Raw genomic sequence first — 53,730 nt, 5'->3', positions numbered from 1 at the left:
CCTGCTCTCTCATTCACAGGAATGAACTCTCATTCCTGTTCAAAAACTTGCCTTGGTCTCTCACTCTACCTTATACCCCTTAGGTAAATTATTTCCTTTGAGGAGGCAAGAATCAAGTTGCTGCAGACACATATGGATCCACCACTGCTAACAATCCTAGAGCTATCTACTATGTTAGTTTTTGCTCTGATGTTTACTGTTTCCCTTCTTGAACTTTCTTTGGTCTTACTTTGCTGTTTTCTTCTATCAACAAAAGGATGATATTACCTCTTTAATATCAGTCTTTCCTCTTTTCTAATGTACTCATTTAAGAGTATAAATTTTACTTAAATTCAATTTTAGCTGTTTCCTATAAGATTTTATCTGTTGGAAAATTTTTATTATTCAATTAAAATCACTTTCTTATTTCCATTTTACTTCTTTTTCTTTTTTGACTCACAGATTATTTAGAAATGTTACATAATTTTTCAACATGCAAATTTTCTAGGTTTTTAAAAAATTGAGTCTAAGCTTGATTGCATTGTAGTCAGACAATATATACTATTATCAAGACTCGCTTGATAGCCAGGTATATAGTCAATTTTTGTAGATGCTCCTTGTGAGCTTGAAATAATGTGTATCTGCAATTACTTGGCACAAGGTTCTATATAATCCTATTAGGTTAAGTTTGCAAATTGTGTGTTTTAGGTACTCTCTATTCTCACTAATCTTTTTTAAAAAATTTTGCTAGTTCTACCAATAAACAATGAATGCAAGCTAAAATCAATCATGATGACAGTACGACTGTTTGTATTTTTCTTGTAGTAGTTCAGCAAATTTTTGCTTTGTATGTTTTAAGGTTGTATTAGAAGGAACATGTACACTTAAAATCACTCTATCTTCTGGGTGGTCCCTTCTATCCATGGTAATACTTTTACTTTTAAAGTCTATTTTGATTGAACAATATAGTTCTTCCCACCCTTGGCTCCTTTTAAAGTCTTTGTGTTTGATGCTCTGCAGTTTCACCAAGATATGGCTAGGTATGAATTTCTAAGTCTCAGCATGATTAAAATATTTTCTCTACCCAACTCTTTTCTTTTTTTCCTTTCCTTCTGGGGATCCAATTTGTCCTATGCTAGATCTTCTCACTTTTAGCCTCCATGTCTTTTTTAGAGTTTCCGTCTCTCAGTTTTTCTGTGTTATACTGAATATAATCTCCCATGAATTATTTTTCATTTCATTAATTATCTCTTCAGATCTGCTTCATTTCCTGTTAAATTCACCCATTAAAGGTTTTTGTTTCTGTCTCTCATTTTCTTTTCTTTTTTTTTTTTTTTTTTTTGCTCCCTAATGTCCTTGACACAACCCCACACTGTTTCCTAAAAACCGACCTCAAAAACTTAAGAATGAATTCAGGTCCCTTTCCCCCTTTCCAATAATTAGCCACATGTATCACATAACCCATAACTTTATCTGAGCCTGAGCATGTTTTGGCCTGTCTTTATTTGCAACCTACATGACCTCACTAGTCATCTATCTTAAGAGGGTGTATTTAGAGGCTTTGTGTGGGGCCAGGTGCAGTGGCTGATGCCTGTAATCCCAGCACTTTGGGAGGCTGAGGCAAGTAGATTGCTTGAGCCCAGGGGTTTGAGACTAGCCTGGGCAATGTGGGGAAACCCTATCTACTAGAAAAAAAAAAATTAGCTGGGTGTGGTGGTGCACGCCTGCAGTCCCAGCTACTCAGGTAGGGGGATTGCTTAAGCCCAGGAGGTCAAAGATGCAGTGAGCCATGATCATGCCATTGCACTCCAGCCTGGGTGACAGAGAGAAATCCTGCCTCAAAAAAAAAAAAAAAAAAAAAAAAAAGGCTTTGAGTGACTATCCCAAGGCATTTGAGTCCCGAAGATTAGAAGTCATCCTCATAGCCTTTCCAATGGAGTAACACTTTTTGTGTGCTTTGAAATTAAAAAGTGGAAAATGTTTCCCTCAGATTGTGAGACCCTTTATAAATGTATATGTGAACAATTTTTAAGCTGCTATACCTCAATAATAAAATGTTTCCTGGCTATGCATTAAGTTTTAAATTTCTATTACTAGATTTTCATTTCTGAAAGTTCAATTTTATATTTTTCAAATCTGTTGCAATTTTTTAATACAATTTACTGTACCCTGGGTTTAAAATTGTCTTTTATTTCTTTAAACTCTGTAAGTATAGTTATTGAGCCTCTATTTGATCATTTCTGTATTTGGGGTCTCTGCAAGTCTGTTTCTGCCATCACTTGTTTCTGCTGGCTTTTGTTTCTCCTGCTCTGTTTCTTTGGTTATTTATTTATTTATTTATTTACTATGATTTGTTGCTCATTGCTTAGATAATTATTTGTTAGGTTTCTTAAGATCTAGGATAAAATCCAGAGAGGATATGTGTTTGTTTCTGCCAGGTGAGTAAATATACTACAAATATGGTATGACTTTATACTAAATTTACAGCTTGAGTTTTTTTTTTTCTGTTCAATCAGTGGGAATTTGGCTCAAAATCTGAGTGATGATAAGCAGATGGATATCAACAACCATCTTGAATTTATTTCATCAATATTAAATTAATCAGCAATATTAAATGTATTTATTTTACTTTTCTCAGTCCCAAGACAATTTTCTTTTTAGGTTTCTGGGAGTCGAAATATTGAACGGATTTATATTTATTTCAACCTTAGATGAATATTTAGCCCTTTGGGGTCAGAGGGTTTTGGTTTTATAGGTGTTGGTCCCTTATTAGACTCCTCATTTTAGGATGAACTGTGATTTGGCTTCTGTTCCCCTTGCCCTCTGAGACATTAATACCGAAAGCACAAGATCAATCAGTTAAGATGCCCTCAGGACAAGACCGAATTCAATCCTGCTTACCTTTCTGGATTTCTGCTTTCCTTTAAATTATGATTTGCTGATTCCATAATATCTTGTGAGATATTCGATGCTTTCAAAAATATTTTCTCTATTATCTTTTGTTGTTTATATTAGGCTGTTTTGTTCTGAATTATTTAGCCTGTTGTATTGCTAGAAATCAAAGTTGTCCCTTTAAGATATAAATAAGTTTATTCATTTATTTAAAAGAATTCTACTAGACTTTGAATTTACTGATTAATTTGGAGAGAATTTATATCCTTATAAGTTCACCTTATCCAGGAGCCTAGAATATGTATCTACATATTCAAAATATTTTCTAGATCTTTTATTAGAGTTTGAACATTTTCTCCACAGAGGTCTTTTGTACTCTTGGTTAACTTTTTTTTTTTTTTTTTTTTTTTTTGAGACGGAGTCTCGCTCTGTCACCCCGGCTGGAGCGCAATGGCGCGATCTCGGCTCAATGCAAGCTCTGCCCCCTGGGTTCCCGCCATTCTCCTGCCTCAGCCTCCCGAATAGCTGGGAATACAGTCGCCTGCCACTACACCCAGCTAATTTTTTGTATATTTAGTAGAGACGGGGTTTCACCGTGTTAGCCAGGATGGTCTCGATCTCCTGACCTCGTGATCCACCCGCCTCGGCCTCCCAAAGTGTTGGGATTACAGGCGTGAGCCACCGTGCCCGGCCAGTTAACATATTTATTTCTTAGATGCTGTATAGATTTTCTTGCTATTGTGAGTGCTATCTTCTCTTTGATTCAAATTCATAATTGTCATTGCTATTAAATATTATTATTTAGCTTGTATCAGGCAACACTGTTGAGTATCCTAATGATATATCTCTTGGTTCTATTGTTTTATTTTCAAGTAGATGATTATGTAATCTACAAACAATAATAGTTCTATTTCTACCCTTACAATTCTTACAGTTCTAATTTATTTTTCTTTTGTTTTTTGAGTGAGGGTCTCTCTCTGTTGCCCAGACTGGAGTGCAGTGGTGTGATCACAGCTCACTGCAGCCTTGACCTTCTGGGATCAAGTGATCCTCCCACCTCAGCCTCCCAAGTAGCTGGGACTACAAGAATGTGCCACCATGCTGGTTAATTTTTTGTATTTTTAGTAGAGATGGGATTTTGCCATGTTGCCCAGACTGGTGTGGAACTCCTAGACTTAAGCAATCTGCCCTCTTTAGCCTCCCAAAGTGCTGGGATTACAAGTGTCAGCCACTGTGCCCAGCCTATTTCTTTTTCTTATATTATAGCATTGGTCAGGACTTCCAATCCTATGTTAAGCAACAGTCATGGTAAAATAGAGAATCTTTGTCTTATTTCCAAATGCAAAGGAAATACCCCAGCATTTTGTGAAGCATTAGTTCCTGCATTTGATCACTTTCCCCAAAAACTAGATAGAGTGGTTTCTGCTACCTGAAACTAAAACCTGTTTGACGCCAAAGGAATATAGAATGAGAATTTTTCTGTGATTATAGAATCAGCATCAAAGGGCTCAAAGATAAAAACAACAAAGCACCAAGTACCCCACATTCTGAAAATAGCTGAAAATACTTGAAGTCAAATATCACAACCAAAGCTTGCTTGTGGCTCCTGGAAGAGTTCATCTACCCCTAACCCTCACCCTTGTATTCCCAATTCACGTCTCTGATAATTAAGCAGAAAGACTAGCGAAGAAAAGAGAATGAATTATCAAAATGCAGCATTTATTGTGAGGAGCGATTCTTCTCCTTCCCAAGCCAAGTGAGTGAAGAGGCTCAAGATAATCACATAAAGATTGGGGGTGCTTATGCAAAGGGAAAATTGGTTGAGATAACTGTCTAGGCTGCAGGCCTGTTGGTAAACCTGTGCCTCCCTATGAAGGGGAGAAAAAACTTATTGAAGGGAGATGACAAGGCAAAGAGAGGATGATAATGGGACAATCAACAACCCTATCCTTTGGAAAGAATGGGTAAATCGCCTACTCCAGGGGGAATCCAAGCTTCAACCACCTTGCCAGGGCCTCTCCCAAAGAGAGGACACACTGAGTGAGGGGATCCCAGTAGCTGAAGGTTGAGAGTGACCTACTTGGAGCAAGAGCAGGGGTGAAGTGTAAAAGAGATTATGCTGGATCTTCCACTGGCATTTCCAGGAGAGAGCCAACTTAATAGTCCATTGGTCTTAGCCACAGAACAAGCAATAAAAGATACTAATCACATGTCCATTAGCAAAAGACTAAGTTCTTTCCACTCTATCCTGTTCCGATTCTGAAAAAGCTAAAACCATGAAGTGTAACATAACTTATTTTTTCCACAGCCTCATGTAATTTTATTTTTGAGTCCCCACACATTGTTTGGAAGCACAAATCAATACATAAGGCAATTCCAAAGCCCCCTCCCAATCCCGGGAGTTTTGTCTAAAATCCAGCAGGGAGAGCTAAAGCATCATGGGAGACAGCTGGTCTTTGATGTCACCGTCTAAACTTCGGTCTTCATTTGAATCAGATGACTACTTATTTTCTTTTTCCTGACAGCAAGACCTTTTTAAGTCTATCAGTTCTTTCTCTGCTAACCCCCATACCCCTCTGGGCACGTGGGAATTTGCTTCTGTGCCAAGTTCAAGTGTAGGTGTGATGCCATCCCCAGTAAATCACACTAGCATTTCTTCTCTGTTTTTTCATCAGGCTGAGCACAGAGAATCCCTGGGGCTTTGTGACTTTCCCAGGCCCTCCCAGGGAAAGGACACATTAGTCCCTCAGCAATCAGATCACCCAAATTTCCTGAGGAAAGTTTTATCCCCCAGCCTTTCTAACTTGGCCTGAGGAGAAGGCAGAGCAGGATCAATTCTCAGGAACTTACCAGCATCTAAATTATCTTTGTCTTTTCCTATCTCTCTTTATTCTCCCCTAGTCTGGTAAACATTATAATATAGTAAGTATGAGGGCTAGGGACTAAAACAAAGACTATTATATTCTTCAAAACTGACTCTACTTATTTTCTTAAATTATGTCTTTAATGTCTTTTTTATTCTGTGTTCTCTTGATAGCTAGGCTTTTGAAATTTAAAATCTAATAACTGACTATAGCATTCTGCTGAATGTTTATTCCTCTTTGAAGCAATGAAAACTACAAAGTCTTATAGTCAAAATCACAATAGGTTACACGGGAAAAAAGGACAATTTTACCCTGCAAAACTTTTCAGCAAACCTACATAAAACTGAGCAATGTTCTTTTGGATATAAAATGGTCTCCCCAAAAGAGAAAAAGCATCAACCAACCACTCCCGAATAAAAGTCACAAAAAGGGAAGGGAGGTGCTTGGGTGCTCTGACTTTCATTAATGGTTTGTTTGCTAAAGGTTGTACTGGTTTGGGACCAGAAAAAGACACTTCTATTCATTCTCATCAAATTAAGTTTAAGGTTGGTCTTCAAGATAGGACATTAGGCCAGAACCATTCTACTCATTTCAGATTCCTTAGGGCCAAATTTACTGGAGGTTGCTTAATAAGTGTTTATTGAATAAACCAGAAGGGCAAGATAAAGGCAGTCAAAGATAACTGCCTTAAGGCTTCATCTAAGATTCAGAGCCCAGTAGGTTAGCAAAACAGTTGCCCCTCCATAACCATGGAGGATTGATTCCAGGACTCTGATGGATACCAACATCCACGGATGCTCAAGTCCCTGATATAAAATGGCATAGTATTTGAATATAACCTATGTTCATTCCCCTATGTAGGTACTCTCTAGATCACTTATAATACCTAATATCATGTAAATATTATGTAAATATGTGTTATACTGTGTTGTTTAGGGATTAATGACCAAAAAAAGTCTGTACATGTTCAGTATGGATGCAACCATCAATTTTTTTCCAAATATTTTCAATCTCTGGTTGGTTGAATCCATGGATGTAGAACTCACAGTTACAGAGGGCCAACTGTATTTGAGATACAAGCATCAATACAAATAAGGGCCTATTAGAGATAAGCACCCCCTGCCCTAAGGTAGCCTCTGAGGCCCAACTGTCAGATTTCTCAGAACCCAATTTCCTATGTGTCGGTACCCTGGGAGAATGCAAGTTCTAAGGGCTTTGGGCAATCACATGATGCTAATTCTTTATCTGCAGACTGGAACACTTAATTAACTGTCTGTGCCCAGCACAACTGGGGGGAGAGAACAGGGGTTGTAAATACTTGAACATTAGCTTTTCTCTTGGTCTGGACTGTAGGAGACCCAGAACGTCAAAACTGTAGGAGGAAACTTGGACCCAGTTACCAAGGACCTCTAGGTGAGTTGGAGACCTCACTGGACATAGTCCACATGTTTTATTGTAGAAAGAACATTGGGGCTGCTAACAAAGATCCGTAAAGTTTGGCTTCTTGTTGGACTGTCATTAACCTGACTTGCAATTTGATGGCTAGCTATCAAGGAATCTCTGTCTGCTCCTTTACTTCTATCCATAAGAAAAGCCACACTCACTGGTTGGTGTTTGCTATTTAGTTACAGTGCCACTTATCATACAATTATCAGTTTACTTTTACAAAATATGTAGACTTTTTTTTTTTTTTTTTAACTATCTAGAGTCTAGAGCTCACAGTACAGAGTTTTGTGAAATACGGTGCCTATGAGAATTTTCCCATGGTACACAGAAGCCACAGATGTGCCCTGAAGCACAGAGCCATTGTTGGCATACACGGTGCTCACCCTGGGCTTCTCAGACAAAACATTCTGGATGCGAAGTACCTGTCGAGAAAAGATCATTTATTAGTATATTATGTGAGTAAACACCTGTTTCATGATGTCCTTCCCAAACATTCTAGGACAAATCTATTTTTCAGAAATCAGAAGCTAAAATCTGTATATCTTCAATAAATTGTTCTTCTTCTGATGAAAGTACTAATGTCATAAAGATATCTATGCACCAAAGTGAACTGGCTTTCTGACATTAGCCAAATTCCTCGGGGATGACTTACACAATTTTTTTAGTGCAGGCATCCCTTACAGAAGGAGTTAAGATGCTCTTATTTAGTTCTCAAGTGGATGGTGGTCCTCCCTCTGTGGGAAGAATCTTGCCTTTGAGATTACAGTATGGGGAGAGAAACAAGATAAAATAATGAAGAAACACCCAGTTATCCAGCCAACCCAACCTGGTAACTGATGGGATGGCAGTCATCACAGCTGGAGCCCCTTCACATCTGCAAAGTTGCTAGAAAGCATAAATAATGGATACTACTTTGGAATTTCATCTGACACATCACTGCCTAGTACTGTTATTGATCCCAGGATTAATACACTTCACTTTGCTAATCAGTATATATTTAAGCACTCAGGCTTCCAAATAGGCTGGATGAAGTTCACTCAAACAAAATAAAATTAAATTTTTATTTTGGAATTAAAGGAAAACAATTAGAAATTTATGAGTTACGAGTCTATATTGATATCTCTTATTAGAATAGAGTTTGTTCTTTTTTTTATCTTAAGGGAGATCCTTCATCTCAGGTTAGACAAAAATACTTAAGTTTTGATTTCATGTACAAAACATGAGATTCAACCAAAATTAAAGGGTGTCAGTAATTGTGACAAAAAGTCTTATCTAAAATTTTAAAAATAATTCAACTTGAAAATAGAGATACGAAAAAGATCCTAAACAATTTTCCAATACTCCTATGTATCATATTTCATTTCCTTAAGGCAGACATTGTGGTTGGGCTTTTAAAGGAAAGTTTTGTCTATCACTCTTAGGGGTACATATCTGAGGCAAGGATTGCTTCCTAGTTTAGGGTAACAATTCTGGTTCTAGGTTTAGGTTGGACTTTTGTTTCTTTTTACATTTCTTGTGTTCTTTTTAAGAAGCTGTGACTAATACATTAATAAAAAAAGAAATAATCATATTTTTAACTGAAAAACAGCAATATTGGAAGTAGAAATAACTGTATGTCCTAATTTACCCACTAGGCCAATTACTGGGTTTGAATTTGAACTTCAGTTTCCCAAATCCCCAAATGTGGATTCACACATTTTAATTTTTTTCAAATTGTACCTTCTCAATGAGGCCTACTCTGATCTCTGACTTTAGTAGTAGGACCTGCTCATCCTGCTGCATATAGTAATCCTGATCCCCTTTACTCTGCTGAGCTTTTTTTCCCATAGAATTTGCCATCTTCAAAGTTACTATGTAATTTACTTATTTCTTATGCTTATTGTTCATTGTTTGTCCCCCTTTCTTAAGATCAGGGATCTCTGTATATTTTTTCTGATATATCCTAAACATAAGAACAATGTCTGACACATTACAGGTACTCAATAAATTTTTGTGAATAAATCTCTGAGTATGTGTGCCTAGAATTTACAGCTATATATAAATTCACTAAAGATTTTTAAATTGTTAACCTTAATGCCATAGAAAATGCAGTTGTCTTATAATGTTGTTTTTAATGTAGAAAATTCAATGGATTATGCTATTGTTTTAGAAGAGATATTTTAAAATAACACAAATGATATCTTGAAAATAAGACAATTTTCAACACCATCATATATGTTAGAACTTACAGGCAAAAACTCATTTTATTTTGAGGCCACAGTTATTTAAATCCTTTAATCTGAGCTTCATGTTGAACAGTGTGAAAGAAGATGGTACCACATGCAACTCTCTCTTTGTCTAACTGCAAGACCTGCTCAGAGACTGTCTCCTGACTGGAAATATGATATGGCAATCTGGGTCAATATGAATAATCGAGCTTAGTTTTTCCATTATTCCCAACAGCAAGAGTTACTGAAAAGTTAATGGTGGCCTAAAAGAGTTAACGAACCTTATCTCCCTACCTGTCAAAAACTTTACTTTTCTCATACGTAAAATTTCTTTAGTTCTATAACACCAAATGTGACTGGCTTAAATTCTTCCAAGTCACCCCAACAAATTTGTTCTTGCAGCTTTGCCTGTGAGCTCAGAGAGGTATAGGAACTTACTTCTGATCCTGGAGGGTCCTCAGGGTTATAGTTCAGTAGCTTCATAGGATTAGGATGGCATCCTGCCAAAATGTCTCCTGTGGCAGGATCGACAGTCAGGTTATCCACTAAGGTGCCCAACTGTATCACCTTACAACAAAGAGGGAGTAGTGAAGACATTGTCTCAATGATTCCTCACTTTCTTCCCTATTCATCCCCACAACCCCTACAGCTTCTTCTGGCACCTAAAGTTGGTGTTTTTAGGGGGCTTTGCTTCTGTATTTTAGAAACACATGCATAATCTCACTGGCATTGCTCTCAAATAGCCATGTTTTCCTCATTCAAGGGGCACATTCCTGGGTCAAGTATGGGACTAAGGTAAGAAGTCAGATTGTGTGGGCCAGACAGGGTACTCTTACCTTCAGTTGAGTTAAATCCCAGTTATCATGTTTTTCCATTATGTGAATGTTCTTAGCTGCTACATCAGCTACATAGACATACCTTTGAAGTAAATGACATTTACACTTAAGCAAGTGGTAATGAGAGACAACACTCACTTTTATTTTGGAGAAGAGGTATAAAAATGCACACTCCTTGAAAGTACCACTGCAATCCTTTTCTAAACCACAGTAAAAGAAGATAATGGAGTAGTATTTTTAATATTCTTGAAGTGCTTTAAACAGGCTTTGAATATGAGTTATGACCATAATGAAACTGGTGTTTCTAGATGACATATATAGGCTCAATCTTATTACTTCGAAGTCACAACTTTTTCCTTAAATTGAATGAAGGTAAGTGGATCTCTTACAAGGCCAAAAGTGTATATACTTCTAAAAACTAGTGCTTGAAAAAAAAAGTATCAAATGACCATAAAGCTCAATCACAATATTTTAAAAGAGGAAGGACACTGAGAGGTGTTTTCTACAGGGATCATCTCTGCTCATTATCTCAAATATACATGTTAATATTCAAGGTACTTCTGTTTATAAAAAAACCTCCAATTTTTAAACACTTTTTAAAAGTGTTTTCTCATAAAATTTCATGCTGTTTAAAATAGGGTTTTCTCATTGAATGGTCTGCTGTTGTAAGTCAGTAGGTCTGAAACTTATATAATCCCTATGCCCAATCTAAGGTAGCCTTCCCTCTCTCCTAAGAGCTTTTGTGTAACTGAACTTAGCATAAGTGGTCAAATACTTTGTACTTTCATAAGGGGCAGGGGTATTGCTCATTTATCTTCCTTTGTAGTGTGTTAGGAAAGTGTGTTTCAAGAGTTATGTAAAAATTTGGAATGAGGTCCTTATATCCTTAAGTCCACATCCCTCCTTTAACTGGGAAGAACCTAAAGTCCAAGGAAACAAATGGATTGCTTAGGATGACAGATTTAGTGTGAACGCTGGCCACAACTGATCTCTCCACACATATATTCACTATGTAAGCCTAAGTAAGGAAGTAACTTCCTTGTAAGGAAAGGAGTCCACGAAAATGTCAAGGGCAAAGGATAGAAAAATACATAAAAGAGCTTACTTCTGGTCTGCTGAGACTGTGATCCCATTGGCACTACAAAATCCTTTGGCCACCACTTTAACCTCCCTTGGGCTGTAGAAAAGAACATAAGTCCAGCGAAGATCCAAGATCATCTCAAAAAATGACAGGAAGGAGTTGGTAAAATAGTGGTCTCTGGTGGCATAGAACTGTTCTGGTCCAAGAACCACAATGTCATTCACACTAAAGTGAAAGGGAGGTGGAAAAAGAGACCCATGAGGTATTTAAATATCCTTTATCCTTGTCAAAATCACTCATCTCTACATAGACTAATATGTTCATCAATTTGAAAAAGGATACATGAACTAGTATGGATTAAGGAATTCCACAGAAAATCATGATTCTGCATTGCCCTGATGGGTTTTCTTTAGCCATTTGTTATTTTCTTACTCTTCTCTTTCACAGAAATCAGTGAAAAGAAATAAATTCACAAATAAATCTCAAACCCCAAAATCTGTTGACTTGTAAATGTTGATCATGGTTATCTGTGACAGTTGTAGTGCAGTTCACTGATAGCTATGGTTATCCTCCTTCAGGAATTACACTTCCCCATCCCCTTGCAGTTAGGCACAGCCATGTGACTTGCTTTGGCCAATGAAATGAAATGAAATGAGGTGAGTGGCTTGTGGATGGAAGATTTTAAGAACCACTGCTTGCTTCACCATGTTTCCCTCATGTTTCCACAGTAATGAGCAACTTTTATGATGATAGAGACTGTGGTCCTCCTAGGGCCCTTAATGAGGATAATATGAAACTGAGTCCCTAAATCACCTACACTGGATACATAGCATGCATGAGAAAACATAACAAACCTTGGCAGTTTTGAGCCACCAAGATGTTAGGGTTTTGCTGTCCTGTTATCATAGCATAACCCAGTTCATCTGGACCTTTATATTTTCTCTGAGTAGATGGAATTATGGGTGATATTCTTTCTTACGTTCTTCAATATCATTGACATTTTAAAATAGAGCAAGTCTTATTCTTACAATCCGTAAGAACAATAAAGTCATTTTTATTTTTGAAAAGAAAAAAAAGTGACTTGAAAAAATAATGCTTAAACATTTTTAGATTAAATTTTAGGGAGGAAAATTTGGGTGAATCAGGAAATACTTTGAAGTTTTGACATATAATGACTTTCCCAAGGTCACTCGGCTACTCACCTTTTGTATCTCAGCTTAAGCATTCCTTACTCCAAAAAGTATTGCCTGACACCATAAATTAGGTTAAACTGCCTCACAATTTGTTTCTGTAGCTCTCTGTTATGCCCCCTTGTAAGTGCTTATCAATGCCTGTGCCAGTGTACCCTCAGGCTCCTCTTTAGATCCTCATAGCCTCACCTACCTTGTTCCAGCTGCTATTTCAACCAGTTCTGCACAGGTCTGATGTACTTCCCAGAGGGGCAGCCTAGCAGTGTCTCAGCTCATGCCTACTGTGGGCCTCTTGCCTCCCACTTCCAGACTTCATGTTGACATTGAGTCATAGGATACCACAAAAGTAGACTTGCACATGCACAACAACCAAGAATGTGGGAAAATGAAGGCCTCTTGAGGCAAACCTTTGACTAATAGGAGATGGGGCTGGTGGATAAACCCTTCTCCCTTTTTCTCCTTGACCAGATTGTCCTGAGATGCAGCTTACGCTGATTACTGGAGGATAAGCCCATGATTTCAAGCAGTCAGTTGCACTTAGCAGCGGTTGGCTTAATGACGCCTTTGCTGTACCTCCCTCACTGCATGTGTTTCCTAGGGCTGGCACAGCAAAGAACCACCAACTCAGTGGCTTAAACACCAGAAATGTATTGCCTCACAGTTTTGGAGGCTAGGAATCCAAAACCGTGTTGTTGGTAGGGCCATGTTCTCTCTGAAGGTTCTAGGGAAGGATCCTTCCTTGCCTCTTCCAGCAAGGCATTCCAGTAGTCCCAGGCATTCCTTGGCTTGTAGATATATCACTCCAATGTCAGTATCCATCTTCACATAGCATTCTCCCTGTATATCTGCCTGTCTTCTTGCAAGGACACCAGTTCTACTGCATTAAGGGTACTCTATTTCAGCATGATTTTATCTTTACTAATTACATCTGCAATGACTCAATTTCCAAAGTGTCGCCTTCTGAGGGAGTGGTGGTTGGGATTTTAACATATTTTTTGGCGGGGGGGTGGGGTGGGGAGGGCAGGGGGACACAAAATTCAACCCATAACCTTCTCCCTTCCTTGCCTCACACTGGTGTCTCAAGTCTGCTTCCTGGGATTGTACTCCCTAATGAAGTGGCCAAATATCAGGTGTGCCCTCAGGCTGCACTTTCTGGGAGACTCTTCCTGTGAGATCCTATGCTAAAGCAGTTGATCCTCACAATCCACTAGTTAGGTAAGTCAGGCAAATGAGAATCCCCATTTTGCTCAAGAAATTGAGGCACCAATTAAGTGACCTGTCCACAGTTTCCCAGCAACCCTGTGGAAGTCCTGTTCTCCGCTATGGCCTCAGAACCCCATACAGTGCATTAGGAGCAGAGTTCAATAACTTCAACTTCTCTTACTTCTACGCTCTGCACTCGTTTCCCCCATATTCTGTGGGGAGAAATTAATACATGATGTTGAGAAAGAGAGCAAAGGAAAGAAGATGAACTTTCTTTTCTTTTCCTATTCTTCTATCCCATGAAACAATTTACTGTTTTGGAGCCAGTTTTTTAATGTTAAGCCCATTTGATAAAAGATGAATTCTTTATTGTTTGCTACAGCCTTTAAACAGGCAGCCTCTCCACTGAAAAGCCTGTTATTTTAATGAATGCAGTAAGAAAGATGTTCATTGCAATTGAGAGCTCAGCTTTGAATTCAGATGGATCTGGGTTTATACCCTGTTTCTGCCACTTACAAATTGTGTAACTTGGGCAAGTTATCTAACCCAAACCTTCTCTAAGTCTTAGTTTACCCGTGCCTATTATTAAAGGCTTTGTGAGAATTAAGTTAAATTAAGTATTCTGGCATAGTGCCTGGAACATAGTCAATGCTTAACAAATGTAATTTTTATAAGTGCCCAAGGGCTTTTAAAAAATTCTACTTTAAAGCTGTAATTAAACAAAGAAGTGGCTCATCTGGAGGTTGGTTATAACACCCAGTGGGTGAGGCTCACAGAACATAACCTACCAGGACAACCAAAAAAGGGTGTAGGTGTTTAAACAGAGACCGATAGTAAGTATTGAGTTGCCGTGGTAAAGAGAATGGAATTAGAGCTGGGAATTTAATTGAGCACCTTTATAGGATTAAAATGCTTTCAAAATGCTCGAAAGTATAGGCATATTCAATACCTAACATGGCAATTTCTAGTGAGGCGCTGGGAAGAGTCACCATGGGAATCATTAGAAAGCTTTAGAAAAAAATCAAAACAATTTCAAAACAAAAGTTTAAGAAAGCCTGCTGAACCAAAGAAAACAAAGCACACAGCAGAGGTGCAAAGTAAATAGAACCGCGCAATACTTTCATTCCATACCTTTTGAGAAGTTCATGTTTTATAGTTTTCAGGTATACCAGAGAACGCTGTTGTTCCTCAAATTTAAATATCTCCACAGTGGACTTCATGTGGGGATGATTCACAACATAAAGATACACAGTATTGTCTACATGGAAAAAAGGGATAATTTCCAAGAAAGTTACCCCTATCACAACTAATATTAGACTTGTTTTAAAACTTGGTCACTTCCAAAAGTTTTCTTCTTACATCTTGCATTTGACCCTCACAGTCTACATGATAGGTAAGTCAGACAAATGCCAGAATCCAGATTTAGTTGAGGAAATTGAAGCTCAGGAGGTGAATGATCCATCAGCAATTTCATCACCACAAAGTGGCAGAGCCAAGATGTTTTGCCATAGTCACTTCACCCTTATATGCATATCCTGTCTAACAGGAACCTACAGAACTATAATGATGCATAAACAGGGATGTGGTTTCCCCAGATGGCCCTTCAGCAAGAGAAGTGAGTCCAAGTAAACAAAACTTTGCTGAGATGTTGTGTGTGTGCAATAATTATCTACATTGCAACAGAAGCTCAGTGAATCTCAGGGCAGTGTAAACACCTTAAAATAAGCAACATTTCCCAGCTAGACAATGAATTTCTGACACAAGCCAACATAACAATATTTAGTGAGCTCAATGGACATGGCATGTAAATATGAATGCGAGATAAAACAAACTAACTAATTCTAGGTAGTACCCACCTCAGAAATGTCACCTACCCATTTCAATGGGAATGTGAACTGCTGTGAACAAGATTGAGGGTAGCAATTTGGCCTCTGAGAGTGCTGTCTTCTGACTTATCAGGAGTTCTAGGTTTGATGAGCTCTGGAGTTTTAAAGGGTCTGGTCCCATCCTCCCACTGTAGGACTTGATCTGTATTCATCTTCCCTATTCCTTTCCCAAATGTAGTTTTTAAGCACGTGATGGAACAAGCCTAAACCCTGAGATGCAAAATTCATAACCAGGACCTCTGAAACACACTGGGCACTTTGATGCAAATTAAGGAAAGGTGCTTGCTCACAGAGGAAATCTTCCTTCTGGTCTGATCCAGCTCTGTTCCAAGGCTCAGGGCGTGGCAAACAGAACATGGGTTGGATTTCAGCCCCAACACGGACCTTCAGTCTTTTGCTAGACACAATAGTGAACAATCACATGTGCTAGCCTGATTTCATTTCTTCTAGTGCATCTACTGAATCCCTCTTTCCAAATAAGATATACTTAGTGAGAGTACTTTTCTTCTCCATCTCCTCATTCCATCTCTATTTCTATGTGTAATATTTTGGCCTTATGAATTAAATACATAATTAAGGGAGATGACAAATAAGATAAGCTGTGAATCATAATATCCTCAACTTATGGAAGCCTGATTATATGACTGTTATTGTGTAAACGTGTCCCATCTCAAAAACAAAAACAAAAACAAACAAAAAAAAGAAAGAAAAAAGCCCCAAACCCACCTCCACCTCTACCTCTGATATGATCCCATGCAATGAAATAGTTTCAGGTAAATCTAATCACTTATTATACCATCTCCAATGCAGAATCTTATGTCTTGTACAGTGTGAGGCAAAACAGTTGTGGTTTTAAAATTATTTAAATAGAGTCCTAATCTCATTTTAGTAAAAGACACAGGATTAGAAGTGAGACCTCCTCTGTCTGAGTTCTGGATCAGCCATTTACTAATTGCAGAAGTGAAGTCACACTTCACTGCATTCCTCTAAACTTCATTGTATCCATCTATAAAGTTGAATATTACTATGTGCTCTGCCTGTCCTATAGGGTTCGTTTATTTATTCATTTGATATGTGTTCATAGAGTACCTACTGTGCATCAGATACTGTTCTAGACTCTCAGAATCCAGCAATGGACAAATCAATATGCTTTTATGGTGATTATATTTGAGAGAGGAAAACAAGGAGGAAAAATTATTAAATAAATTAAAACAAAGAATACTAGAGTGGGGAGACACGTTCTTCATAGAGTGTCATTCATTTGAAGAGTAACAGTTAAGTTTAGGAACTTGCTATAGAGCAAGAGCAGGAGAGGGAAAGAAAATTCCTATCCTTTAACATTTAAAAAAAAGTTACTACTGTAGGCTGGGAGTGGTGGCTCACACCTGTAATCCTAACACTTTGGGAGGCCAAGGCAGGTGGATCACCTGAGGTCAGGAGTTCGAGACCAGCCTGGCCAACATGGTGAAACCCTGTCTCTACTAAAAATACAAAAAATTAGCCGGGCATGGTGGCGCATGCCTGTAATCCCAGCTACTTGGGAGGCTGAGGCAGGAGAATCGCTTGAACCCGGGAGGCAAGGGTTGCAGTGAGCTGAGATTGTGCCACTGCACTCCAGCTTGGGAGACGAGCAAAACTTCATCTCATAAAAAAAAAAAATTAGTTACCACTGTAATGAATGATTTTAAAAAAGAGGTACATTGAGAAGAAATATAGAAAGGTACACAAATTGGAACAAGATGGTGGGCAGGCTTCCCTGAGAAGATGATATTTAAGCTGAGGCTTCAATGATGACAAAGAGTGAGCCAGAAGTGGCAGAAGGACATTCCAGGCAGAGGGAACAGCAGATGTAAAGATCCTGAGGCATGAGACAGTTCACTGAATGAAAAGAAATCCAGTATGGCTGGTCCAGAGAGTCTGGAGGAGAATGGTTTCCAGTGAAACTGGAGAGCATACAGGTGCCAGAAGGTACAAGGGAAGCACCCAGGAACCCAGGCCATTCTGGAGATTTGGGGTTTATCCTCAGAGTGACAGAACAATATGGAAAATTTGATGAAAAGAGGGACATAATCAGATTTGCATAAAAAGCAATCCTTACTATGACAATGAATTGAGGTGGTATGAGAAGGAAGGTACAGTTGGGGGCCCATGCAGAATCAGGGAAGGCATGCTGGGGCCTTGAACTGCTGGTGGCAGTGAGGATGGGGAGAGGTGGACAGATATTTCAGACTGGAGAGATATTGGAGAGACACATTAAACAAAACATTATAATGAGTTGATCAAAAGGGCCAGGGAGACGAAGTGTCAAGGTTTGGCCCAGGATTTTATTTCGAGAAGTAAAGACACCATTATATATGAAAATAGTTTGTATACTATAAACCAATGAAAAATTGTTAGATTCAATTATCTTTTAAAGCAGAGCTTGCTAAGCAAATAAAAGTGTATATAAGATTTCATGGAATTCTAGCACTTCAATTTGGCCCTCCTTTCATGTGGTTACTGTTAGTGAAGTTTCCCTGTTCTTAATTTTCTTCATGCTGTATAGACCCAAAAATATTTTAAAATTAAATGTTTGAAATTATGAACTGTGAACAAGTCAAAAATAATATTGGAAACTATTGTTTTTAAAGCATATATGGTATATTAATAACATGTTTTTATAATATATTTTTGAGATATAACTCACACACCATTGAATTCAGACTTTTAAAATGTAAACTTCAGTGGGTTTTAGTATATTCATAGAATTGTGCAACCATAACCACTATTTAGTTCCAGAACATTTTCATCACCCAAAAAGAAATCACCTACTCATTAGCTGTCATTCCTCCTTCCCCACTCCCCTGGCTCCTGCCAACAATTTTTCTGTCTGTGAATTCACCTATTCTGGACACTTCATATAAATGGAATCACATAATGTGTGGCTTTTAGTGACTAAATTCCTTCAGTTGGCATAATATTTACAAGCTTCATCCATATTATAGCATGCATGAGTAGTTCATTTCTTTTTATTGCCAAATAGTGTTCTATTGTATAAATACCTATCACATTTTGCTTATGAATGCATCAGTTGATAGACATTTGGGTTATTTCCACCTTTTGTATTAGGAGTAATGCTGCTATGAACATTTGTGTATGGGTTTTTGCATGGATATGTTTTCAATTCTCTTGAGCACACACCAAGGTGCAGAGTTGCTGGATTGTGTGGTAACTCTATGTTTAACATGTTGAGGAAATGCAAAACTCCTTCCCAAAGTGGTTACATTATTTCACAATCCCACTGGCAAAGTATGAGAGTTCCAATTTTTCTACATCCTTGCCAACATTTGTTATTGTCTGTCTTTTTAATTATCAGCATCCTAGTGGGTGTGAAACGGTATCTCATTCTGGTTTTGATTTGTAGTTTCCTAATGTCTAAGGATGACAAACATCTTTCATGTGCTTACAGGCCTTTGTGTATCTTAGGAGAAATGTCTATCTAGGTAGATACTTTGTCCATTTTTAAATTACATTATTTGTGTTTTGTTAAGTTGTAAGAATTACTTATATTGTCTGAATACAAGTCTCTCGTCTAATATATGATTTACAAATACTATCTCTCATTCTTTGGGTTGTTTTTCACTTTCTTGATGGTGTCTTTTGAAGCACAAAAGCTTTTAACTTTGGTGAGTCTAATTTGTTTTTTTCCCCTTTATGTTATGTTTTTTAACGTCTCACAGTTGTCTTTAGTGACAACTAAACTAAAGGGCCTTTAGTTTACGTGTTAGATTTCTGAGAACAGTATTCAAACAGGTTGTGACAGTCAAACAAGAAGACAAGTGGATAGAAGGAAGAGGAGGAGGCCACATAGGGCCAAAAATACTAGTGTTCCTTCTTTAATGCAATGTTTACAATGTTTTATACCTATTTATCATTTTACAAAAACACATCTGTATGGTAAAATAGCATCTTCTCTCTTCCTGTTACATAAATATTGAGGGGCTGGAGATAAATGGTTTCTATTTCCCTCATTTCCCCCTTATCCCTAAACACACAGGCTTTACCTTTGTCGATGAAAATACTGATCCCATGTGGATTAAATAATTCTTTGTCAAATCCACCACTGATTTCTAGTGCTTGTGCCCTTGGGTTTTGTTCATTCAGATCCATCAAGAAGATTTTTCCTGGTTCATCTGGCGCAAAGTTTGGCATGCCTGGATATTTTAATCCCTTTTAAAAATAAAGAACAAGTGTGCACACATATACATATCAAAACAATATTTTCATATGGAATTTAAAATCTCAAAGCCAAATAAAAATGTTCAAAGTTCTAAATTTAATTTAGATTACTGGGCTTTTTCACTCTGTCAGCTGTTTCCATGATCTGATCTGGGGTGTTACTGATGTCATCTAAACATTGGCGATGAACACAGAAAGAACCATATTCAAGATAAGGAAGAGTTTTTAATTTAGAGAAAAGGAGTTAAGCCAAAAAATATAACAGAAGAGACTAGGCTGTTACTTTGTATGAATCCCTTCACATGCCCATACCTCACATTCCTCATCTATAAAATGAAGAAGTTCAAATACATGATTATAAGATTATTTCCGGTCCTGGTATTCTATAACTAACCTTCCTCAAAGCAGAGAGAAGGGGTGTATAGTTTAATTGTATTGTTCCCATTCCTACATTGATTATATCATGTAGTGGCAAACAGTATAGCTGGCTAAGAATTAACATAAGGATACCAGTCTTATATAGTTGACTATTTTTGACCTATTTTGTTCCTATAGGTATGTCTGAAAATTCTGACATGAATGCTTTACTCAAACATCACAAAAAGTTTATTCCAGTAACTTGGACAGTGGTCCTTTCTACTATTAGGATCAGGTAGCTATCAATCAACAATAGGCATCCCGAATCCATGAAGCCTTTGCTGCATCTGAGTCCACTGTGACAAACCTTGGGGTTGGTTTATTCTACACCAGTTACAAAACAGTCCACTTCCTCTCCATGTCCCCTATCTATCACTGGATATATATCAATATCAGTAACTTTATATCTTCTCTGCTACCTTTATCTTCTTTTACAGTCTATTGCAATTCTCTCTTTCCTATTTCACCTTGTCTTTCTGCCTCCTTCCCTCTCCCTGTCCTTTCTACACACACGTACACATACACTCATGATACTATTACTGGCTCTTCCACTGCTCCCTCTTGAGGTAGTCAATCTTTTCTGAACAACCCCAGCTATATCTTCAAACTTTTTTTAGAACAGTCCTTCTATGCCCAATTCGTATGTCCCAATGTTGTCTGGGGGAAACCTGGCTTTTCCCAGACAACACCGGCACTACTGAAGCTCATCAGAGGAGGCACTGTTCCCTCTTTATTCTCCTTAAGTCAGCACATCTGGAGAAGGGATTGGCATGTCCCTAGCCACAAACTTCTGCTTCCACACCATAATTCTGTCGTCATCAATAGCTACACCCTTTGCTTCCTTATCACATTCTGTTCCAACTCCCTTTGCCTTGGTCTAGCTCTTATATAGGACAAGTCTAAAATCAGATTGAAAAACTCCACTACAAAGTCACTATCCCAACTTCAGCCAGACATTTAGTACTGTTTATTGATTTTTTTGGCTCATTATGATAGGCAATCTATTGGATTTCCTCATGTCTCACTTCTAAATTTATTTCATTATCTTCTAGAGTAGGGGTTCCCAACCCCTGTGCCACAGACTGGTACTGGTCCATAGCCTGTAAGGAACTGGGCCTTACAAGGAACAACAGGAGGTGAGCTGCAGGTGAGTGAGCATTACCGCCTGAGCTCCACCTTCTGTAAGATCAGCAGTGGCATTAAATTCTCATAGGAGCGCAAACCCTATTGTGAACTGAGCCTGCAAGGGATCTAGGTTGGATGCTCCTTATGAGAATCTAATGCCTGATGATCTGAGGTAGAACAGTTTTATCTTGACCATTCCCCACTCCCCCTCCACGATCTGTGGAAAAAATTGTCTTCCATGAAACTGGTCCCTGGTGCCCAAAAGGCTGGGACCACTGTTCTAGAGCCCATACTTTCTTCCTCTTTATTATGAGTGGATGACTTTACTTACTACTTCTCTGAAAATGTCATGTCATTTAACATGAATTTCCTATAATTCTTTCGTTTCTGTCCCAGTAATTCTTTTTCAGTTTTATTCATTCTCTTTCTTTCTCCCTCTTTTCTCAAGTAAGAAATGTCCCTCCTCTGTTCTTAGATTAAATCCTTTACCTGCTTTCTTGGTTCCCTGTTCTCTAGGGTCTGTCTCTAGAGATTACACCCTCTCTCTCTTGCTTTACCACTCATTTTTCACTAACAGCTTCTTCTTTGGCCTAAAAAATTACAAGGTTTCCTTCCTTGAAATAAATATTTTCTTAACTTTACTGCCTCTTCATATATGCATTTATCTCTCTTCCCCTCACCATCAAATTTCTTAGAAACATCACCTGATCTTATTGCCTAATGTGAACTGCTCCAACTCTCAATTCCCTGAAGTTAGTATTCCACTCCCACCAGTTTGTAGAAATACCCTTATAAAGATCATATAAATGGTCTCCAAATTACTTTATTTTGATAACTTTTCTACTTCTGATCTGCTTCTCTGTGGCATTCGACACTACAGTATACCTTCTTCTTTCTTATCAAAACGTCAAAAGTTGAGTTCCCGGATAGAAATCCTGCTCCTCTTCCTGACTCTTGGATTTATGTCTCCTTCTGTTTTTATCGATCCCTCCTCCCTTCTCACTCTATACTCTTTCCTTGCAGATCTTATACGTAAAGATTCAGGTATTTCCTTTATATCAAGGACTTTCAAGTCTGTACATTTATTTGTAACTCTGTAACTCTAGCTTGCCTTCCCAACTTCCTCCCAAAGGGCAGCTCAAAATCAACTAGTCAAAACCAAAATCAACACTCTCCCCTTGAATCCATCCTCTCATTTATATCTATTCTTCTCAGTTAAGGACATCACTATGCTCCCCAACATCAGACCATAAAATTCAATTTTCAGTCCACTCTTTTCCCCATAACCAATTTGTCACCAAGCTCAATGGCTCAGATAATAGTAGTACTGAAGAAAAAATTTTATGTATATGTGTATATGTATACATATATATATGTGTGTATATATGTATGTATATATATACACACTCACATATATGTTAAAAATAAAAAATATATAATAATTATATACATATAAATATATTAGGGGCATCTTATCTCACATCTTCCCTTTCACATGAGGGAAATGAGGCCTAGAAGAGTGATTTGCCTAAATCACTCAGATCATTTATTGTTCAGACTCTCTCTGGCACACATACAGAAAGGTTTGGAAGTAAACAGTATTGCTCAGGAAGGCAGCTCAAAACAGAACACAATGGCAAGTACCTTGGTAGCTTGGGGGAAGGTGGAGCATAGCCAGCTAGTGAAAAGACTGGATGTTACAGAAATAAAATAATCTGATAGATAGATAAGGGCAGGGCACTGCAAACAAGCTTGGTCTAGATTAAGTGTGATGATCAAAGAAACACTTCTGATAAATGGCTTCACATTCACCTAGTTTTCTGTGTAAAGCAGTTAGGTAGGAATTTGTGGCAGCAAACCAACTGTGTGTTAATGACTGTAAGCAATTCTTTTCATACCATTCACTGGTGAAAGTGATGAAAATCATCATCTAGACATGCAGGAATCTTATTTTTCCCAACAAACTACAGGTATATGTGGACAATCAATGAACTCTTCCACTATCCTCATCCATCACCACATGCACTCAGTAAATATTCGAGGACTTGCAAATGCCTGGTAGTATGTTCGGTGTTGGGCATGTCAGTACATGCTCCAAAGTCTTGAGTTCAAGGATCTTGAAACCTAGAGCAAGCACATAAGTATGGTGTGGTCTATAACAGCCTAAACTCAGGGGATATGAGGGAATATTCAAGAGGGAACATTGAAGAGGCACCTCACCCCACAAGAGAGTGCCAGGGAAGACTCTCCTGAGGAAGTAAAGTGCCACCACAATGAACCCTCACAAAGAAGTGGGAGTTAGCTGGCAAAGTGTGAAGAAGGGAGTAATCTTGGAGTCAAAGAGAAGCATGTCAAGTCCCAAGGCAGGGAAGAAAATATCCTGTTTGTTATCCCTAAATAGACTAGAAATATCTATTGCACAGAATTATTCTCCAAATCAGCAACTTCCAAACATCTTCTAGGATGGCAAGAAAGGGTAAAAGGAGAAACCAAAAGAGCAAGGTCCTGAATTTATTACAGTGCAGAAGGATTAGAAACAAGCAAAACAACAGAATCCTTATCCTATAAGTTGTTTGTTCATTTAAAAAAGGAGATCCATTATTTAAAACTTCATGTTAACATTTCTCATAAAATTATTTGTGATGAAAATATATACTTCCTGTATAGCAATGATTCAGAACTTTTAGTTCCAGTGAAAATTAAAAAAAAAAAAAAAAAGAAAACATACAGTAGGAAGGACAAACATTATTTCACAACAGTAAAGAAATCTCCTAGTTATAGAATCATCACTTTTAGTGGTATATTTGGCATAACATTGAAAATTTAAACTGAAAGGAAGCTTCCAAGATGGCGGAATAGGAACAGCTCCAGTCTGCGGCTCCCAGTGAGATCAACACAGAAGACAGGTGATTTCTGTGTTTCCGACTGAGATACCTGGTCCATCTCATTGGGACTGGTTGGACAGTGGGTGCAGCCCATGGAGAGCAAGCCAAAACGGGGCAGGGCATCACCTCACCCAGGAAGTGCAAGGGGTCAGGGGATTTCCCTTTCCTAGCCAAGGGAAGCCGTGACAGTCTGTATCTGGAGGAATGGTACGCTCCTGCCCAAATACTGTGCTTTTCCCACAGTCTTCGCAACCAGCAGACCAGGAAATTCCCTCCCGTGTCTGGCTCGGTGGGTCCTACACCCACAGAGCCTTGCTCACGGCTAGCACAGCAGTCTGAGATCAACCTGCGATGCTGCAGCTTGGCAGGGGGAGGGGCGTCCACCATTGCTGAGGCTTGAGTAGGCGGTTTTGTGCTCACAGTGTAAACAAAGAGGCCGGGAAGCTTGAACAGGGCAGAGCCCACCACAGCTCAGCAAGGCCTACTGCCTTGCTGTAGATTCCATCTCTGTGGGCAGGGCAAATCAGAACAAAAGGCGGCAGACAGCTTCAGCAGACCTAAACGTCCCTGTCTGACAGCTCTGAAGACAGCAGTAGTTCTCCTAGCATGGCATTCGAGCTCTGAGAACAGACAGACTGCCTCCTCAAGTGGATCTCTGACACCCATGTAGCCTGACTGGGAGACACCTCCCAGTAGGGGCTGACAGATACCTCATACAGGCAGATGCCCCTCTGGGATGAAGCTTCCAGAAGAAAAATCAGGCAGCAATATTTGCCGTTCTGCAGCCTCCACTGGTGATACCCAGGCAAACAGGGTCTGGAGTGGACTTCCAGCAAACTCCAACAGACCTGCAGCTGAGGGGCCCGACTGTTAGAAGGAAAACTAACAAACAGAAAGGAATAGCATCAACATCAACAAAGAGCACATCTACACCAAAACCCCATCTGTAGGTCACCAAACAAAAACCACAAGATGGGGAGAAAGCAGAGCAGAGAAGCTGAAAATTCCAAAAACCAGAGTGCCTCTTATCCAAAGAATCACAGTTCCTTGCCAGCAAAGAAACACAACTGGATGAAGAATGAGTTTGACAAGTTGACAGAAGTAGGCTTCAGAGGGTCAGTAATAACAAACTTCTCCGAGCTAAAGGAGCATGTTCTAACCCATCACAAGGAAGCTAAAAACCTTGAAAAAAGTGAGACAAATGGATAACTAGAATAAGCAGTGTAGAGAAGACCTTAAATGACCTGATGGAGCTGAAAACCATGGCATGAGAACTTCCTCATGCATGCACAAGCTTCAATAGCCGATTTGATCAAGTGGAAGAAAGGATATCAGTGACTGAAGATCAAATTAATGAAACAAAGTGAGATGACAAGATAAGAGTGAAAAGAAACGAACAAAGCCTCCAAGAAATATGGGACTCTGTGAAAAGACCAAATCTACGTTTAATTGGTGTACCGGAAAGTGACAGGAAGAATGGATCCAACTTAGAAAACACTCTTCAGGATATTATCCAGGAGAACTTCCCCAACCTAGCAAGTCAGGCCAACTTTCAAATTCAGGAAATAAAGAGAACACCACAAAGATACTCCTTGAGAAGACCAACTCCAAGACACACACTTGTCAGATTTACCAAGGTTGAAATGAAGGACAAAATGTTAAAGGCAGCCAGAGAGAAAGGCTGGGTTACCCACAAAAGGAAGCCCATCAGACTAACAGCTGATATCTCGGCACAAACCCTACAAGCCAGAAGAGAGTGGGGGCCAATATTCAATATTCTTAAAGAAAAGAATTTTCAACCCAGAATTTCATATCCAGCCAAACTAAGCTTCATAAGTGAAGGAGAAATAAAATCCTTTACAGACAACAAATGCTGAGAGATTCTGTCACTGCCATGCCTGCCTTACAAGAGCTCCTGAAGGAAGCACTAAACATGGAAAGGAACAACCGGTACCAGCCACTGCAAAAACATGCCAAATTGTAAAGACCATTGATGATATGAAGAAACTGCATCAATTAACGGGCAAAATAACCAGCTAACATCATAATGACAGGGCCAAATTCAAACATAACAATATTAACCTTAAATGTAAATGGGCTAAATGCCCCGATTAAAAGACACAGACTGGCAAATTGGATAGAATCAAGACCCATCTGTGTGCTGTATTCAGGAGACCCATCTCATGTGCAAAGACACACATAGGCTCAAAATAAAGGGATGGAGGAAGATCTACCAAGCAAATAAAAAGCAAAAAAAAAAAAAAAAAGCAGGAGTTGCAATCCTAGTCTCTGATAAAACAGACTTTAAACTAACAAATATCAAAAGAGACAAAGAAGGCCATTACATAATGGTAAAGGGAACAATTCAACAAGAGTTAACTATCCTAAATATACATGCATCTGTCCAAGATGGCCGAATAGGAACAGCCCCAATCTACAGCACCCAGCATGAGTGACACAGAAGACTGGTGATTTCTGCATTTCCAACTGAGGTACCGGGTTCATCTCACTGGGGCTTGTCAGACAGTGGGTGCAGGACAGTGGGTGCAGCGCACCGAGTGTGAGCCGAAGTAGGGTGAGGCATCACCTCAGCCGGGAAGTGCAAAGGGTCAGGGAATTCCCTTTCATAGCCAAGCAAAGCTGTGACAGACGGCACCTGGAAAATCGGGTCACTCCCACCCTAATACTGCACTTTTCCAATGGTCTTAGCAAACAGCACACCAGGAGATTATATTCCATGCCTGGCTCGGAGGGTTCCACGCCCATGGAGCCTTGCTCATTGCTAGCACAGCAGTTTGAGATCGAACTGCAAGGGAGCAGCGAGGCTGGGGGAGGGGCGCCCGCCATTGCTGAGGCTTGAGTAGGTAAACAAAGTGGCCAGGAAGCTCGAACTAGGTGGAGCCCACCGCAGCTCAAGGATGCCTGCCTGCCTCTGTAGACTCCACCTCTGGGGGCAGGGCATAGCCGAACAAAAGGCAGCAGAAACCTCTGCAGACTTAAATGTCCCTGTCTGACAGCTTTGAAGAGAGTAGTGGTTCTCCCAGCATGCAGCTTGAGATCTGAGAACAGACAGACTGCCTCCTCAAGTGGGTCCCTGACCCCCGAGTAGCCTAACTGAGAGGCACACCACAGTAGGGGCAGACTGACACCTCACATGGCCAGGTACCCCTCTGAGACGAAACCTCCAGAGGAACAATCAAACAGTAACATTTGCTGTTCAGCAATATTCGCTGTTCTGCAGCCTCCGCTGCTGATACCCAGGCAAACAGGGTCTGGAGTGGACCTCCAGCAAACTCCAACAGACCTGCAGCTGAGGGTCCTCACTCTTAGAAGGAAAACTAACAAACAGAAAGGACATCCACACCAAAACCCCATCTGTACATCAGCATCATCAAAGACCAAAGGTAGATAAAACCACAAAGATGTGGAAAAAACAGAACAGAAAAATTGAAAATTCTAAAACTCAGAGCACCTCTCCTCCTCCAAACGAATGCAGCTCCTCACCAGCAATGGAACAAAGCTGGATGGAAAAGGACTTCGACAAGTTGAGAGAAGAAGGTTTCAGATGACCAAACTTCTCTGAGCTAAAGGAGGAAGTTCAAACCCATGACAAAGAAGTTAAAAACCTTGAAAAAAGATTAGATGAATGGCTAACTAGAGTAACCAATGCAGAGAAGTCCTTAAAGGACCTGATGGAGCTGAAAACCATGGCACAAGAACTACGTGACGAATGCACAAGCTTCAGTAGCCAATTCGATCAAGTGGAAGAAAGGGTAACAATGATTGAAGATCAAATGAATAAAATGAAGCAACAAGAGAAGTTTAGAGCAAAAAGAATAAAAAGAAATGAACAAAGCCTCCAAGAAATATGGGACTCTGTGAAAAGACCAAATCTACGTCTGATTGGTGTACCTGAAAGTGACGGGGAGAATGGAACCAAGTTGGAAAACACTCTGCAGGATATTATCCAGGAGAACTTCCCCAACCTAGCAAGGCAGGCCAACATTCAAATTCAGGAAATACAGAGAATGCCACAAAGATATTCCTCGAGAAGAGCAACTCCAAGACACATAATTGTCAGATTCACCAAGGTTGAAATGAAGGAAAAAATGTTAAGGGCAGCCAGAGAGAAAGGTCTGGTTACCCACAAAGGGAAGTCCATCAGACTAACAACTGATCTCTTGGCAGAAACTCTACAAGCCAGAAGAGAGTGGGGGCCAATATTCAACGTTCTTAAAGAAAAGAATTTTCAACCCAGAATTTCATATCCAGCCAAACTAAGCTTCATAAGTGAAGGAGGAATAAAATCCTTTACAGACAAGCAAATGCAGAGAAATTTGGTCACCACCAGGCCTGCCCTAAAAGAGCTCCTGAAGGAAGCGCTGAACATGGAAAGGAACAACCGGTACCAGCCACTGCAAAAACATGCCAAATTGTAAAGACCATCAAGGCTAGGAAGAAACTGCATCAACTAATGAGCAAAATAACCAGCTAACATCATAATGACAGGATCAATTTCACACATAACGATATTAACCTTAAATGTAAATGGGCTAAATGCTCCAATTAAAAGACACAGACTGGCAAACTGGATAAAGAGTCAAGACCCATCAGTATGCTGTATTCAAGAAACCCATCTCATGTGCAAAGACACACATAGGCTCAAAATAAAGGGATAGAGGAAGATCTACTAAAGAAATGGAAAATGAAAAAAGGCAGGGGTTACAATCCTAGTCTCTGATAAAATAGACTTTAAACCAACAAAGATCAAAAGAGACAAAGAAGGCCATTAAACAATGGTAGAGGGATCAATTCAACGAGAAGAGCTAACTATCCTAAATATATATGCACCCAATACAGGAGCACCCAGATTCATAAAGCAAGTCCTTAGAGACCTACAAAGAGACTTAGACTCCCACACAATAATAATGGGAGACTTTAATACCCCACTGTCAATATTAGACAGATCAACGAGACAGAAAGTTAACAAGGATATCCAGGAATTGAATTCAGCTCTGCACCAAGCAGACCTAATAGACATCTACAGAACTCTCCACCCAAATTAACACACTATACATTTTTCTCAGCACCACATTGCACTTATTTCAAAATTGACCACATAGTTGGAAGTAAAGGACTACTCAGCAAATGTAAAAGAACAGAAATTATAACAAACTGTCTCTCAGACCACAGTGCAATCAAACTAGCACTCAGGATCAAAACCGCTCAACTACATGGAAACTGAACAACCTGCTCCTGAATGACTACTGGGTACATAATGAAATGAAGGCAGAAATAAAGATGTTCTTTGAAACTGACGAGAACAAAGATACAACATATCAGAATCCCTGGGACACATTTAAAGCAGTGTGTAGAGGGAAATTTATAGCACTAAATGCCCACAAGAGAAAGCAGGAAGGATCTAAAATTGACAACCTAACATCGCAATTAAAAGAACTACAGAATCCAGAGCAAACACATTCAAAAGCTAGCAGAAGACAATAAATAACTAAGATCAGAGCAGAACTGAAGGAGATAGAGACACAAAAAACCCTTCAAAAAATCAATGAATCCAGGAGCTGGTTTTTTGAAATGATCAACAAAATTGATAGACCACTAGCAAGACTAATAAAGAAGAAAAGAGAGAAGAATCAAATAGATGCAATAAAAAATGATAAAGGGGATATCACCACTGATCCCACAGAAATACAAACTACCATCACAGAATACTATAAACACATCTACGCAAATAAACTAGAAAATCTAGAAGAAATGGATAAATTCCTCGACACATACACCCTCCCAAGACTAAACCAGGAAGAAGTTGAATCTCTGAATAGACCAATAACAGGCTCTGAAATTGAGACAATAATTAATAGCTTACCAACCAAAAAAAGTCCAGGATCAGATGGATTCACACCCGAATTCTACCAGAGGTACAAGGAGGAGCTGGTACCATTCTTCCTAAACTATTCCAATCAATAGAAAAAGAGGGAATCCTCCCTAACTCATTTTATGAGGCCAGCATCATCCTGATACCAAGGCCTGGCAGAGATACAACAAAAAAAGAGAATTTCAGGCCAATATTCCTGATGAACATTGATGTGAAAATCCTCAATAAAATACTGGCAAACCAAATCCAGCAGCACATCAAAAAGCTTATGCACCAAGATCAAGTGGGCTTCATCCCTGGGATGCAAGGCTGGTCCAACATACACAAATCAATAAATGTAATTCAGCATATAAACAGAACTGAAGATAAAAACCACATGATTATCTCAACAGATTCAGAAAAGGCCTTCGACAAAATTCAACAGCCCTTCATGCTAAAAACTCTCAATAAATTAGGTATTGATGGGACATATCTCAAAATAATAAGAGTTATCTATGACAAACCCACAGCCAATATCATACTAAATGGGCAAAAACTGGAAGCATTCCCTTTGAAAACTGGCACAAGACAGGGATGCCCTCTCTCACCACTCCTATTCAACATAGTGTTGGAAGTTCTAGCCAAGGCAATCAGGCAGGAGAAAGAAATAAAGGATATTCAATTAGGAAAAGAGGAAGTCAAATTGTCCCTGTTTGCAGATGACACGATTGTATATCTAGAAAACCCCATTGTCTCAGCCCAAAATCTCCTTAAACTGATAAGCAAATTCAGCAAAGTCTCAGAGAATAAAATACCCAGGAATCCAACTTACAAGGGATGTGAAGGACCTCTTTAAGGAGAACTACAAACCACTGCTCAACAAAATAAAAGAGGACACAAACAAATGGAAGAACATTCCATGCTCATGAATAGGAAGAATCAATATCGTGAAAATGGCCATACTGCCCAAGGTAATTTATAGATTCAATGCCATCCCCATCAAGCTACCAATGACTTTCTTCACAGAATTGGAAAAAACTACTTTAAAGTTCATATGGAACCAAAAATGAGCCCGCATTGCCAAGTCAACCCTAAGCTAAGAGAACAAAGCTGGAGGCATCACGCTACCTGATTTCAAAGTATACTACAAGGCTACAGTAACCAAAACAGCATGGTACCAGTACCAAAAGAGAGATATAGATCTATGGAACAGAACAGAGGCCTCAGAGATAATACCACACATCTACAACTATCTGATCTTTGACAAACCTGATAAAAACAAGAAATGGGGAAAGGATTCCCTATTTAATAAATGGTGCTGGGAAAACTGGCTAGCCATATGTGGAAAGCCAAAACAGGATCCTTTCCTCACACATTATACAAAAATTAATTCAAGATGGATTAAAGACTTAAATGTAAGACCTAAAACCATAAAAACCCTAGAAGAAAACCTAGGCAATACCACTCAGGACATAGGCATGGGCAAAGACTTCATGACTAAAACACCAAAAGCAATGGCAACAAAAGCCAAAATTCACAAATGGGATCTAATTAAACTAAAGAGCTTCCACATAGCAAAAGAAACTACCATCAGCGTGAACAGGCAACCCACAGAATGCGAGAAGATTTTTTCAATCTACTCATCTGACAAAGGGCTAATATCCAGAATCTACAAATAACTCAAACAAATTTACAAGAAAAAAACCACCCCACCAAAAAGTGGGCAACGGATATGAACAGACACTTTTCAAAAGAAGACATTTATGCAGCCAACAGATCCATGAAAAAATGCTCATCATCACTGGCCATCAGAGAAATGCAAATCAAAACCACAATGGGATACCATCTCACACCAGTTAGAATGGCGATCATTAAAAAGTCAGGAAACAACAGGGCTAGAGAGGATATGGAGAAATAGGAACACTTTTACACTGCTGGTGGGACTGTAAACTAGTTCAACCCTTGTGGAAGACAGTGTGGTGATTCCTCAGGGATCTAGAACTAGAACTAGAAATACCATTTGGCCCAGTCATCTCATTACTGGGTATATACCCAAAGGAATATAAATCATGCTGCTATAAAGACACATGCACACGTATGTTTATTGCGGCACTACTCACAATAGCAAAGACTTGGAACCAACCCAAATGTCCATCAGTGATAGACTGGATTAAGAAAATGTGGCACATATACACCATGGAATACTATGCAGACATAAAAAATGATGAGTTCATGTCCTTTGTAGGGACATGGATGAAACTGGGAACCACCATTCTGAGCAAACTATCGCAAGGACAAAAAACCAAACACTGCATGTTCTCACTCATAGGTGGGAACTGAACGATGAGAACACTTGGACACGGGAAGGGGAACATCACACACTGGGGCCTGTTGTGGGGTAGGGGGAAGGGGGAGGGATAGCATTAGAAGATATACCTAATGTAAATGATGAGTTAATTGGTGCAGCACACCAACATGGCACATGTATACATATGTAACAAACCTGCACATTGTGCACATGTATCCTAGAACTTAAAGTATAATAAAAAATATATATTTTAAAAAGTATATATACATGCATCCAATACAGGAGCACCCAGATTCATAAAGCAAGTCCTTAGAGACCTGCCAAGAGACTTAGACTCCCACACAATACTAATGGGAGACTTTAACACCCCACTGTCAATATTAGACAGATGAACGAGACAGAAGGTTAATAAGGATATCCAGGACTTGAACTCAGCTCCGGACCAAGCAGACCTCATAGACATATACAGAACTCTTCACCCCAAAACAACACAATATATGTTCTTCTCAGCACCACATCGCACTTATTCTAAAATTGACCACAGAATTGGAAGTAAAACATTCCTTAGCAAATGCAAAAGAACAGAAATCACAAACTGTCTCTCAGACCACAGTGCAATCAAATTAGAACACCAGATTAAGAAACTCACTCAAAACTACACAACTACATGGAAACTGAACAACCTGTTCCTGAATGACTACTGGGTAAATAACGAAATGAAGGCAGAAATAAAGATTTTCTTTGACATCAATGACATCAAAGACACAATGTACCAGAATCTCTGGAACACATTTAAAGCAGTGTGTAGAGGGGAATTTATAGCACTAAATGCCCACAAGAGGAAGCAGGAAAGATCTAAAATCGACACCTAGCCCATTTACATTTAAGGTTAGCATTCTTATGTGTGAATTTGATCCATCACCATGATGCTATCTGGTTATTCATGATTAAAAGAACTACAGAAGCAAGAGCAAACAAATTCAAAAGCTACCAGAAAGCAATAAAAAACTAAGATCAGAGCAGAACTGAAGGAGATAGATACATGAAAAACCCTTCAAAAAATCAATGAATCCAGGAGCTGCTCTTTTGAAAAAATCAACAAAATAGATAGACCACTAGCAAGATTAATAAAGAAGAAATGAGAGACGAATCAAATAGGTGCAATAAAAAATGATAAAGGGGATATCACCACTGATCCCACAGGAATACAAACTACCATCAGAGAATACTAAAAACACCTCTACACAAATAAACTAGAAAATCTAGAAGAAATGGATAAATTCCTCGACACATACATCCTCCCAAGATTAAACCAGGAAAAAGTTGAATCTCTGAATAGACCAATAACAGGCTCTGAAATTGAGGCAATAATTAATAGCCTACCAACCAATGAAAGTCCAGGACCAGATGGATTCACAGACAAATTCTACCAGAGGTACAAAGAGGAGCTGGGACGATTCCTTCTGAAACTATTGCAATCAATAGAAAAGAAGGAATCCTCCATAACTCATTTTATGAGGCTAGCATCTTCCTGATACCAAAGCCTGGCAGAGACACAACAAAAATAGATAATTTTAGGCCAATAACCCTGATGAACATTGATGCGAAAATCCTCCCTCAAAAAAATACTGGCAAACCGAATCCAGCAACACATCAAAAAGCTTCTCCACCATGATCAAGTCGGCTTCATCCCAGAGATGCAAGGCTGGTTCAACATACACAAATCAATAAATGTAATCCATCACATAAACAGAACCAATGACAAAAACCACATGATTATCTCAATAGATGCAGAAAAGGCCTTCGACAAAATTCAACAGCCCTTCATGCTAAAAACTCTCAATAAACTAGGTACTGATAGAACGTATCTCAAAATAATAAGAGCTATTTATGACAAATCCACAGCCAATATCATACTGAATAGGCAAAAACTGGAAGCATTCCATTTGAAAACCAGCACAAGACAAGGATGCCCTCTCTCACCACTCCTATTCAACATAGTATTGGAAATTCTGGCCAGGGCAATTGGGCAAGAGAAAGAAATAAAGGGTATTCAATTAGGAAAAAAGGATGGCAAATTGTCTCTGTCTGCAGATGACATGATTGTATATTTAGAAAATCCCATCATCTGAGCCTCAAATCTCCTTCAGCTGATAAGCAACTTCAGCAAAGTTTCAGGATACAAAATCAATGTGCAAAAATCACAAGCATTCCTATACACCAATAACAGACAGAGAGCCAATCATGAGTGAACTCCCATTCACAAGTACTATAAAGAGAATAAAATACCTGGGAATCCAACTTACAAGGGATGTGAAGGACCTCTTCAAGAAGAACTACAAACCACTGCTCAACAAAATAAAAGATGACACAAACAAATGGAAGAACATTCCATGCTCATGGATAGGAAGAATCAATAACATGAAAATGGCCATACTGCCCAGGGTAATTTATAGATTCAATGTCATCCCCATCAAGCTACCAATGACTTTCTTCACAGAATTGGAAAAAACTACTTTAAAGTTCATATGGAATCAAATAAGGGCCCGCATAGCCAAGACAATCCTAAAGAAAAAGAACAAAGCTGGAGGCATCATTGCTACCTGACTTCAAACTATACTACAAGACTACAGTAACCAAAACAGCATGGTACTGGTACCAAAACAGATATATAGACCTATGGAACAGAACAGAAGCCTCAGAAATAACACCACACATCTACAACCATCTGATCTTTGACAAACCTGACAAAAACAAGCAATGGGAAAATGATTCCCTATGTAATAAATGGTGCTGGGAAAACTGGCTAGCCATATGTAGAAAGCCAAAACTGGATCCCTTCCTCACACCTTATACAAAAATTAATTCAAGATGGATTAAAGACTTAAATGTAAGACCTAAAACCATAAAAACCCTAGAAGAAAACCTAGGCAATACCACTCAGGACATAGGCATGGGCAAAGACTTCATGACTAAAACACCAAAAGCAATGGCAACAAAAGCCAAAATTCACAAATGGGATCTAATTAAACTAAAGAGCTTCTGCACAGCAAAAGAAACTATCATCAGAGTGAAGAGGCAGCCTACGGAATGTGAGAAAATTTTTGCAATCTACCCATCTGACAAAGGGCTAATATCCAGAATCTACAAGGAACTTAAACAAATTTACAAGAAAAAAACAAAGAACCCCGTCAAAAAGTGGGCAAAGAATATGAACAGACACTTCTCAAAAGAAGACATTTATGCAGTCAACAGACATGAATAAATGCTCATCATCACTGGTCATCAGAGAAATGTAAATGAAAACCACAATGAGATACCATCTCATGCCAGTCAGAATGGCAATCATTAAAAAGTCAGGAAACAACAGATGGTGGAGAAGATGTGGAGAAATAGGAACGCTTTTACACTGTTGGTGGGAGTGTAAATTAGTTCAACCATTGTGGAAGACCATGTGGCAGTTCCTCAAGGGTCTAGCACTAGAAATACCACTTGATCCAGCAATCCCATTACTGGGTATATACCCAAAGGATTATAAATCATGCTACTATAAAGACACATGCACATGTATTTTTATTGCAGCACTGTTCTCAATAGTAATGACTTGGAACCAACCCAAATGTCCATCAGTGATAGACTGGATTAAGAAAATGTGGCACATATACACCATGGAATACTATGCAGCCATAAAAGAGGATGAGTTCATGTCCTTTGCAGGGACATGGATGAAACTGAAAACTATAATTCTCAGCAAACTATCACAAGGACAGAAAACCAGACACTGCATGTTTTCACTCATAAGTGGGAGTTGAACAATGAGAACACATAAACACAGGGCAGGGAACATCACACACTGGGGCCTGTCAGGGTGTGGGGGGCTGGGGGAGGGATAGCATTAGGAGAAATACCTAATGTAAATGACAAGTTAATAGGTATAGGAAACCAGCATGGCACATGTATACCTATGTAACAAACCTGCACGTTGTGCACATGTACCCTAGAACTTAAAAGTATAATAAAAAAAAATCTAAACTGACAATAGAAAATTTAGGTCAACAAGGAAAAAACTTTTCTAGACCATTTTGTTTTATCCTTGATTTTGAAGGAAAAATAAAGAAATAAAATATTGCCCACACAGACTAGCACCAGTTGCAGCAGTGACACCAGCAGCAGTTTAAGGTCCAAATGAGAGCCTCACTCTATTCTACTGTGTGTACTTATGAATTTATAAATTCAGGCCACGGTTATTATAAGTACCCCTTTTTTGGCCAAAAATATTTAAATTCAAAATCCATGTTCTTTGGTGGTATTTTATTGCCCCAAATGGAATATTAGACATCCAGTTCCAGCAATCAGAATTCACATTGAAAATGTGGTAAATATACTTTTTCAAAATCATATCCCCATTCCAAAATGCAATTGGAATATATCCCCATTCCAAAATGCAAATATATGAAAATTTTCAACATCTCATAAATACACATTTTTTTGTTTGTTTACCGAAATGCTGTCCCTGATGTAACTTCTTGATTATTCCTGTGAAGACAGTACTGGGAATTAAAATGCAGTCTGTTCTCTATTTCTCTTTGAAAGACTTGTCAAGAATGGCAGGGAACCCAAGATGGAAAGTGCTTAGAGTTTTAAATTGAGTAACGTGGTTAATATTCGATCCACAAACATTTGCAGAGCTCCAAATAAAGGCAGACATGGTGAGAGGAATACCAGTTAGTGGGAAGATGACTACCAGAAGCGGAAGCCCAGTCAAATAGGGCAATGATGAGAATGGATAGCAATAGGACAGAACTGGAGACTAGCCTAGGAATCGAGTGGAAATCAATACACATTTATCAAGACCCTACTGAGTATGCCACTACCCACAGGGAGTTGCCCACCATGAGGCAGTCAAAGCTGGGCATTCCTGTGGTGTTCTAATTAGCCCTCCAAAATTCTGTTTTGGCTTTTTTAGTTGACTGGTTTACCCAGAGATGGGATGAGAGCGTAGGGATCCATCTGGAAGCTCCAGAGGACAACATTAATGCACTGTCTATACAGCTATTGATGTGAGCATGAGAGCAGCATGGAAAATACTCACACTGGAGATAAAAGCCAGCCCACTAGGAAGTATATCAATATCTTCAGAGCCACTTTCTGCAAAAGAAGGGTAGAATCAGAAAAATGCATATATGAAGGCTTAAAAAATACGTCTCACAGTCCAAACTACAAATATCTTTTGGAAACTTCTTTTGGTAATTGTTGACTTGTTCATCCATTTACTTGGGAAACCATATTAACTTTGGAGAATCTCACAGGCATGCTACTCTATAGTAAAGCTTGAGTCAGACTCCTCAAATACTAAATCCTTTTTTAGAACCCCATTTTCAGGAGAAAAAGGCAAATACCTAGAAAATAAACTCATATCCTAGATTTACTCTTTAAGTAACAATTTCCAGGGCATATCCTGAGAGATTCAGCTTTATCCCCCATAGAAGGCTGCTCTATAGACTCAGTGATAAAATCTGGAAAGTCATAATCGTGAAGGTCTTTTATTACAGGCCTCTCTGCCAAGCATTCCTTCTCTTCCAACGTAAAGCCTAAAACACTACATTATACAATCATATTGGGAAATTATTGAGTAATAAACTAATGAGTATAAATGAATATGAAAGATTAATGAGTATTAATATGAAAGTTTAGTTAGATCTTTTTTCTCAGTAAGAGCTAGTTTTCAGCATTTTTTTCTATGGAAAGAGACATATAATAAGTAAGTTTTGACTGAGAACAAGTTGAAAAAGGAGCTGTCATGGATTCTAGTAGGAACCGAGATCTGCATATGATGTGGTTCCAAGTAGACAGAAGTGAGGTTGAAGGCAATGGTTATCTAGTGTGGCAAACTATATTCTACAAATACGTCAGAACCAATATGTACCACAGCCACTTGTTCTTAAAATGTGATGTTCAGACTCCTCCAGCAAGAGGTAAAGTCTATATTCTCCCGTTGAAGCTGGGTAGAACTTTGTAACTGCCTTGACAAATAGAATAAGATGACTGCAGTGCCACGTAACATCCAAGGCTAAGTCATAGTCATAGCTGGCCACTAGCTGTCTCTCTCTCTATTTCTTAAGACATGCACCTTGGGAACTCTGGATCAAAATGTAAAAAGTCTGGCTATTGTAAAACTACAGAGGAAAGAGTACAGAGGGATCATCCAAAGTGGAAAGAGAGTCAGCATCATCTTTAGCTCAGGCCATAGGAGCTAGAGATGACTCTAGTTCCCAGCCTGTGAGTCATTTTAGCTGACGTAAATGAAACCGATTGGACTGCCTACACTGTGCCCTGTCAAAATTGCACATTCTTGAGCAAAATAATGGTGGTTGTTTTAAGTCACTAAGTTTTGAGGTGGTTTGCTACACAGTCATAGTTACTGGAACATGTGGGGAAATGGCTGCCTAGGGTAGTGGGTTACTTGAGTGTCAAAAGGCAATGGGAGAAGTATAGGGGAAAATATGAAAAAGAAAATTGCAGCAAAGTCAAAGAAGATGCAAACTGAAATCAATAAAATGGTGAACAATAGGCACTTAGAAGTTGAGAAAGATTTTATTTTATTCAGTATACTGAAGGTTGAAAGTAATCCCCACCTAGAAATATGAAAATCAAATTAACCAGAACTTCCCATTTCCTAAGCATTCCAGTTAATCAAGATTTACCTATATATGGTACCTTGATAGCTGTTTCCACATGACATGACATAGACATCAGAAGAATCCAGCAAACTGAATAAAGCCATTTTAAAAATTGCATTGAATACTGGTTGGTTACATTTCTGGTATTTCTCCTTCCTCTCTGCACTCCCTTCTTGGTTTCCCTGTACCTTAATCTCATTCCCATCTCTGTCCTAAAGGTGGATATTTTCCAGGCTCTGTCTGATCATGGCTCTTTCTCATGGCAGAACACCCATTTTCCCCACATGATGCACTCTAGTCCCACATGGGTCGTGGCAGATGGCTTCAGTTTCCACCTGGATGCTCTTGAATCCCCAATCTCTAAATCAAGCCCAAAGCATTCTTCCAAGTTCCAGACCTTTGTATTAACCTGCAGGTTGGACATTTCTACCTGGGTCTTTTATTTCTCATGTTCCACAGGTCCCAAACTGATCGGAATGTTTCTCCTTCGAATCTGCTCCATTTCCTATATTTCTGCTTCAATGAATGGTGCCTCCATTCCACAAACACCCAGAGCAGGAAGCTTGGAGTTACCTTTGATGCATTCCTTTTCCTTAATTTCCAAATCCAACTGATCACAAGTCATTCAAGCTCTAGGACTTCCTCTTGGATTTCTACAATAGTTTCCCAATAACTCAGCTTTGCTTCCCTGAACCCATTCTCTGCACTGCTGAGAGTCATATTTTAAAATTTAAAGTTGACCTTGTTACCCTCCTGCCTAAAACCTCTCAGAGGCCCACTAGGGCTGGCAGTATAAATCCCAAGCTCTTTGGTCTAGGTCCCAAACATCTTGGCTCCAGTCTCAGTTATTGTGGCCCCACTCTCCACTCTACATTGCAGCTGTGCTGTGGTACTTACTACTGTGCTGTGAGTAGTTTGTGAAATGGGCCAGACTCATTCACCAGCATGTCTGTGCATATGTTGCTTTCTCCTTGCAACACTCACACCTTCCCCATCCTAATCTTACCTCTACTTGGCCAAGGCCACAGGCTCCTGGAGTTTCAGGGCCACCTTCTCAACCTGTGCAAACTTTCCTGGTTTCAGCATCCATTTTATGTATCAATATGGTCATCTATGACTATGTCTGCCATCATCTTTCTCACACTGGGCTGCACCCCTCTGTTTACTTGTTAATTTCCTACTAGATGGTCTGCTTTCTGAAGGCAAGGACTGGGTTTTGTTCAGTGTTGTATCCTTATACCCAATGTAATACTTGCCTTTTCACTGCAGAAGCTCTTAATAAAGCTGGCTGGTTCAAAAAAGAAATAAACACTTTTTGTTTTTTGAACTTTGTCTTGTATTGAGCTTAAACTATTGAAAAGTGGGTGATGATTTCCGAGTTCAAGATATCCTGAATTGTGTTTGGCTCCTCTTCTCTTCCAAACACAATTTTACATGTCTCCTCTGACAGCATAAACCTACTTCAATAACTCACCTAAAACAGAGTGGGCATTTTTCAGATGTGTTGTGCCTGTCTTTATTTACTTGCTCCATCCAGAGCATGGAAAAGCTGGTGCTTTGCACTCAGCAGTGGAAAAGAATTACCACACAAGATTGCACAGTATCACCACTGCTCCTTCCCACCTACACTACGCCTGCACGACAGGCCCCATGCATCTCAGCAACAATGGCACCTGTGGGAGCAAAAGCCCCCAGGATACCTTCCTCTGAGACTTTCCCACACACTTATTAGCCTATGCACAACTATCATTAAAACCCCACTGCTAAGTCTAAAATCAGTCTTATGAATAGGTGCCTACTGCTTCTTAGCCTGTCAACCCTACTGCTACTTGGCATAACTTCATTTCTTTACTCTTTTCTTCATTTCTCCAGTCATCCCCTACAGGCACTCTGATAAAGGATCACATCAAAGCATTACTATCAGTTAATTTTATTATCGTCACTTCACATCTTGGAGAGAAGTTTCTGATAGCCAGCTAAGAAAACACATGTAACCTTTTATGGAGTAGAAGCATCTATTGGAGACATGGGAAGCTATAGAATGGAAAGGAGTGGAAGGGAAGGTACGTAGGTATTAAATACAGAGGCCACCTACTCAATAATCCTGCCTAGTGAAAGTCCTACTGAAGTATTCATATTTCAAGTGCAGCTTTGATTAGATGCCAAGGGCAGCCAGATAACGTCCTGGTTAAAACAATCCTTGACCCTCAAAAGCCTTGGAAAAAAAGATGAACGTAATACAAAAAGATCTATGAGATATGATTTCCGGAGAAAGATATATTTCACCTTTCAACTTTTCTTCCCAGAAAAAAATACTGGAGAAGAAAAACAAAATAAGAGTTTCTTCCACCAATAAAATAAACCTCAAAAGTCTGGGTCTTGAAAACACAAATAAGAATTTTTCTCCAGCTCTGTTACAGCCTACTATACCCTACCTAAAACCGTTCAGCAGCTTTTCAGGGCTTTGTAAAGCCTCTACTCCTCAACCAGTTGTGACTTGTGAGTATTATCTTATCCATTATCTTAATTTAAATATCTAGCCTGACTTGTTTTGATTAACCTGTATCTAGTAATATTTCAGCTGTTTGCATCTCAGATTTTCTGTTTTCCACTGTTGCAATACTTTCCTGAAGCTTCCAAAATAAAAAATCTGTTGTCAGTAGATCAGAAAGTTGGTGTTACACAACAGAGAGTACAAAGGCATAGAAGGAAACAATCTTGGCTCATAAGCTAAGCCCATCACCCCCTAGTTCCGGACCATTGGGCAAGCAACTTAATTCTTCTGTATGTCAATTTCCTAATCTGCAAAGCATAGATAGATAGCAGCATCCACTTTACAAATTGGTTATGAGGATGATGTAGATGTTTGTAAAGGACTCAACAGGCTGCTCATAGTCACCAGGCCTTTGATAAAGCAGCTTTTTCAAAACATATATATCAGTATTGTCCTACTGACACATGACCCATCATCATTCTAACTTGTTTAGTTCACCAAACATATGCCAATAGACATGAGAAGTAACATGGCATTTCTTTCTTCTGCTCCCAGCCTGCTTCCAACTATTTAAGCCATTTTCTTCAAAATATTTGGATAATCAGAACATTGACCTAAGACTTACAATATTAACTCTAATTTTACCTTCTCAAATCTAGTCAAGTGATACAATTTGAGTCAGCTAGACCCTACCAATCATCTAATCTAATTATACCTCTTGATTATTTGCAGGCTTATATATTTTGACAGTTATTTGTATAGTGAATATGAATACTACTACACCACAAAACAGTAAACAAATGAGTAAATGTCACATTTCCTTATTTTTAAAATCAAATTAAATCACTCTGATATCCTATTCCACTAAGTTGATGGAAAATCCAATCTGAGTCATTACTGGGTTTCTCTGTTAGGGTTATGAAATCATTTTAGGTGGTGGGTTTTAAACCTAAGCAGAATGTTTTGGAAAGGCCATCTGGCATTCATTCTACACTACGTATCATCGAATTATTCATTGCCAAAGTTACTGGTCCCTTTAATTTAGACAATTCTGCTACTTCCATGTCATGCATTGACACAAGGTCTTTACCTTAGCTGGAACACAGGGTCCAGCGGCCCTAAAGATACCTTGCAACCATTCCTTCTGAGGTCCTGCTCCTCTCCCAGAATGCTGTCAGCCAGTAGGGTAAGGGTCCCCATTATTCAAAGATATCCACATATTCATATCCCTTCTCCATCAGAATCCCTTGAAGGGGCTCAGGTTTTTAAAAACAATTCAGGAAAGGCAGTTTCTTTGGTTTCTTCTGCTTTCCAGCTGCTAGCACAAACCACCTCTAAGACTAGGGAGTGCAAGGTTCAGATTACTTTATTTTTTAGAAATTGAGAGGCAAAAAAGGCAGAAAACTCAAATCAAAAGGGTACTTTTTCTGTATTTTTAAATATAGCAATAAAATAGAAAATCACATCCCAAAATAAGTTATCTCATCACATTCTAATAAATAAGTCACAGTTCTTGGCCCTAGGGAGTTTACAATCTGATAGTGAAAGAGAGAACACTGCTAGCTATAATATAAGGCATGTGGCAGGTGTCATAAGTGAATCGGAGCTTCAGAGTGCTGTGAGAGTTCAGAGGAAGGAGATGAATTTTGCAGCTGATTTTAGTAAGCAGAGACAGAGGAATCAGTAAGTTTGGAGGGAATTTCATAAGCAAAGGTGAGAAAGTGAAAGAACATATTCCCAGAACAGGGAACACAATCTAGCCTGATTTTATTTTATTTTTCTGTTAGCAATGTCAGGAAGAATTGGAGCTGTGGAGCCCAAATAAGCAGGTGTGGCATTAACTGGTAGGTGAGATTAGCCCATGTCTCACGTAGAAGCATGAGGGACAAGTGGGGAACAATGGTTCCTGGATTTTGAACTGAATCTTTTGAGAATGGGGGTACCATACATAGGAAAAGTCTAGAAGCAGAGCTGGTTGTGGGTGGGAGGATGAGGGAGAAAACGACAGAAATGTAAAATAGATTTCAGCTTAGGGAGAGTTTGAGCTGGAGCTACCCTTTAACTAACTAAAAAAGAAGGGCTGCAGTTTGAAAGGTTAGGGACTGGGCCGTGGATTTTTGATGAATTTTTTTAAAAGAAGGTAGGTAGGCTGTGAGGTTCCTTTGTTTATTATTTTTTTTAAGACAAAGTCTCGCTCTGTCGCCAGGCACAGTGGCGCGATCTCGGCTCACTGCAACCTCCGATGACTCCCTGGTTCAAGTGATTCTCCTGCCTCTCAGCCTTCCGAGTAGCTGGGATTACAGGCACACGCCGCCACCATGCCCGGCTAATTGTTATATTTTTAGTAGAGATGGGGTTTCACCACGTTGGCCAGGATGGTCTCGATCTCCTGACCTCATGATCCGCCCCTCCGGCCTCCCAAGTGCTGGGATTACAGGTGTGAGCCACTGCGCCCAGCCTGCTGTGAGGTTCTTGAGGGGAGAGGCTGAGTCATATTATTTGAAAAAAAATTACACTTGAAGCCAGGATTGACAATAAGGAAAGGGAGGGAGGAAGGAAAGAAGAAAGGAAGCAAAAAAAGGAAAGGTAACAGAGGACAAGGAGGAGAGTGAAATACCACAGATGGGAAAGGAGAAGCATTCAGTGAGGGGAAAACCAGGGTGTGGTCAATGACATTCTTTAGGTAATGTGGAGAGATGTCAGTAAGGAAATGTGCTGAGAAAAACCCACAAAGAATGTCATTTAGTACACCCCTGAAGACCTTGCATGGGGCAGAGTGGACGGGGCAGATGTCCCACTGGGAGGGCTTAAGTAGTGACAGTTAATTAAATGAGCTGGTAGGGCTCAGTCAGGTGGATGATGACCAAGAAGCTGTGCTGGCTCCTCTTGGTACTGTCACATACATACCAAGTTCCTCAATAAGGTGGCAGTTTTCAGGTTCTACTGGCTCCACTTCTCGAGAGGCATTCACCCTTTCTCTGTAGAAGATAAAACCCAACCCTGGAAGTCAAGGCACAGCATTCAAAATGTATGTTTAAATGTGGACTTCAATCATCTTCGTGTTGGTTAACTATCTTTATCATAATTTATGAATGACATAACAAGTAAGTAGGTACCTCCTTTCATGTTTATTTACATAATGTAGACATTATGTGGGTATTTTACCTATATCAGCTAACCTTACCCAGTTATTGCTGAAAAACTATATAATATGATTCAACATGGAAAACATTCTGCTGCCCAAATAAAAGACACTATTTAATAGTATGAGTAATTGAACATTATTAATTTAAATGCACGAAATAGCCCTAATTTTCTAAAGTATCGTCTGTTATAAATCTGCACTTAATCCCCTACAGTCTTGCCCTTTGAACTTTTCCTTCCAAACTGCTTTCCCAAAATTCAACAGGGTCTCCTAATAGTCAAACTCTATCACTTTTGCTTTAATTTTTAAATTTTATCCTGACTTACTCCGCAAGTATGTAAATCCATTAAACCAACCACAATTTAAACAATTGGACGATTTATTTTTCAACACAATTTTCTTGTTTCCAGAGTGAAAAGGAATGTTTCCACATTCTTCTAATATCAGGGATAATTTAAAATTTTTATTAAAGTATATTCAGGAAGACTCAATACTTATCTTACAGTCATTTATTTAAAAAAATACCCTTAGATCTACTTTATTATTATTACTATTATTTTATGATTCTCCATGTGGTTGCACTGGGAGCAAATGTAACAATAAAACTCTCAAACTGGAAGTATTACTAATAGGCACCAGGCACCTCAACAGATTCTAGACGTGATCCTCTAAGAAGACCAGCTTCTACTAAGAGAAATACATAAACACTCAAAGACAACTGAAAGCAAGCAGAGGCTTTCGATCCACTCATGAATGTGTATTATCACTTAAAGGTTCTTCTTTCTAGCCCAGTATTGACTTTTCCTGAGACATTTCTAGGCTGGCTATCACCATTGTATCTTCCACTTCAAAAGGTCAAATGCCTACAAAATGCCAGTTACCGCCTGCAGGTTTCAGCTGGTTTGCCCTGCTGTCTGGCCAGCTCTTTAAATCTTGGATAGGTTCCATAACCCAGTACTTCTGTGTGGTTAGCCAGACCTGGGCAATGTCTCAGTCAGCCATAAACATCCAACTGGTAGCCTGATCCTCTCTCCCAAGTCCGGCGTTTCCAATGGACGTCCTTTTTTCCCAAGCAGAATGTTGAGGGCGAGCTGGGAAAGGGGTCATCACGTTCAGAAAGTAAAAGGGGGTCATGACCTTCAGAAAGCAAAGTGGGGGATCATAACCTTCAAAAAATAAATGGGACTAATTCGGCTCGGCAGTCTTTGGAAACGCAAGTAGCTCACTTTCCTCATAAGCGAGTCTCAAGCTGCAGTTTGCTGGGTGAGATGGAGGAGTGAGGTTCCAAAGCTGCTCTTTCCTACCCGCTAGGAAGGGGGCGCCAGGCAGCCCCTGACCTCACTTGGAAGAGGAGAGAAAGAGAGTCGAAGACGCCCTGTCAAGATGCCACTCACCTAAACGCCAGGAACATCTCCCCGACTAAGGACAGGCCGACCCCCAGCAGGACCAGCGCCACGAGCTTCCCCATGGTCTCGGGGTGCCCAGAGGCGATTGCGCGCCGCCGAGAGCTCTCGGGGGCGCGGCGGGCGGTTCCTGCCTCGCCTACGGATTGGGGCCCGCTCGGCCCCGCCCGCACACGCCTCTCGCTCACCTGAGCGGCCCGGGTGCCGCAGCAGGGCGCTGACGAATCCCGCCGAGCCCCGCCGCCCGGGTTCAAGGCCACCTTCACGCCCACGATTCCTTGTTTTTTGGGCAGAGGTCAAGGCTCAACGGAGAGGGAGCCCGGGACCGAGTTGTGGTGGGAGTTTGCTCCTAACACCCGCGAAATCCTACCTCAATTCCTCAGATGGCCTGAGGGAGAAACCGGAGGGCCCGGGAATGGCGGGGAGCTCCAGTTCAGGGCCGGAACTCCGGACTTCTGCAAGGCAAGACGTGAGGCGACACTGAATTGCTCCCGAGACACGGGAAGGGCGAAGGCAATCGAAGCGAAGAGCTTTAACTCATCTTCTCCAGGATTTGGGGCACGGGAACCTGTCTCCTGACCTTCGTGCCTTACCTCGGAGTGTGCTGCCCAGACGGACTTGTGAATAGCTGTGTCTGTCCCCATAGTTAACGGGAGAAGGAAACACCAGGAGAAAAGAAGGAAAAGACATAGGAAACGGGAAGAGGAGCAGAGGTGAGGAAGGGGAAGGTCGTTTCCTTGGCAGGGTAGGCCCTCTTTCTTCTAGGTCTTGAGTTCCTGCCAGGCAAGAAATGCTCTTTCCCCTCTCCTGATGAACACCAGGTTGGAGGCGGAGGAACTGAAGATGCGGGAAGACTTGAGGAGTTCGGGCAAAGTAGCACATTCAAGCATGATCTATTTTTATTTACGGACAGAAAGAAATATTAGTTCTGTTAGGTTCCACCGAGTAAACTATTTGTTGAGAGAGCAAGATTTGCCAATCCTGGGGGTATTAAGGAAAGAAAAGGTGGTCCCTGACCTATGGGATACATGAGTCTAGTATGAATACGTAATTACAGGATGAATAATGAAGCCCACCGCTTATGCAGTACTGACTGTGTGCTTTGCCTGTGCTGACACCTATGTTAACGCATTTAATTATCAACACAATCTCTGGAGTGTGGGTAGCCTTACCCCAATTTTACAGGTGAGACCTGCAGCACAGATTGCTTATGTGGCTTGCTGTAGGTCAGGCAGCTGTCAAGCAGCAGACTCCAAAATCTGGGCCCTTAACTGAGCTGCCTCTACCATGCTGCCTCTAGAAAATCTATGGAAGAAGAGTTGTATTAAAAGGACAGTGTAACGTCTTGAATTGTATAGATTAGATTTCTTGTTAAGATGACTAATGTTAAAAGAGTGCAAGCAGAGGAGGAATCGAAGTCAGGAGGGCTCACAGAGCTGAGGGGCCTGGGGTGTGATGCAGACATGCATGCAGGGTTTGGGAGTCAGGCTGCTTGGGTTTGGATCCAGCCTAGATAAGGTACTCAGCTTTATTGAGCTACAGATTCCTCTTCTGTAAAAGAACGTCCACCTCATAGGTAGCTTAAAATTAAATGTGATAATGAGTGTCAAGTGCTCTGCACTGTGCTTGATACGTTTTATGAAGTTAGTAAAGATTAACCACTAATTAATTCTGAACTTTGCTTGAGATCGTAGGCTCCTGTGGGAAGGACTCCATCGCATTGATCACTGGGTTTTCCCGTGCCATCCATAGAACTTTGTGCTTAGTAATGACTCAATAAATATGATTAGATGGATGGATGTAAAATATGGACTTGGGAGAAAGAAAAATTAGAAGAATAAAAAATAAATGGAATGAATAATGAAATAATAATAGTCATATTATTATTTCACTCAGCGTTTGCATGCCTTGTCACATTACTTCTTATTAACCTTACCTACAAAGAAGTAAAATGAATTGCTTGCTGCAAGTTTGATGGGACTAAAAAGAAGGAAAGTGAGGCTTTGAGGTTTAGAGAGGTAAAGTAATAATTCACTTAAGGTTACATAACTAAGTGTCAGTGCCTCTGTCTGGACTCAGATCAGGTGACTCTAGAGCTCATGTTCCTTATCACTGTGTTTGCAGCATAGCATGAAGAAGGGGCTAAAGAAAGAAGCGTATTCTTGGGCAATTGATTGAAGTTCTGTGTTAGCTATAATTTGTTTAAAAATTCTTCACTTTAGGCAGAGGAGTCTGTGTGTGTGTGTGTGTGTGTGTGTGTGTGTGTGTGTGTGTACATTAACTTTAAACCCTAGAAGTGGTTAGTTTTTATTCGAATACCATAATCAGTAATTCAAATCCCCAGCATGGTAAATTAGCATTAAAGAATTCCAAACTTTGGAGGCCACTGTATCGAGTGTCACCATCTAAATCTGCTCTTGGCAATAGGCCAAATTGACTTGGTCAAGAGGCCACAGGTACATCAGTATTGTAAAAGGGGTTTGTTGACTTTGAAAGAGCAGGACAGATAAACTCAAAAGGCCTAAATTCAAGATCCAATTCCATTTGTAGTTGGCCCTTTAATCTTTTGAAATTACTTATCACCACCTCTGGACCCTTCTTTCCTTACATGTATAGTCGGGCTTTCAAAGAGCTAATGTAGACCAAATTCAATGCTATACGTTTAAACAGTAAGTAACACAATACTGTATATAGATCTAGGGAGTCCCACACCATTGATAATCAAAATGCCATTAAGGGGGATGCAGAATATACATGTGGTATAATTCTAAGGTATAAAATTAGGGGAATTACATATTATCCACATATATGTGTGTGTGTGTGTGTGTGTGTGTGTGTGTGTGTGTATAAACAATCTAGACATAAACTGAAGAGTAGTTACTTTGAGAGCAGAAGATTGGGGTCATGGAGAGTGGGGAGGTCAGTGAGTATGGAAGGAGACTTTGCTTTTGCTGTACGACCCTCTGTAATGTTTAAAATTTTCCAACTTTATATCTTGATCGTGTTTACAATCGCTACATTTTTAATTTAAAAAGATTGTTTCTATCAGTGAATCTTGCCAAGAAAAAGAGGTGGTGATAGAGAAAAACAGCAACAAATCAAAAGAGATTATGATTATATTGCAATAAAGCTGTTTTTTAAAAAGAGGATATGGATTTTAGAACATTAGGAAACATTGTCCTAAGCCATAGAAACCACTGTTTAAAACCTGGGTATGACTACATGGCATTAATGTGTCTAGTGCTGCTCAGAAGAGAGAAAAGCTAGAGGACCAGATATTTGTATTATTTTAAGAAATGACTTCTATTATTTAGAAAATTTATTATTTTAAATGTATACTTATTTAAGTATTAAATATTTAGGTATGTCTGAATTTAAATAAAATTCTCAATTTCATTCTGAAGATGCACTTAATAATGAAGTCAGGTAGTGAAAGTCTGATACCTTGTTTGGTGACTTCCTGCAACTCACCATGGGGAAGGTGCCCCCACTCAGGACTTCAGGTGCAACCTGTGGTGTGCTAGGAATCATCTGCGTTGAGTGTATTTAGCAGGATGAGCACCAGGGTTCCAGCAGGCTCACATTTCACTATGTAAGCACCAAGTGAATGGGGGGATCCTTGAGGGGCCACACTTTGCCAGGAAGGTTCTTTCCAGATTTATCTTCCACTTTAACTGTCTTCAGGGGATTTTTCATCAATATCTGGTAGCCCCTCAGTGACTCTAGTTTGGAACACATCTCAAGGTAGATTCAACATATTACATGAACTTGTCAGATTGTATGACAAGGAGAAGGAGTTAATTAAGTGGAGAAAGGGTGGTGAGGTTCACAGAAAGAGGTCGGGGTATCTGCAAGTAGGGGAATCGGAACAGAAATAGTCCAGTATGGATACAGCAGTGGTTCTCAAACTTCAGCAGGCCTAAGAATCACCTGGAGGGCTCCTTAAAAGAGAGATTGCTGAGTCCTAGGCCCAGAGTTTGAGATTTGTTAGATTTGGGGTGGGGCTTGAGAATTTGCATCTCTAACAAGTTTGCAGGTGATGCTGATGCTGCTGGCCCAGGGACCATGCTTTGAGAATCACTGAGCTTTAAGAATTGGGAGGAAGATGGTGAGAATTGAATCTGGAGAGGAAGGCAGATTGTAGGCCAAGTTAAGAAACTTGAATTATATTCTAAGGGGCATTGGGAAGCCACTGGAAGTAACATGTTTTGGCAGGTGTTTTAGAAACATTGCTACACAATGATGGGAGTGGATTATGGAGCAGGTGGAGCACTTACCCTTCCTGGAGGCTAGGAGATAGTTAGATGCCTTTCTGGGTGAGATATGTGAGGGTGATTGGAGAAGGTGAGGAGATTGTTTCTCAAAGTTCTTAGAATTGTATGGATTTGAGAAATGTTTAGGTGGAGGGACTGGCAATTGTTTGGATATAAGCAAAAGGGAGGTGAGGGAGAGGGAGAAATGAAAGAAGGTGTCTAGGCTTGGAGAATCTGCTAAAGAGGGCTGTATTTATGGATATGGGGACCAAGAAACAGAAGCAATATGAATAGAAAAACAGGGAATTCATTTTTAAACAATTTTTAGAGAAATGGTCTCACTCTGCTGCCCAGGCTTGAGTGCAGTGGTGTGATCATGGCTCACTGCAGCCTCTACTTCCCAGGCTCATGTGATCCTCCCACCTCAGCCTCTCATGTACCTGGGACTACAGCAGGTGCCACCATATATCTTATATATAAAGCTGTAGTAATTTTTTTTAAAGTTTTTTTTTTTTAACATAGAGACGGGGGTCTCGCTATGTAGCCCAGGCTGGTCATGAACTCCTGGGCTCAAGTGATCCTCCTGCCTCAGCCTCCCAAAATGCTGGGATTACAAGTGTCAGCCACTGTTCCCAGCCTCAGAGAGTCCATTTAAAGCTGTGGTTTCCATTTTATATTGTAGGAGAAATCTGGAGAGTTTTCTTCAAAGTGGAGTGACAAAAGTCATGTTTATCCTAATCATCATTTTCAGGCCTTGAATCAATTCATGTAATATATGTATTTTTTACATTAGCCCTTTCTTAAGAAAGGTCTGAGTAATGTCTTCTGCACTCAATACTGCCTATGATGGGACAACCAGGTTCCATGATTTTAAAAGTTTGAAAATATCTGTACTGCTTTCTCTTCTAATGGAAAACATCATTTCCTGATGTTTCCAATCCCTGTCAAGAATTGCATAATGGATGATTTAGTTATGAACTGGAAAAATAATTCCCTCCTTTACACATGAAGAACTAGAAATTCATAGAAAAAGGCCAACATCCTTGAAGGAAAAAAAAAAGTTCACAGAAAAATAAATACAGATCTCCTTAAATATCTCAAAGTGTACTTAAACTCATAAAAAGAGAATGAAAATTAAAACACAGTAGAAGAAAAGTGCTGAAAAGCAGGGGCAGAAAGCTAAGAGAGAATGCTACTGGGATTCTCCCACCCAGCTCCTTCTCTCACACCCAGAAATCCTTCCCTGGAAAACAGTGTGAGTAATGAAAACTACAAGTAGCCACAGAAAGGTAGAAGTGGCTGGTGTGGCGGTGGGTTACTTTTAAGCTGTTACTTTTTCATTGCTTTGCTGAGTAGAGTAGACATTCACTAGCCTAGGTTGGCTGTGACTCCAAGATAGGACTCAAACTGAGCAAATCAAAGTCCAGAGAAAAGAATCAGCTTTATATGAGTTGCAATTAAGGATTAATCCATATGCAACATGAAAAAAATACTGTATTATAGCTTAAATCTTTCTTACTCCTTGTATTAAGTATTCATGTTCACATTTGTTACAAAAGAGCTGAGGTTTTGTAAAAAGTAAAAAACAATTATTGTCACTAAATGGAATCTTGGAGTAAAAAGAATTAACACATACACACCTGTAAGACCTATATTCACCTCATGGTGTCATATCCCAATTACAGTTTCAGTTGTTTTCAATTGTTCGGCTCAGTATAAGATCAGAGAGAGGACACCATAAATAAGTGCACAATATACTGAGTTTGATAGAATTCCTCATGGTCCAGAGAAGCCAAAAATCAGAGATTATTTTTTTATTTCTAAGATAAATATGTTTTTTTTTTTTTTTTTTTTGCTATTGTTGTTGTTGTTGTTTGAGACAGAGTTTTGCTCTTGTTGCCCATGCTGGAGTGCAGTGGTATTATTTTGGCTTACCGCAACCTACCTCTGCCTTCCGGGTTCAAAGGATTCTCCTACCTCAGCCTCCCGAGTAGCTGGGATTACAGGCATGCACCACCACGCCCGGCTAATTTTTGTATTTTTAGTAGAGACGGGGTTTCTCCATGTTGGTCAAGCTGGTCTCAAACTCCCGACCTCAGGTGATCCGCCCACCTCAACCTCCCAAAGTGCTGGGATTACAGGAGTGAGCCACCGTGGCTGGCCATACATGTGCTTATTAATTTACATATACTTTTGTCCAAATAAATTTTTTTAAATACTTGCATGCTTTATTCAAAATACACTGAGTACATGTCTATGCTAATATTCTGTAGTATCATTTGAAGTGGCTATATTATCTTATAGAGGTGCCCTGATTTTGTTTTTAAAAATAAATATCCTCTGCAGAACACACTGTCAAGAGAATGAGAAGACAAGCAACAGACTGGGAGAAAATATTTGCAAGAGACATACCTAACAAAAGATTGTTATTCCAAATATTCAAAGCACTCTTAAAATTTAGTAAGAAAACAAAACAACAACAAAAGGAAGATTTTTAAAATGGGCCAATGGTATAAACAGGCACCTTATCAGAGAAGACATACAGATAGCAAACAAGCATAATAATGTTCAACATTTTATGTCATCAGGTAATTGGAAATCAAAATGAGATACCACTTCATAATAGCATAATCCAAAATACTGACAACACCAAATGCTGGCCAGGGTGTGGAGTAATAGGAACTCTCATTCACTGCTTGGTGCAAATGCAAAGCAGTGTAGCCACTTGGAATAGTTTGGCAGTTTCCTTCAAAATTAAACATACTTCTACCATATGATCCAGCAAATTGTACTCCCCAGTGTTTTTTGAGGGGGTAGTGAAAGAGTACAGGTGTAGAGTTGTTACCTGGGTATACTGCATGATGCTGAGGTTTGGGATATGGATGGTCCTGTCACCCAAGTGATGAGCATAGTACCCAACAGTTAGTTTTTCAGACCATAACCTCATTCTCCCTTCTGTCTAGTGGTCCCCAGTGTCTGTTGTTCCCATCTTTGTCTATGTGTATTCAATGTTTAGCTCCCACTTATAAGTGAGGACATGCAATATTTGGTTTTCTGTTCCTGCATTAATTTGCTTAGGATGACCTCTAGCTGCATCCATGTTGCTGCAAAGGACATGGTTTTGTTCTAAAATTTGTAATAAATGCAATAGAAACCAAGTTTGTTTTATGCCTACTGTATTCCAGTACTTTTTATAAATGTAGCTTTTTAGATAGTCTGATATAATCTCATAAAATCTAAAACATCTAGTTCTTCATTTGGATCCCTAGGTCTGCAATATTTAATCTTGCTGTATTCATCTGTGACTTAGCATTTTCCCATGGACAATGTAAACAAAAAAGAAAAT

General features: G+C 39.5%; 1 protein-coding gene across 1 annotated transcript; it reads right to left on the bottom strand.

Moving 5' to 3' along the window:
• Nucleotides 1-5,150: 5,150 nt before the first annotated feature.
• PON3 (paraoxonase 3) lies at nucleotides 5,151-46,371 on the bottom strand. The gene is made up of 9 exons (XM_004045778.5): nucleotides 46,123-46,371; nucleotides 44,491-44,561; nucleotides 37,502-37,557; nucleotides 19,628-19,793; nucleotides 14,830-14,956; nucleotides 11,330-11,530; nucleotides 10,225-10,306; nucleotides 9,827-9,955; nucleotides 5,151-7,603 (listed from the first exon to the last, which is right to left on the bottom strand). Exons 1-9 carry the CDS (start codon nucleotides 46,194-46,196, stop codon nucleotides 7,445-7,447), a joined length of 1,065 nt encoding a protein of 354 aa, XP_004045826.1. The 5' UTR covers nucleotides 46,197-46,371; the 3' UTR covers nucleotides 5,151-7,444.
• Between the last annotated feature and the right edge of the window lie 7,359 nt (nucleotides 46,372-53,730).

This window comes from Gorilla gorilla, chromosome 6 (genome assembly GCF_029281585.2).
Source record: "Gorilla gorilla gorilla isolate KB3781 chromosome 6, NHGRI_mGorGor1-v2.1_pri, whole genome shotgun sequence".
In the NCBI taxonomy this organism is placed as follows: Eukaryota; Metazoa; Chordata; class Mammalia; order Primates; family Hominidae; genus Gorilla; species Gorilla gorilla.
The sequence above is the reverse complement of the archived record's forward strand: the minus strand, read 5'-3'. Positions and strand labels throughout refer to the sequence as shown.

Coding starts and splice junctions, on each gene's coding strand:
- PON3 (XM_004045778.5), bottom strand. CDS start 46,196: ATGGGGAAGCTCGTGGCGCTGGTCCTGCTGGGGGTCGGCCTGTCCTTA. Junction 44,562..46,122: donor GAGATGTTCCTGGCGTTTAG/GTGAGTGGCATC, acceptor TATCTTCTACAG/AGAAAGGGTGAATGCCTCTC. Junction 9,956..10,224: donor GGGATTTAACTCAACTGAAG/GTAAGAGTACCC, acceptor CTTTGTTGTAAG/GTGATACAGTTGGGCACCTT.